This window comes from Argiope bruennichi, chromosome 10 (assembly GCF_947563725.1).
Source record: "Argiope bruennichi chromosome 10, qqArgBrue1.1, whole genome shotgun sequence".
Lineage (NCBI taxonomy): Eukaryota > Metazoa > Arthropoda > Arachnida > Araneae > Araneidae > Argiope > Argiope bruennichi.
In genome coordinates, this window is record NC_079160.1 from 108,326,605 (window position 1) to 108,398,693 (window position 72,089).

At 30.5% G+C, this 72,089-nt stretch overlaps 2 protein-coding genes across 2 annotated transcripts in view; one reads left to right on the forward strand and one right to left on the reverse strand.

Moving 5' to 3' along the window:
• Positions 1-3,201: 3,201 nt before the first annotated feature.
• Positions 3,202-53,502, reverse strand: LOC129987712 (probable inactive tRNA-specific adenosine deaminase-like protein 3). The gene is made up of 9 exons (XM_056095660.1): positions 53,367-53,502; positions 24,107-24,205; positions 22,171-22,225; positions 18,237-18,301; positions 16,481-16,691; positions 13,549-13,648; positions 10,718-10,871; positions 8,491-8,647; positions 3,202-3,400 (listed from the first exon to the last, which is right to left on the reverse strand). Exons 1-9 carry the CDS (start codon positions 53,380-53,382, stop codon positions 3,202-3,204), a joined length of 1,056 nt encoding a protein of 351 aa, XP_055951635.1. The 5' UTR covers positions 53,383-53,502.
• Positions 53,503-62,469: 8,967 nt separating this feature from the next.
• The window catches only part of LOC129989376 (zinc finger protein 155-like), a 14,470-nt gene continuing 4,850 nt past the window's right edge, over positions 62,470-72,089 (forward strand). Inside the window, exon 1 of the mRNA XM_056097880.1 lies at positions 62,470-62,642. The gene's annotated coding sequence lies outside the window, so the exon portion shown is untranslated. The remainder of the gene's footprint in view (positions 62,643-72,089) is intronic.

A 72,089-nucleotide genomic window follows, 5' to 3' on the forward strand; every position in this document is an offset into this window, starting at 1 on the left:
TCTACATATGGAACTCAAATAGTGATGATTTGAAATAGGGAATTTTCCAGATAACTCAATATATTGAGTTATTAAATTGAACGAAGAAAATCTTCATTTTTGCCTTTAATACGTTTTATTTTAATTCTGGGAATTAAGAGTTGAAAAAAGTACTTATTTTTTTAATGCAACGAATTAAATTTGTACTATTTTACGACCCCTAGTAAGGTCACCTAGGGTATCTCTCTTGCTTGCCAAGCTACATTACTACATTGCATGTCAGTGTTTTGTGATACATCATTTTTGTTTAATATTAAAAACAAATTTAATCCTTCCATAAAATGGTGTCTATTTTTATGCAATGTTGCACTTGGATGAAGCTTTTTTTTATATATATATATAATTCCTTATATATGAAATGCTTGTTACATGGTATTTAAAAAAAGAATATGCACAATTTATTTGCTTATGGAAAACATGCTACTCAGTTGTTTTATTAAGAGAATATATATTGGACCACAGATCAAATACGTGATGGCAATATGCATTACTCTGTTTTATTCTTGACACTAATTTAGTAATTCTTGTAAAAAATTTATTTTCTAATTATGATTCTTCAATAAAAATTTAGAGAAGTGTTTATTTTAGGTACATTTTTACTGATGTTTCCATTCTAGAATGATTCATCATCGCATTTATTTAAAATAATTTAGCTTGAACGCGTCATAATCAGCATCGAATATTATGAATGAATGATAATATCTTCAAACGCCAAGTTGTCGATCTTTACAGGGGCATGTATATTGAGACAATCTTTGTGCACGTACAAGCGATTCTTCCGCTAAGAGAGAGAAGGCGGAATCAACATCAGAATGCCTCACATTTTCTTGAGCTAACTTCAACTGTGCGAATCCTTGCTAATAAAATCGATGATTTAAAATCCGTGAAACTTCCAAAACAGTAGAACAATAATCTTGAATTAATGATTATTATCTCTCTAATATTTATAAAACAATTTTTAGCTTTGACAAACAAACTTTTTAAGTGGAATAGCTGTACTTTTTTACAGGACTTTATAATCAAGTCTTCATATGCTTAAGAATACTTTACCAGGGATTTAGAATACATACATACACACAAGAAATATGGAACAGTGACTCTCGAATTAAATGAAAGACAAATCTGATTGTGTTTAAAATCAAGATTTAAAACAGTAATTTTTATATTTAGGCATACAATTTACTATACTTTTATTAAATAATCTTTAAAACTACTTACGCCCTTTCCATGTAGAAAGGACTATTTATAGAAATAAGCAGTTTAAATTTTTGCTGCATCCCATTAGTTAATTCATTTTTATAGAAGGATTTTTATTAAATTTCATGAGTAACTACTTAAATGCTGATTTTATCATTTTATTTTTCGTATTATGCAAGCAAACACGCGCGCGCACTCGCACACACATGCATTAAAAGTGTAAACACAATGGGAACTATTTTTTGACAACGGATTCTAAAACCCTCAGCGCTTTTGCGCATGCGTTAGGATGACGAGTTACGTCAAAATAGAGGAAAGATGAAAGGAGAGAATGTTTACATTTAACAAAAAAATAAAATAATTAAAACAATACAGTCAGAAATGACACGATATTCACGAAAATAAAGATTGAACAAAAAAGTATCTAATAGGACGAAAATCAAGGTTCAAAGAATGATGACCTTGAATGAATCTCACCTTAATGTGATAGAATCATCGAAAAGTGGTCGTCTCGGAATACTCAAACGAACAGTAGGCATTTATTTGCTTATTAGGGGAAGAAATCAATTCGTATCACAAAAGGAATGATTAACAAAATGAGTTTTTATTTTTACATTAAAGGAATTTTTAATTTTTATCTTTTGTTTGCAAATTATTTAGTCTCTTTCTCTCTCTCTCTCTATATATATATATACATATGCCTTAATTTCATTCTCTGATAAGTGATTAATGTGTTTTAATGCGATTAATGCTGCATAGATTCTAAGTAATATTTCAAAGTATTTGCTCCGAAATGCACACTATGACTCTTCAAAGTAAAGGGTGTCCCAAAATTAACGTAAGATTTGAATTTGTCACTATTCGTGCAGTAAAGTCTTGGCAACCGTATAAAAAAACCCCATTTGGCAGTTGATAGTGTAGGTTTAATAAAAATGGAGCGTTACACGATAGAACATTTTCATTGTTCAATAATATTTAAAAAATAATAAAGTCTGGCGGCCACAGTTCGAAAATTTGAGAATTAGCCCCCTAGATCGTGCCATTTAACACCATAATATTTCTTTTTATGCGGTTATTTGAAGTTAACACCATTGGATTTCTTTTTATGCCAGAAAGTCCAAAAGCGTGCTTGTAGAAAAGGAGGAAATTCAACGCAGCATCAACGAAATTCAGCCACATTTATGCACAATAGTCATGGAAAATTCCGAACAAAAGATTGTGTATGTGCCAGTAAACCGATGGAGATCGTTTGCCCTAAGTATTATTCCATACATATTATTCCTTATCCTGTGTACTTTATGATTCAACAAAAATATAACAATTTAAAGAAAAGAAACTGTGTTTTTTATTTAATTCAAATCTTGTGTTAACCTTTTATATATGTGGTAAGTTTGGTAATTAAGTAAAATACTAATAAAATGTCTGGCCTATAGAGCACCCAAAGAGGCGCACACACATTTATTTATTTTTATAAGTAGAGATTTTTTAAAAATATATTTAATGTTCTACAAGATGACATATTTTAATTTTTAAAATTGTATCAATTTTTGATGTTTTTATCTTATTAAAATAGAATATCAAATGAACAAAACTGAGCATTTTTGGCATCATTTGGTTTCTGGAGTTAAAAAAAGTGTTAAGATTCACAATGTGTATGCAGAATTAATGTCAACAAATATTAATTATCTCTTACCCCCCCCCCCCCCAGGAAGCACGAACTGTAAAGGAATCAAAAGAAGCAAAAAAAAAAAAAAAAAAATTTTGTATTAAAAAAAAATAGGAATCGGGTTTCGAACCTAGATCTCTATGGCTTTGAGGCCACGCTCTCATTACTAAGCCACTAATCCTTTTAAGAAATGACTTTATAGGACAAGACACACATCTTAAAAAATGCAAGTTGATAAAAAAAATTATATTTATTTAACTTTAAAAATAATTAAATAAAAGTAATAGAAATATTTTTTATCAAGAAACTGAATCACAGTCGATTTCGGACTCTTTGCTCTTTTCTGTCGTAGTTTTTAGTTCAACCCTGAACACTTCATAATGGTGATTCAAGCCGTCCTGCAGGTGCAACTTGCACTGACTCTCTAGAGCTCCTCGCGGTGACCGGTGGGCATAAAACACTCTCCGTATCCGTGAGTGGACAAGAGCCATGGCACACCTGAAACAGGTGTGTTTTTAATGAATGTAAACATAAAATTTAAGAAAAGAAATAACGCTTTTTCTCACTTGTATATGAAGTAAAATAAGAGAAAATACTATAATAATTGGAAAAAAAATCTTTATGTTTGAAAAAGACTTCACGCTTCACATCTCCTCGAGTTTGACCTAGAACAAGCAGGAATGGTTTCCCCAAAACTTTCTCGCATATTTTCTAATAAAAGTGTTATTCCGGAGAACTTTTGCATGGCATTGGCATACAATACTTACGAAATATTTAGCTTTGATATATAGAACCTAGAATTAAACATTTTTACTGAAACTATTATGTGACCTAGGCTATTATTTTGGCAATTAATCACTGGCATGCTGTTAATAGTATCCGAAAATCGAATTTATGTTTCAGAAAGTTTTTTTGCAACTGATCTCAAACCCCAATAAAATTTTGACAAAATACTACGATTGTAGTCATAAAATCACATACGAAATTTAATATATTTAAGGCTTTGCGTTTTTGAGTTATGGCGTTTACATGTTTCTGAAAGCACAGGTTGACAGATGGTCATCCCCTTGTTGAATCTGGTTCAAAATTTGATAAAAGTCTTCACTATAGATGTTAATTATCGATTTATAACGCTCTTTTGTTAATAATAAAAATAATGTTAATAATGATAATAATTGTTAATATTAATTGTTAATAATAATAATAATAATTGTTAATATTAATTGTTAATAATAATAATAATTGTTAATATTAATTGTTAATAATAATAATAATTGTTAATATTAATTGTTAATAATAATAATAATTGTTAATATTAATTGTTAATAATAATAATAATTGTTAATATTAATTGTTAATTATTATTATTATTAATAATTATTAATAATAATTATTATTATTAATAATAATAATTGTTAATATTAATTGTTAATAATAATAATAATTAATAATAATTTTGCTCGATTTATAACGCTCTTTTTGTGTTTGTTAACTCATTTCGAACAGCCGGACAGACAGACTTCCTCAGAACCAGATTTTGCTTAAAATTTGATAGAAATCTACAAATTTGAGTGTAAATACCGTATGCCAAATTTCATCCGTCTAGCTCAAAGCGTTTTGGAGTTATAGTTGTCACAGACAGAAAGTTGGATAGAGAGACACGCATAATGCCAAAAATATGTTTTTCGAATTTTATGAGATTTGACACGTGAAGATTCGTCAAAATCTTTAGAACAAATTTCTGACGATTATAAAATTTTATATATTTCGAATAAGAGAAAGTTTTTTTAAAAAAAGTAGTCATCTTTAATTACGGATCTGAAGTCAGATTTACATGAACAGAAGAAAACAGGACCAGAAGAGGCTGAGAAATCTTTAAACATGCGTTCCCATGACTAGTAAAAACATTCAGAGTTCAGATGCCTTTATATTAATTAAACTCTATAAACTGAATTAAAAAAAATGATTCTTTTCTCTTTTTACTTTCACGTTTGACCAATATGCGTTGAGAAAGTACTGTAATCGTCAAAAAATTCAACACCGGTATATGAATGAATCTCCACGTTTCAGAATTCTCTGAATTCGAAAAACATACTTTTGGCATTAATGCCTATATGTCTCTGAACATAATAATAAGAGTTAAGTGGATGAATTTTGGTACATGAACTTACAACCAAATTTGCATCTGAATGAAATCCACTCATAGAAAGTCGGTGTGTCTCGCTGTTCGATTACAAGTGAACTCAATCATTCCAACACGTAAAAAAACTAAACAGATGCAATTTAATACTTCAGTTTTACATTTAGCATCTAAAATGTAAAACTGAATCTAACAAGGGGTAGACTATCTGTCATTCTAAACTTTCACATTCACTTAAACACGATTACTAAAAAGCACACTCACTTAAATATGTTATTGTTGTTTCTAATGGCACTTGTCATAGACAAGCCCTAGACTTAAATATGTGAAATTTGGTATGTGAATTTTGATTACAGTTGTAGTTATGTATCAAATTGTGATTTCAACAGGTTAGGATAAAAAAAAACCTGTCTATTTTCCGGTACTATTAACCGCATGCGAATGAGTAATCGGTAAAAAAAATTGGCATACGATAGATTCCATAAAAATGCTGCATTCACGCCAAACATCTGTATTTCGTAGATATTGTTTGCCAGTGCCATGCAAGGCATTCTTGGTCTTACCTGAAGTTCGTAGTTTTATGTCAGGGGAGGATAAAACCTTTATTGGAAAGTTTTAGGGAGACCATTCCTACTGGTTACTTTCCCGGACACAAAGAGAAAGTAGTCAAAAAATCCGATCTCGATATTTTAATGATCTCCAAGGTTCAAACCTTTCTGAGTTCGAAAAATATATTTTTGAAATCATGCTTCTCTGTCTATCTGTGAACACGATTGACTTAATAAATATATCAAAAACACGTTGAGCTAGAAAAATGAACAGATATATGAAGTTTGTAAATTTTTAATCAATTTTGAGCGAAATTCAGTCCCAGGAAATTTGTCTAGCTGAGAACAAATACAATAGCTATCAAACATAAAGAGAAAGAAGAGTAAAATTTAGTACTACAGTTTTAATACCTGAAGTGTAGATATGTATTAGATTTTAAATCAAATTTGCCAGGAGGTTGATTATCTGTATGTTTACCTGTATATAAAAATTTAATAAACACAATTTAACATCTTAAGTGTAGATATGTATCAGATTTTAAATCAAATGTGTCAGGAGGTTGATTATCTATATAATTGCCAACATGTAACATTTAGTAGACAGTTTTAACATCTTAAGTGTAGATATGTATCAGATTTCAAATCAAATGTGCCAGGAGGTTGATTATCTATATAATTGCCAACATGTAACATTTAGTAGATAGTTTTAACTTCTAAAATGTAGATATGTATCAGATTTTAAATTAAATGTGCCAGGAGGTTGATTATCTATATAATTGCCAACATGTAAAATTTAGTAGATAGTTTTAACTTCTAAAATGTAGATATGTATCAGATTTTAAATCAAATGTGCCAGGAGGTTGATTATCTATATAATTGCCAACATGTAAAATTTAGTAGATAGTTTTAACTTCTAAAATGTAGATATGTATCAGATTTTAAATCAAATGTGCCAGGAGGTTGATTATCTATATAATTGCCAACATGTAAAATTTAGTAGATAGTTTTAACTTCTAAAATGTAGATATGTATCAGATTTTAAATCAAATGTGCCAGGAGGGTGATTATCTATATAATTGCCAACATGTAAAATTTAGTAGATAGTTTTAACTTCTAAAATGTAGATATGTATCAGATTTTAAATCAAATGTGCCAGGAGGTTGATTATCTATATAATTGCCAACATGTAAAATGTAGTAGACAGTTTTAACATCTGAAATGTAGATATGTATCAGATTTTAAATCAAATGTGCCAGGAGGTTGATTATCTATATAATTGCCAACATGTAAAATGTAGTAGACAGTTTTAACATCTGAAATGTAGATATGTATCAGATTTTAAGCCATGTCAGGAAGTTGATTATTTGTAAATTTGCCTACATGTAAATTCCATAGCTTGAAATCGCAACGTTTTAGATAAATGAATTTGGCATGTGACTGAAATTATAGTTGTTGGTTCAATCAGACAAGAAAAAAAAAAGGCTTCCATGATGAATAATTAGGTTTTCTCATTATAACCCGAAGAACAAGATTCTCATGTGTAGGACTCTGAATTAAAAATCTGAGCAAGAATGTGCAATCTGGTGAGAAGGGCGACAATACTTTCATTAAACATTATGCGAGAAAGTTTTGGGAGACCACTCCTATTAATTTTATTACAAAAGAGTATGATAAGAAGTAATTGTTTAATAGTTTGGGACCGTTATGAAACGTCGTCTTGACTAATGTTTCCCAAAAAATGGTTGTGCTTGTTTAGAGGAGAAAAACACTCTAAACATTGCTTACCAGGAAAAAAAAATCATTACAGTTACAGTCTACTTATTCAGCAATAATCAATTTAAGAAACTTAAAATCTCTCTCTCTATATATAAAACGTACGCGGGCCAGAAATCGTTCTTATTTCTTATTACCGAAAGGTAACAGTCAAGAAACAACACTTCATGTAAACGTTTCACTGAAGTTTTTCAAGGCTGCACTTAATTCAACACTTCGTTAATTAATTGATAGTGCTGCAAAATGTTATTAGAATTTTTTTAGTGTGGACTTGCTGTTTCACTAAAAGTTTCTTTCATTCAGAGAAAAGAATATGTAAAAAATTCAAGGTGTTATGAACAAGAGTGAAACAAAATTTAATTAATCTTAAAAATAGGCTTAACCATCGTCAGATGGATAGCCGCTATGATTTGCCTTTGAAAACTGATGTTCATATCTTCCACAACTCTTTATTATTTCCAAAAAAAGGTTTTTGCATTCAAAAATTTATCTTTTTAATGATATCAATTTCATATTCGTACAATTCTTTTCTAAATTTATATTATTTATTTAGTTATTTTTTAAATTTACTTTGGATTCAATCTCAAAAAATATTAAAAAGAAATTCAAACTCATTCATCAAAACGCTCAATTGCGTGCTTTTGCAAGAGTTAAAGTTAAGATTAAAGAATTTCTTTCTTTTGACATAATCTCCAAAGTAGGGTTTTCACGTCCACTTTTTCTTCGCAGTATATGCATTTTTTTATTTGCATCCCAATACTTTGTAGTTGAATGATTCAATTAAATTCATGTCTATCAGTTGTATCAAATAGCAATGCGATTTTTTTCAAAATAATGCAGTTTATATTAATTAGTTTCATTGCCTAAAAAGTCAATCTGGGCGAACAAGCTGGTAGCCAAAGACAGCTAATTAGAATTATTTCCTTTAAAGTCGTGAAAATAATTTTATCCAAAAATGTATACCGTGATGCTTGTTTCTTATTGTATAATATTAATCTAAAACTGTTAATTTTGCCATGCAATGTATTAGTATTAAAATATTAATATTAAGCCTTATTCATTATTTTCATTAATTAAATAATAAAATATTGAAAATAAATGCAAAAAGATGGATGAAAGATGCTTACATAACACAAGGTTCCCTTGAAACATAAATATCGTATCCTGTGCATAAATATGGAAGTGCAGTTTTCACTGCATCTTTGTCAGGATTGCTTTCCTTAATTTTGGCAATTTTATCTTCCATCTCTTCTTTTGAAAAGGGCTTATGGGATACATGCTCACCTGTAAAAAATATTACATTCTTTTATGAGTATTTTAACACAAAACATAATAAAAAATTCTACATTTTTATGAGAGCTATATGGATGACCAAACGATTAATTAGAGATTTGCAGACCAAACGATTTTTATATGCTATTCTGTTTCGTATTATTATCGATTATTTGCATATCTCTAATTAAAATTAGTGTTGAATAAAATATCTTCCACTTCAAATGGTACAGAGATTTTCTTTTTATATTAAGGTTAGTTGGAATTTAATATTTTTATGAAACTGTTCCCGTAATGGAACAAGACTTTCAGATGATATATTAGAAAAGATGTAGCAAACAGTTGTATGTAGTTGCTGTTTTGCTAACATTAGATTCTAATTAGAAATTGCAAACTGTACAGTCTGAACTGAAATCTAAGCGTGAAATATCATCTATTTTTGCCGACTGAATTTAGAATAGATCTTTTAAGAATTTTTATGATTCATTTTGAAAGTGATTGTATTTCTTTTCAAATATATTAATACATTAAAAAGTAAAATAAGAATATTTTTCAAATAAATAATTTTAATAAATAATTCAAAATCTAGCTTTCAATTTTTTTAAAATTTCATTTATAATTTTTATCAATTTGAAGCTTTAGATTTATTTTTATTTTTAATTAAATAAAAAAATTGGCAATTGCAATAATCTTAATTAATTCAAATTGCTTAATCATTCATTAATTTCAAAATAGAATTATTAACTTATTAGTTATGCAATTTCAATCATTATATAGGATAGATTTGATTAAAAATAATTAATAAATGTTTTCAATTGTAAATGTTAAAATTTATTAACATAAGTGAAATATTGCTACTATCAATACTTTCAAAATACCTGGATGCCGAAAGTAATCAAACTCAGTTTATAATAAAAATGAGAGTATTCGTTTTGCCGCTCAACAGTACAGATTGCTAAGCCTACAGTCGCACAGGCATATTTTGGAAAATGAACATATGCATTTCAGACGATTTTTTTAGAAAGTTTAAACAGAAATTTAATAAATCAAAAATTAAGCGAAATTGTTTGGATTTTTCTCCAACTTGCAAAAATATTACAGCACAATGATTTTTGCATCATTTGAAATTCAAAAGATTATCTTTTCAATGATGCCAAATTTATTGCCGTATATATATATATATATATATATATATATATATATATTTTCAATTTTAGTGAAATTAAAAAAAATATTTTAAGTCAAAATTACAGCAACATATTTCGTTGTTGTAAAACTCAATGAATCTCAAATCATTGCCACTGCAGCTACAAATATTTTATCTTAAATTTTTCTTCCATTCGATTATTGAAATTCTTCTATTCATCTGATTTTTCATCCATTGTTGTTAATGAAAATACGAAAATAATTTATTTTCCCATGTCATGTAACTATTTGTTTAAAGCATGCTTTTCATAATTTTTTTGTAATTTTATTGCATTTAAAAATAAAGTTTAACTTCAGATGTAGTTGAAGTACTGTTATAAATTAAAGAACAAATCTTATGCGAGATGACAAAACATTAAAACTATTACTTAACTCTTTATTTATCATAATGAACAGAATATTAAAGTTTCTTAAATAATATGAGTTCACATCTATCAAAATTTGAAATTTACAAACAATTTGTTAATTAAGTTACATGAAATACTTAATTGACGTTGCAACACGATGTGATCTAGAAGAACAGGTTGACTGTCAGAGGAAACTAGTATACAGCATAATTTGTTTTTCTTTATTTACTTATAAACTTACTTTAAGTCATGGATTTGAATCCAAAATAACATGCTACATGAGAAATAATCAATCATCAAGAAATAACTAAGTAAATTTTTATCAAGAAATAATCAAAATAATTTTTCAGCATTTAGCATAATGTAAAGTTTTTCTATAAAAATTTAACTAAATAGAATTATTATGAATCTATTTTAACAAGAAATAAAGTTTACAATCTAAGCAAGTAATACGTTTTGTTTCCTATATTGAATGAGGTAGTCGTTTCATAACACGCACGGTTATTAATAAAAAGAAAAAACCCCTTACTGTCAATATTCCAAGATCCACCTCCTTGGCTTTGTGCCACCAAATCAACTGCAACCATCATGGCGTGTTGAATAGGATGTGATTTTCTTCGATCATGAGCTATTGCGATCGTTTCCGAAGTCATGGGATCCACGATAACACAACCGACTTTATCCTAAAATAAGATATGAGTTTTGTCACTACAAACCTGCTTTAACTAAAAATGTAAGGTAACAAAAGCTCTAATAAGTGTACAAATTCACTGCGTGTATTAAATTCTGTATTTAAATAGGATAGAAGATCCCAACATACAAATGCTACCCGTAGACAGAGATAGTTGTGACACAGCGCTTCGAAATTTCTGTTAGCAGGTGGTGGCATTGACGAATATATGGCTGGTAAATGAAGTGCGAAATGTTATGAGGTAATTCGCGAGAAACGATTGGAACTACCCTCGAAAAGTATCATGTTATTGCATGACAACACTCAACCACTCTTTGACGTGTTACACATAATTTAGAATGTATTGGAATGCCTTCTCTACATCCCAGACCTAGCACCAAGTGATTTTTTTCTCTTCAAACTGTTAGAGAAGCACTTGGCAGGTCGCTATTTCAGAAATTAAGCTCAGGAAGCTCTCGTTACGTGGCTCCACGATTTGGAAACTGATTTCTTCAGTGCTGCTATCGATAGATTCATTACCAATGGCACAAATGCTTTATGGTAATCACCTGGAAATGGTAATCATCATGGTAACCAAAGTAATAATCTGGAAAAGTAATATGTATAATATCTTTCTAGCTTCACTTCTCAGAGAACTTGTGACCTTACTTTTTAAATTACTCTCTTATTTTTAAGTAGGATTCGATATACAGAAATTTTATTCGATATAAAGAAACTGTTTTATCTAAGTGAAAATCATAGATTTCTGAAGGGGGGGGGGTAAAGCTAGATATAGCGATATTTTCGATGGATGGAATTTCGATGGGGAGGATCTTCTACAACATTTTTAATAATGTTTCCTGTATGTGTATTTTGCATTCTATGCTGACTCACTTTAGCATGAGATCCAAACAGGGCAGAAAATCCATTAGTTCCTGTTGCAAAAGAACGCATGTAAAATAATGTAGCGATAAAATTCATTTTTACATAACCTAATTTTAGTTGACTTATTTCATGTTTGTCAAAATGGTATTTTATAATGGATTTGTTACTTACTTCTTGATGCAATCGCAGTTTCAAATTTTGCAAACTTGCATGTTCTTAATGAAAAAGTACACTATTTTCATACTTTCAGGAATTATCAGTTTATTAATTTATTTAATTATATTTTGACTTCATGTGAGTTGTATCATCTGCTAGTGAATAATGAAACAAATTTATTACATCAAAAATGAAAAATAAAATGATGATATAGGATTTTTTATTGGCTATATTTCAGACAAATGTGTAGTTTCCTTCAACAACATCCTATAAGGCATAATTAGATTTATTAAGTGACAGTAAGATAAAAATAAAATGAAAAATAATCTACACAAAGCTAATGGATGCAAATGTTAGTGAATATTAGAAATGCAGAAGAAAATCCAGGGAAAAGAAAGGGATCATTTCGAATCTTTGACTGAATTTCAGACAGCTTGCGCATGACCTTGAGAATTGGATGTAAAGGTACACAAGGTGTCTCAAAAGTGTTTTAATCTAATTTTTGAAAATCATTTATCGTGTTTTCTTCCCTACTTAGAAGCTACTTTGAATGACGACTACTAAAATATCTGTCGAAAAATCTTTTAATATCTTTACATGAGAATACAGAATTATTTGAGGAACGGTTCAACAGAAGATATACTTTAAAGTCTGGTATATTTTGCTTTGAACTTAGAACTTGTCCAAGGTGTTGAATCTGACAATGCCATTAAAGATTCTGATGTTCTAAAGGCATGTTAAGTTGAATTTTAAGATTAGACTGCAAAATATTTACATAGAATATTTAAACAATTATTAAATAAAAGTATAATTTATAATTTATATCAACTAATAATAAACGTGAATAATATTGTTGCGTATTTGTGTACTGGCACTTTACAGGCTTGACCATTCACATACAGTTACCAAATTTAGCACAAATATATCTTAGAGGGTGAGAATGTTCACCACGAAGCGGCTTTTTTGAAATACTAATTAGAATTTTAACTAATTAAAGATTAAGAGAAATTTTTGCATTTTTATATAATAATTCCCAAAAATATCGCTGAAAAATGATCCTAAAATTCACTTCTTAAAAATCTTAAAATTTGAAAAATATTTTTTTTATTGATATTAATTTTTTATTATATATATATATATATATATATATATATATATATATATATATATTTAAATAATTAAAAATTATTTTAAGCAAATTTTATAACAATATTTCATTGTTGAAGTGAAAGTCAAATCGTTTTCGCTGCTGCTGTTAAAATTTCAGCCAAGGCTTCATTTTCAGTAAGATAAAAAAAATTACTTAAAATAGATCATTAATATGTTGATAAAGTTAAAATATGTTAAAATATAACCATTTTATTAAAAGAGAGATCTCATCATTTGCATTGCCAAGTTTCATAAAATATTTAAATATGCATTTATCAATAAAATACTTTACATATAGGAAAGCAAATCCCAAACTTATAACTGAAGTAATGGGATAACAACTCGGAGCACGGGAAACATTCGATTAAAGTATCTCAGCAATTACTTCTCAGTACTTTTTTTAAATTGTAAAAATACTTCATAGACACTATGTATACTGAAACATAATATAATAACATTAGCATCATAATGCATTAGCAAAAATAAAATACTATTCATACATCACCATAACATGCGACGTTTAAAGCCATTTTTAAATACACAGATATCTTTCTTTTTTCATCTGTACTAAAAAAACTGTCCGCCAACAAATTTTCAACGCTGTAAAAAATCAACTTACTTTTAGTATTGAATATGAAACAGAAAACAATGGTAATACTCACACAATATCTCTAACAATAATAAAGGTGAATGTGTGTGTGTGTACATGTATGTATGTATTGATGCTCTACAGGCAGACCGTTTGACCTACAGCTATAAAATTTGGCTCATACATATCGCAGTAGATGGAAATATGAAATATCAGATTGAATTTTTTTAAATTTTAGATTATTAAAAATTAAGCAAGATTTTGATATTTTTCCCATCAGAATTTCTCGAAAATATAACAGCACAAAAATGTTTTAACATCGTTTTAAAATATAAAATTTTGTATTTTTAACGATATCAATTTAATATTCAAGTAATTTTTTGCTAAATTTTGGTTTTATTTAATTTTTTTAAAAAAAAAATACTATTTTAATTAATTTTTAGCAATATTATATATTTACCTTAAAATTCAAACCTTGTTCATTGTTTCATCAAATATTTAAACGTTCGATTTTTTTTACATTGTTAAAATCTAAAGAAGAAGGATTGTTTAATATTTGAATAGTTTACAGAAGAAATAAAAAAGTGAAATTATGATATTGCGAATTTTAGACGATAGATGGCCGGCGTCCTGGCATAGGGGTAGCGCGTCTGCCTCGTGATCTGGGCGTCCTGGGTTCGAATCCCGGTTCGTGCATGGTTGTTCTTCATCTGTGTTCTATCTGTGAGGTGTGTGAATGTGCCCCCCTGTAAAAAGGGATTGTGCAAGCGAATTTGTATGAGTTTCATGAGCTAAAAGTCAGACTTCTGTCCTCGGGTGCTCAGGGGTCTTTACCCTCACAAGCTACAGCACCCCCTTTCCGTGGTAACGCGGACACGACATCATCATCATTAGACGATAGATGAAAACTACAAAATTACGTTTTTAATTGCACTATGATGTTATGGAACTGTCTCCAATAGAAAGATTCATGTACACAATACATGAAAAATGTGTACAATTCATGTACTCAATCTAGATTGTTGCATTTTGTAGTTATCGTATTCATTTGATTTTCGACAGTCAAATATATCTCCCAAAGATGGATTTCATTCAAAATTTGATAGAAAATTACAAATTTGGTGTAAAGAACCCATACCAAATTTTCTTCACCTAGCTAAAAACATTTTTGAGTTAATGTGTTCATAGCTAGACAAATAAATGTAATAACAATAATGTCTTTTTCGGACTCAATGGTCACACGCATATTGGACAAAAATTCTTGTTCTAAATTACAGAAAAAAAAAAATGTTCGAATAATCACAGAATTTTTTTATAAAAAATAAATAAATAACGGAATTAGAATGCCGGATGCCGAAATATTAGTTTCAATTTTTTACAATTTTTCGTAAAAAAGCAAACTATTTTTTAAAAATTCTTCAAAAGTCAGTACATTATTAAAGAAATGTAAAGCAAATTTCTTTAGAATAATAATTATTTGTTGTTTTTTTTTTTTGAAAGCTTAAGCCCTTCTTCCCTAAACTCAGTGCCAGGACAACCCATGTGGGCGAAGGTCTACAATGCCCATATCTGCTATCTTGACAGAAGGCCCTGATGGCACAAGGCATATGTCCCGGTTAGGTAGTCAAGTCTAACGCGGAACCCCCAGTTTTTTTTTTTTTTTTTTCCAAGCATGCTTGGTTTTCGGCTTATCGACCCATTGAAGTGGCGGAAAGGCTGAGTCGACCTTGCCCAGCCCGAAAATCGAACCTCAGACCTGTGCGTTGGGAGCGTGAAGCTCTACCGCTAGTCACAGGGCTTCGTTTCTCAACTTATGTTAGTATAATTTCCCATGCTTCTAGCATCTTCCTTATTTCCAACTCTATCTGGTCGAAACATTTTCCAGGTAGATATAAGGGCAAATACTCAATACAGACTGATACAGGCCATGTTGCTTTGTTGAGTTTATTATTTTCACCTCTCCTGACCAAATCTCCACTGCAGTTCTTTTGCTGTGACAAGAATGTTGATCTATAAGTTCACCCGTAATTCTGGCTATTCAATCCCAAGCTCTTCTATGGCCTTACTGTTTATCTTTAACCCCGTAACTTTGGCCATCGACACAGTCTCGTTCTTAAGGTCCACAAGCAATTGCTGAAACCCCTTGGAATCTCATTCGGCAGCGCTATCTGGCCAAAACTTTTTCCAAATAGATATAAGGGTTCTCTTCAAACAAGAACTCGACACAGACAGATACGGGCCATTCAGGCATGTAACGTCACGGTGTCTCTTTGCCATTCCTTCAACGAAATATTGCAGAATCACTTGTTATAAGAGATGCTTGCTAAGTGAGGTTTGATTGTAATTTTTTTCTTGTCTGTTTAAATCGAAATATTGTAATTTCCAGTATTAATTCACTTGCACTTTTGCTCTTATATTATTGAAATATTACCTTCTCATAATGTTAAGTCACGACGTGTCTTATGCTCATGTCTTATGCCTTTATTTTTTATTTTTTTAAATATTTATCTATTTATTTTTGACGATTTAGTCAACTAAATATTTTACAATTCAGTTATTAAATATTTTACAAGTTCTAACTTGTAAAAAAATGAAATTATCACAGAGTTAAACACAGACTAAGCGCTAAACACAAACCAAGGAAAACAGACAATATCCTGTATGTGACGTCCCGATATCTCCTCGTCACTCTTTATGCGAAACATCGCTCGTTAATTTAATTTATTTATTTTACATTTTAGAAAGCTCATTATGTGAAGTGATCGTTAAGTGAAGTTTGACTGTATATATCTTTTTTTTATAAATATGGATTTCAAAAATAAAAAGAATAAAAAATTGCATACTTTTTATCTTCTCTGAATTGTACGGGCCAATATTCTTTAGCCTCTTTGTATTGTTGGTGAGTTAATACTGGATATTTAGGGACCTCTCGAACGATCACAGAATCCATCAACCCAGTTGTGTTGATGTCCGTCCGTTTCAGAATGGACGATATAGAACTGAGATGTAGGGATTCATCTTCTCCAACAGGCCGAATCAGTATTTCAAAAATATCTGACAAGTAAATATATATGAAAATAATAATTCAATACAAGATACAGATAAAAAAATTCTTGAAAAAAAATCCTGGTTTGACCGTAACTAGTAAAGTTAGTTTAGCGGATATGAGATCATATAAATTAAAAATATAAATAAATATTAAATTGAAACTCAATTCTAATAAATTCAATTGAAAACAATTTTTAAAAATATCTGATAATTTTTTTTTATTATTATTATAACATTAAACAGAACATTTTATACTTTTTTTTAATCTTATATTTTTATTTGATACTTTTTAATCTTATTGGGTCTCAAACTCAAGACCAGATGATGCTGCAGATCAGGTTCCATATTTAATTTAATTAATGATCAATTGATAATTAAGTTCTGAAAACATTAAAATAGTGTATTGTCATCAAAAAATACATAAGTGTATGAAAAATATTACACAATAAATGATTTGCAAAAATCAGTAATAATAAGCAGTACTGATAAAGTATAACAGATCCATTATACCTCTGCAGCTTTCTTACAATTACTTGAGCTCATCTCGTATAAATTTTGCTATGAATCATTGTTATTTGACTGATTGAATAAAAGCTTATATCTGATCAGTATTTTATTCCTATTAGTACTAAGTTTCCAAAATTAATATATAATTCATTATAAATTTGGAGATAGTTCTTTTGATATGTTTATCAAAAGGTAATTTTCAGACAAGAAATAATCAAAGGTATTTATAAATTTTAATAATGAAATCTTAACTATGAATTTAACAGCTAAACTGCTTAGTTATAAATATCATTGGATAAAATATAATTCAATATTTTGATAAAGCAGTGATTTACTTGATCTATATATTTATTAACTGTGTATTGCTGGGTACCTCTTCTATCTGGATGTAAATATTAGTCTCAATAGTTTGAAAATTTCCCTTTGATAAACATATCGAAAGAAATATCACCAAAGTTGTAATGACAAGTACTTAATTTTAGAAGTTTAATTACTAGTAGGAATAAAATACTAATCAGATATAAACTTTTATTCAATGAATTAAATAACAAACCAGTATAGACGTATGGATCACTGATATGCATGCGCGGATCAAGCTTGTGGGAGATCGGCCCATGATTAAGAGTGACTATCATGTTATAAATTTAATTAATGTGCATGCTGGGTACTTCTTCTGTTTGGATGTAAATATTAATTTCAAAATACATACAGATAGCATTCTATAATAGTTTTTTTTTTTTTTTTTTTTTTGTCAACGTCAATGGTAGAATACGTTACTTATCTGCAATTGATCAACATAATGCTGGTGACTTAAGAGACAAAAATATATAACTAAGATATTTTTAAAATTCATTTAAATAAAATTCTTAGCAGTGATTATATATATCAATACGTAAAAAAAAAAATCTAATTATAAATTTGTTTTTACAAAATAGACCAAAATATTTGCTACTTTAAACATTTTTTTTATAAATTTAAACAATATAAAAATACTGTTATTCCGAAATTAATTAAAAGCAACATAAATTATAATGAAATTTCTACCTTTTTGTTCGGTCCATCGAACTCTTTTTAAATGGTTTCCAACAGGCCAATGAGATGACAATTCTCTGAAAAAAAAAAGTATGCATATTAAATCAAGAAAACCGAATAAAAATGCGTTAATTATTTTTCAAATATGTACCAAACTAGAGTGGTGAAACAAAGTTAACATGCTACAAGTCTGTTAGTATAATCCAACCTCCAATGTTGGCACTACCCTATGTTATTCCAACAGAAACTTGAAAATAAATTGATAGTTTCTATTTTATTAAGATTTAAAGTCTTTTAGGGGCTATTAATCAAATTGTAATCTGAAATTCTATTCAAATAATCTTTTTACTTTCTTATAAACTATATAAAGATAGAGTTTTGTAATAGTAAAAAACTTTGAACACGAAATTTTTCTATGTTTCAAACTTTCTAGAGCCAAAAAAATACATTTTTGGAATTATGGTTGTTTGTTTTATGTACCTGTAAATATGATAGCCCTAAAAACGGTTCGAACTAAATGAATTCGAAATTTGGTATGTAATCTTTGCACCAAATGTGCAAATTGCTATCAAATTTTGAACGGAATCCAATGAGAAGAAGTCTGTTTATCCAACTGTTGGAATACAAGATAACGCGATGACTACCAAACGGCAAGAGCTAGATGGATAAAGTTTGGTACATAAATATAGCACTTAAAGTATAGATACTGATCAAATTTCGAACCAAGGGGTTTGTCAAGAGATTGATCGTCTGTCAGCTTATAGTTTTGCAAGAATGTAAACGCATTAACTCAAAAACACTGAAATATAAATAAATGAAATTTGATATTTGTGTTTTTTCTCAATACAAAAATTTGGCTTCAATGGGTCGATGTAAAAACGTCCAAAATGCATACTATTCCACTACACAACGAAACACAAAATTTTCATGTACGAGGCTTAAAAAATAAAAATTTCAGCATTCGTGAACATATTGAAGTTTTACAATTTTTAAGAGAAACCATTAACGCTAGTTAGTTTTAAGATTTATAATTTAGTTCAAAGCTATGTCATTAACATTTAATAACACCTGCGTATTTCCAATATATTAGAATTATGCACCAGGGTAGTGCAAATCATTTTACTGAATTAGCAATAATTTATAAATAAAACATAAGGATAAGGGTGAAAAATGAGCATACTTTAAATAGAAGTGTGGTAAAGAGAATTTATTTTCATATCCAACTTTCCAGCTTCGTAGATAAAAAAAAAAAAAGTAAGAAAAATCAGAAGATGAACACAAACTCCCTTGTTGTTGTTTCTTATGGCACTTGCCAAGGACAAGCCAGCTGTTCGAAGACAGCCGATTTAAGCCTAAGGGGCGCCTCTTGGTATCGTAGAGCCAACTTGGGCCAAGAGTACGACTTGACTACTCATGCATCACTCATTCGCTTGCACAACACCTTTTTACAGGAGGGCACGTTTACACAGCTCACACATAGAATAGGAAGTACGACCATGCCCAAACCGGGACTCGAACCCGGGACGTCCAGATCATGGGGAAGACGCGCTACCCTTATGCCAGGACGCCGGCACAGATTCCCTTTCTCCAGAGATAGGAAGAAAAGAAAATTTCTTATCACTGCCACTGTTTTCCTATACAACACTTATCTTTCTTATATTCTTTATAATGTCTTAAAGAACACTATCCTGTTTTACACTGAATGCCATGAGGAGTGAAGCTGAAAGCATGAAAGAAGGTGAAAGTGAATACAACGGACAAGACCTTTCCAACATGATGCATTTCTTCAATTAAAAGACCATTTAAGGGTAGGAAATAACTTTTCAGAGTCTCTAACTTTTATGGGATTGTAGTGGAAGGAAATTTTTTCAGTACAAAAGTTGTTCAATAATATAGATAATAATTCGTTAAAACTGAAATATACTTTTATGCAAAAGCAGAATTAGGTATTTAGCGGCCCCAGGCAGTGCATATTATGGGACCCCTTTTTTCAAAATTCCACACAAATAAACTGGTCGCGAAAGGCGGCTAGTATAAAACTTAGGCACCTTGGGTAAGGCCATAAAAGCCATCAGTGTCCAAATAGTTATTTTCAGTCTCGTATATGAACTTTTTGTGCTTCGTAGTAAAGGGAAAAAAACCTAGGATGCATTTCAAACACCTTTTTTGTCGACCCAATTGAAACTGGAATTTGATACCAGGCTTCAATTTTAATGATATTATTACATATGAACCGCCTTTGGTGACCAGCCGGTTCGCCAATTTTAATCCTCGTTAAAATTTTAATAATTAAATATTTTATGTAACTTCGATTTTAATAGCTTCTTCATTACAATATTTCAAAACTTCAAATTTTGATAGTCATATAATTCACTCATAATATTATAAAGGCCGTCAGCCAGAACGTAATATGTATCTCTCTAATTTTCTGTTAGCTCCCGTAGAATTTATGCTTTAAATTAAAGTGGAAATGATTAAACTGCAATTAATATAATAATGTTTTTTACTGAAACAAAGTAATTTTTTTCAATAATGTGATTACTGAAAACAGAGTCACTGAACATTTAAACTTTATGGGCACTAAAGAATATCTTTCTTAATTTATGTAATATCTCAAGAATTCTTCAACAAAATTTTCTCGGATTCATCATGAGCAGATCGATTAATTAACAATGTTTAGTTTTGAATGCATGAAACACTAAGAAAATAAACAGAATCGTTTAAAATAATCGGTCGAAAACAGGTTTAAAAAAATTACTTAAAAAACGATGTACTTAAAACTATATATATATATATATATATATATATATATATATATATATATATATATATATATATATATATATATACAATTTCATTACAAAAGCACACAACTAACCTAAAAATAATTTAAATCAAGTCTGAATCCGTTGAAAATAGTTGTCAACAATCAGAACGCAATGCGCATGCGTGAATTTTCTACGCCAGTTGGGGTAACGGTATGCAGATTAGAAATATTTAATTTCTTTTATTCTGTCTTATTTTATTTCAAAAGTACTTCAGAATGAATCTGAAAGATCTATTAATTAACAATGTTTAATTTTAAATGCCTCAATCATTAAGAAAATAAACAGAATCGTTTGAAATAATCAGTCGAAAACATGTTAAGCCTAACCTCATTAGCGTGGGGAAAAAACTGAAGCCTTACTCATTTGGTGGTGGGGAAATGAAGATTTTTTTTGGCGGGAAAGTTAGTTTTTAATTAATAATTAAAATTCTAAATAAAAATTCAAAAAAAGGGCCGCGAGGTGCACATTGCCGACTTCCAAGGTATACATGTACCAAATTTGGTAGCTGTAAGTCAAACGGTCTGGTCTGTTGAGTGCCAACACACACACACACACACACACACACACACACACACACACACACACACACACACACACACACACACACACACACACACATTGAGCTTTATTATAAGTATAGATTAAATCTAATTTATCTAAGACATTACATTTTGGAGTTATCGCGTTTTCATGCAAATGTACAGATCGACAAATGATCAAACCTCCTACGGAATTAGGTTAAAATTTGATATGGGCCAGTAACTTCTTATGCAAAAACAATGCATGAAATTTTATCTAACTCGATATTTACGTTTCTTTAGCTGTGGTATTCACTTGCCCTTGCTTAGTTCGAATTTTTTTGACGATTTTTTGAGTTTTTAGCTCTATTATTACAAAAATGGATTGAAATCCAATGTATCTTTTGAGTTTGTCCCCAACATGATAATCTAAACATGAAAGCGGAGCAGTTCTAGCAGCTCTATTCATAGCATTACTTACTTTGTCAACCATCCAGATTTTTTACTTCAGCGTCTTGGCACCTTGGCGATGTGAAGGGGCATATTAACGTTGATTTAAACTTTAGAATGAACATAAGTGAAGGAGAAAAGCGTACTTACTTAATTAAACGTGATGTCTCCTTCTTTATGTTTATTTTGCCGACAAACATTTTCTCTAAAAGAAAATTTTTTAAAAAGTTTAAAATAAATAAACAAACAAAAAAACACGCAAACATAGAAACAGATCCAACTGAAATATTTATAATCATGAAATAAATAAATATTGATACAGATTTCATTAAGTAGACCTGACGGCAAACGAAGACAAATACTGGATAATTAAAACGACGCTTTTTTTTCAAGAATAAAACATGAAACACAAGTATTAAAAACATATCCGAGGTATGTGCAAAAAAGTAGAACTCACAGAAACTAATAACACGAAAGCAGGTAGCAAATCGCTAATTAAATAACAATACAACAGCGCTCTGCGTCACCTCATCAGGAAAATTGAGTGCAATGCGATCACTTTTCCCATGAGAGAATCATTTTTCATGTAAGCGCCTTCGCTAATTTAATCTACTGATGAGGAGTCCTATCACATAGAATTTCTACAGAAGAATCTCCAGATCTTGGTTGTTAGTACAGACAACTGAGAGAGGGCCATAATTCGTGCGTTTTCTGGAACATTAATTTTTGTGGCTCGTCAAGGTGGTATGCTATTTCCCTGGTATCCATTCAGCATCTATTAAGAATCTTTGTAAATGTTTCTTTCCGTAATGAGAAAAACATGACAGGAACACTTTTTAAATATTTATAACAATAAATAAATATTGAAAACATGTAAGCATTGTAAGCATGAAAAGCATTGCAAGTATATGAAATACTTAATATCAGAGTTCTTTTGTAACATCTTGAGAGCTCAGTATTAGTTAAGTTAAAGAATAAAGATAGGAAAAAAAAAAAAAAAAAAAAAAAAAAAAAAAGAAGAGTGTTCATAAATTTTAGCCCATATTAACTTCATTCTAAAATGTTTTCTTATTTTCAGATCCAATTTTCATTTTTTTAAATATTAATTCTACGCGCGCTTTATAAAACTGCCTGGTCTCAGGATTTTCTTACACTCCGTGTGAAGGGATAAACATCTTTAATGCCTACAACTTCCTTTGAAAGATATCTATTCCCTATCCTAAATCTACACATGCCAAAGAAATCTCTATCAAAATCTCATAGTAAAATCACTGAAGGGAAAAATGTTGGCCTCTTCTGCTCTGTGTCACGACGTAGACTCACGCATCTCTTACCGCTTATTCATTGTACATAAATCATGCCTTCCGTGATGAAATAAATCGAAGTTAAATATTCAAAAATTTCAAATTTGAAGAAACTTTATAATTTTTTTACTTCAATTCATTCCATCTTGGAAGAATATTATATACAAGAAGTGATGATGAAACTGACGTTCGTTTACATCGTGACACAAGAGCAGAAGAGCAAAATTTCCCCTTCACTGGTTTTACTATGAGATTTTGATATAGATTTTTTCGACACGTGTCATATTAGGAAAGGGAAATTTAGATATCTTTAAAAGAATGTTGCAAACATTAAAGATTTTTATCCCTTTGCTTGGAGCGTGGGAAAATACTGGAGTAAACGGTTTTATAGAGCGCGTATTTAGTTAATTAAAGAAAAGAGTAGGAAATAGATCAGGAAATAGACCGTTTTAGAATGAAGTTAATATGGGCAAAATTATGATGAAAATTTGAAAATTAATTAAGATTTAAATTAGATCAAGAAATATCTTTATACACAGACGCACAACACACACACACACAATCGAATAATCTATTTTGCAAAATGTTAAATGTAATTATGCAAAATAATCTATTTTGCATAATGTGGGTTTAAAAAAAGATACTCATAGTAAAAATAATTTAATTTCTGATGGTTTAGCAAGAAAGCTTGGCTTCACTAATGTTGTCAAAGATAATGCCAAAAGTAAAATAATTTTATATCTCGATACAATAAAAGTTTAAAATAATTTTTTTAACAATACCTCTTACGACAGGGGCAAAATATTCATCTCCTAGTACAGGAAAAATTCTTGGGATATTTTCAGAATCTTGAGATTCCAACCGTATTTTCTTTCTCTGATCTGGAAATAAAAGAGAAAATTTGTATAGAAAAAAACTTAGTTTATTTGAATTAAAAATAAAAAAGATTTTAGCTGTTAGAAAAAATTAAATTCAAACAAATATTTTACGGCATCTAAATATCAGATATATTTAGAAACCAACTCAGACTAAAGCTACTGATATATTTTTAAGTAATTTTTTAGCATAAGTATTTAAAAGATCCAATTAAACTTTCAGCTTCCATGGCAATTTACGAAATTGTAAAAATCTATTCAAATGGCAATGCGTAAAGGAGGTGAAAATAGTCTTTGTTAAGGACTATGCATTATATGCAAAACAAAATAGATTATAACAAAGGATGCTACTAGTAAAATCGATATGCCGGGTGTCCCATAAATTTGTAAATACTTTAAAAATTCATAAAAATTGAAGGACTGGGTATATTTGAATGCGGTTTGCGAAACTATTATTCTCATGAAGGGGGATTTTTTTTTGATACAGAAAAAAAAAAATTCAAAAATTTGTCAATAGAGTGCGCTGCACATAAGCAAATCAGTCGAAATATGCAAATTAAAGTCTTATGAAAGGCAGAGTGAGCGATTGACACATCATTTCTAAAGGTTTGCATAAGGTTTGTATTAAGATGTTGACACTGGTGGATAAAGCACTATTGGTAAAGTTGTTTTATGTCAGCAACGAATCGGCGGCTGAAGCCTTACGAAAGTTTAGGACCCAGCAAAGATTGAAGAAAGGTTCAGGTCCGATCATTCCTGCTGGACTTGTTTCCCTAATACACTTTTTCGAAGAAACTGGAAGTTTGTGTCATCGGCCACGCAGTGGTGCACCTCGTTTATCAACAGTCCGTACCCCCGATGTCTCTTCGCAAATGGACACGCTAAGGGAACAGTCTACAAGTGCAGTCAGTAGCGCACGAGAAGTGGCACGAATAACTGGTATACCAAAGACTTCGGTGTACCGTATCCTTCATGGTGTATTGCAATTGTACCCATACAAATTGCAATCGCTACATCAGCTCTTACCAAATGATACAGCTAAGAGATTGGAATTCTCAAATTGGGCTTTGGCGAAAATTGAAGATGATCCGCGATGGCTGCTGAAACTATTGTGGACAGATGAGACTCATTTTGCTTTGCATGGAGCAGTTAATACCCATAACTGTAGAATATGGGCACATGAGAATCCACATGCTTACACTGAGAAGCCCCTGCATTCACCACGGGTTACTGTTTGATGTGGTTTCACTGCATCCATTATTGTAGGCCCTTTTTTCTTTAGAAAGCCCTGTAAAAAAGCAGGATGGAAGACATGTTCAGTTAATGGAACAAGTTACTTGGAAATGTTACCTTGACACAGTGACATTCATGCAAGACGGGGCACCTCCTCACATCGACACCGAAGTAAAGGCATTTTTGAGAAGAACTTTTACTGAAGAACGGATAATCAGCCGCCACTTTACACATGAATGGCCCCCACGCTAACCAGATTTAACACCCCTTGATTTTTGGCTATGGGGTTACCTTAAGTCTCGGGTGTACCGCCATAGGCCAACTTCGTTAGTGCAGTTAAAGGAAGCCATTCGCCACGAAATCTCATGCATTCATCCGGATATGCTGTATGATGCAGTTACCAGTGTTGTCTCCCGCTTTTAAACTGTTATTTGTGGTGATGGCGGACACATAGAATAAGCACTGTAGTACTGGTGTGATACGCATGTAAACAATTGCTTGCATGCAAATAAAAGTATTTTTCCCTTAGAATTGTATGTTTTGCATGTGTTTAGCGCCCTCTATCGACAAATTTTTAAACAATTTCTTTTTTTTTGTATGAAAAAAATTTCCCTTCATGAGAATAATAGTTTCGCAAATCGCATTAAAATATACTCATTCCTTCAATTTTTATGAATTTTTAAAGTATTTACAAATTTATGGGACACCCGGTATTTGCATTTTTTCATATTATATTTAAAACTGTTTATATAAAAAAACTAGCAGTACCCGCACAGCGTTGCCCATTGCATAACATCTAAGAGGAAAAATTAGCTTTAGATTTGAGTCTACCCTATATGACATGGAAATGTCATGCGGGATCAAAAAGATATTTAGAAATCATCAAAAATAACTACAAAACAATTTTTTATAGAACGTATTCAGAAATATTTAGGGCTAAGCTTTGATATACAGTCATGTGGCGCATTGTGAGGGTGGCAATTTTTCGGTGGCGCTTTGTTTGGAGTTACATGGCCGCCATTTTTTTTTTTTTTTTTTTTATGTTACTGTATGCTACTGTATTTCGATCTTTACTGTCTATTTCTCTTGATTTTTTTGCTCCTGCACATACTTCTTCTGCTTACTTTCATTATTTTTGATTAAATTTTTTCCATGCATACAATTTTACTGAATTTATTTACTTTTTTTTTCTATATTTCCATTAATTTGCTGCAGCGTTCCTCGGAACCTTTAGATTGGAAATGCTTTTGCTTTGGAAATACTTTGTTCGCGCTACATTCGGCCATTTTGCTAAAATTTGGCGATAAACTATTTTTGGGTAAAAATGACTGTATATCAATGCTTTTCCATATTTAGACTGTTAAAATGGTTTCAATTGTCCCTTGTAAACAACACATGCCTTTTGATCCATCTTTCCATTTTAAAGCTGGGCTAAGCTTTGATATACAGTCATTTTGCGCCTTGCGAGGTTGACAATTTTTCGGTGGCGTTTTTGCTACCGTTACCCTATTGCTGCCGTTCTCGCCACATTCGGCCATTTTGCTAAAGTTAGGCGATAAATTAGTTTTTGGAGAAAATGACTGTATATCAAAGCTGCTCCTAAAGCTAAACAATATGGACAGACTATAGACATTGTTCCTATTGAAACCGAGACATCATATCTGTAATCCACACATGGATCGAAATTCAGAACGGTCTACTCCTTTTCGGACCAAATATCAGGAACGTTTGTTCATTCACTTCTTCTCCTGTGTCTCAAATTTAAATGTCTTTCTCTGTCAGCAGACAGGCGGGATTCTCTCTGGGGGCTTTGTGGTCTTACAATTGTTTATTACAGATTTGCTGCTGTTTACTGCAAGTACTGTTTTGAGTTCTCCTGTCTTTTTTTTTTTTTTGTTACTTGCATATTATATTGAATAAAAAGTCGTTATTTGTTATTCAGTCTTTTAAATTTTTTACCTTACACTTTCCCTCCGAAGTTCGAATTGATTTATCAGTAGCAATATTGTTATTTTAAGTTTAGTTTTGCAATAAGTTACCATAAACTAAGAAAGTAAATAATGTTCTTTTGCCCTGCATATCTATCAAGCCATTCTAATTCAATGACCAGATGACGCAAGAAAATTATGATTATATTTAGGAACTGAATATACTGAAAAAAATGCCAAGCATATTTTTGTTTATTTTGCAGGGAATATGTAATTGTAAATTATAGCCCGCTTTTATAATATAAATTTTATTACTCTTACAAAGTTGAGTATTTAATAATCCATACTACAATAAATAATTTTTAAATTAATAGAAAATAATTGAATTTTGCTACTTTCTACGATTTTTTAAATCATCATGCGGGTAGCAGAAAGTATATATTAATTTTATTACTTTTTCCCTCGATCTATTTCTCCCTAAATTAGACCTTTTCCCCGATGTAGCGATATGGGAACGATTTTTTTTCCCTACATATTCTATCGGTATAAATAAGCTCGGAACAATTTGTTTTTTCCAACAAAGGTATTTTAAAATACTTATGCAATCTTCTACTAGATTAAGATGACGATTTTCACAAAAAAAATATAGGAAAAGGGAGATTTTATGTCAAAATATCCATGCTTTATTGTACTTTTCTATTTTTGCATATAACTTACAGAAAGTAGACGATAAATTTAAGTTCTATTTTAAGCCTACATGGAAGCTGTTGAGGACAAACCTAACGTTTCATAAGAAGGAATACGTCATAAGGAGGATTGACGTCATACGGACAAAAGCAAAAAATGCTGACTTTAAAGAAATCGATACGTATGACGAAATTAGAAGATCCAGAAGATTTCTCTCCAGCGATGTTCAAGATGATCTGACGACGACCGTCACCCACATGATACTGTGAAAACGAAGTTATTGATAGACCTTATTAAGTAGATTTTCAGACAAATCTTTTTTTTTTTTTTTTTTTTTTTTGTCTTATGCGTATATTATCCGCTATATTCCTCAGAGTATATTTTGTCTGTGTGTTAAAAGGAAAATGCTTATAATCTTATGCGGTGCGGATTTTGAATTCTTATATTTAATATTTTTTATTTCAATAGAAATTAATTAATTGATATGAAAGATTTCTGATTAATGGACATTCTTGTCTCACCGTTTCTCACATGCAAGTAAAATTTGAATTCTAGATCTAGAATTAGGCAACGTACATCTGGCCATGTGAAAAATAAGTTCGTAAGTTGATATAGATAATTTCAAGAGATTAAATTTTAACTTAAAAGAAAAGCAATTTTAAGAGAAGACAACCTAAAGGTTCTTTGATTTAATTGATGTAATGATATGTTTAGAACTCTTATTACTTCTTTACATAACTTAACTACTAACTTTGCTACTTAAAACATAATTCCAATTATTATAAAATTTAAAAAACTCAAGATAATAATTATTATGGAGCAAAATGTATTAAACAGAGTGCCAACGTCCATAAAAATCAATATATTTTTACTTTCTTAAATATGTAGTATTGAGAAAGTATTGTAATCGTCCATAGATAATTTATACAGTCATTGAAACTTGTTGCTGAACGTTTGTTACTTTCCCATCAACTACATATGAGGAGATGATTACGTAATGGCCAAAACGTATAAATATGTAAGCTTTAACGAAATATGTGATTTCGTAGCTAATTTTTTTAGTTATATCAAAATAATATTAAGAAGAAACACACACAAAAAATATTTTTAATAAATTAAAATTTTTATATTTCCTGAATTTAGGTTTCAGGATTTGATCTTTTCTGCTGTATATGTGTTCCAGATTAATATTACATGTAAACAGTAAAAAATAGGGAGGCGGGTATAAATTCACAAATTTTATTTATTTTTATAAAAATATATTTCGGTATGGCATTTTTTTGGCAAAACATTGCCAAAAAAATGCCAAGGCTTAAACCAATAAGAGCACGTCGGTATCCTTTGTCATAGACTTAGTCTGTACAATTTGCGAACTCGCGGAACTATCTGTAAAGGAAAATGCCACTTAGAAACAGTTAAGTGATGTAGCATTTTGGAAGTGAATTGCCAATGAATTTTTTTAAATCAAATCTTTTAATGAGTAAATTTTTCCACAAAAATTTCGGAACAACCTATTTCAAGAAAAAACCATTGTTGAATCTAAATATAAATTCATAAAATTATGAATTCAATGAAATCCACTGAAATCGAATGCAGTCTCTGATTTCCGCAGTTTTCTTTTCTTTTCTTTTCCTGTTTGTGGCAAAGGCAAGCTTTTTTAAAATCATTTAAATTTATTAAATTCAAAAGCATAAATACACAAACGATAAACATTACATCCTTTTCTAATGCCGGTTTTACACTCAGCCAGTTATAAGACGGCCAGTAGGCAGCGCTTGCGCAGAAAGGGACTGATTTATGTTTGCCACAATTTCATAAGATAGATTCAGGCATTCCATGTTTAGCTATAAATGTCCTTTTTAGCCTCCTTGAATTTTTTTTTTTTTCTTTTTCACTGCATATCGTATTAAAATGATGGATATTTACACAAAGAAACATGGTAAAATAATAATAAAAAAAAAGGTTAACATACTTCAATTTGGAAAATTATAGAAAAAAAATGGCAAATAAAAAAAAAGAACAGCCTCGCATCAGAAGAAACAAAGAGCAAAAATGTCGGAATTATAGCTATAAATGCCCTTTTTAGCGTCCTTGATTTTTTTTTTTACTGCGTATCGTATTAAAATGATGGATATTTACACAAAGAAACATGGTAAAATAATAATAAAAAAAAAGGTTAACATACTTAAATTTGGAAAATTATAGGGAAAAAAAAAAAAAACAGTCTGGCATCAGAAAAAAAAAGAGCAAAAAATGTCGGAATTATAGCTATAAATGCCCTTTTTAGCGTCCTTGATTTTTTTTTTTTTTTTTTTTACTGCGTATCGTATTAAAATGATGGATATTTACACAAAGAAACATGGTAAAATAATAATAAAAAAAAAGGTTAACATACTTAAATTTGGAAAATTATAGGGGAAAAAAAAAAAAAAAAAGAACAGTCTGGCATCAGAAAAAAAAAGAGCAAAAAATGTCGGAATTAATCTATGATAAATGATCAATTTTTTCACGCCAAAAAAAAAAATCGCCAATTTCTTTAAATGCATGAGCAGTAAGAAAAAATACGATGCAGTAACATGTTCTTGTCCGATCGCACAATTATTTGCCATCGACCGAAAAGCCTTTTTGTGCATGCGCTGCCTACTGGCCGTCTTATACCTGTTTGAGTGTAAATCCGGCATAATATTAATTTTTGCAAAGGAATAAATTTAAATTTTACGCTAAATATTATATATGATAGTGTTTTAATGAATTCTTTATCTATAATTTTAATAATTTAAAAATATAATTCTCAAAGATATTTTTTATTATTTTCTTTAAACTGAAGCCGTTTCTAAAGTTTCTGTAAATAATTTTTTTGGTTTTAATCAGAGTAGAAAACTGATGAACGGAGAAAATGTTCAGTTTTGGGAAATATGATATGCGCATATTGCAACTTAGAAAAACGTTATTTATAGGTGTACTCTCTATTCAATATAAGATATGTGACTACGTCCGCGATGACTCTTTTGAACAACGCTGTAAAATAATAATATATTTTAAATTTTTTTTCCATAAAAAAATGGAAAAAAAAATATATGAAACTTAAATATATCAGTTCAATGACAAAACTTTAAAAAAATTGAAAAAAGGTGATTTTTTTTTTCAATGTCGATTCAATTACCTTTAAGCAAAATGGAACGCTTCCATACACTGGATTCTGTGTACAACAGTTTCTTCGGCAACATTTTACTAATGATAGAGTAATGAGTCGTGTGTTTCCGACAACCTGGCCATCTCGCTCTCCAGATCTTAATCAATGTGATTTTTGGCTGCGAGATAGTTAAAAAATCTTGTTTATCGACGACGTCTGAAAGCCCTGGCAGATTTGAAAAACAGTATCACTCTGCCTGTGAGAAGCATCGCATTCGACCCATTACGATCCACAGTTGAAAAAAGCTGTCCACAGAATGCAGATTTTGCACTTTGAAGAAGGGAATCATATTGAGCAGCTTCCCTTGCATCGATAAGATTCTTAAAATTGAATGTTTGATACGGTTGAATAAAATGTGTTACAAATGTGCATTTTGTGTCTTTTCAATATATTTCTGTTGTACAGCGCCATCTACCGGTGTTTCTAAAACTATTTTTTTCCCACGTAATCCTTTTTCCCACTCCTCGAACAGTATGCTCAACAATTCTGGAGCCTTTACACTAACTAGTTCACTGTATACAGAGCTCAGAGAAAGGTTATTTTAATTCTTACCTCTTTGTATTTTAACGGAAAATATCATTAAAAAGAACAATTAATTATTCGAATTATGAGTAATATGAGAATGAGTAACTGAAAACTGTAAAATAAATATCCTGATCTTGCATTTACATTTTGGAATTTGTTGCAGCACATCTAATTACATCTTTTTCTACGTTGCTGGCATAGTCTGTGCTTAAAGGAGTACACTCTGATGATTACCGTGCAATTTTAAATTTCAGATTTTTTTTTTATAAGGATTACTATGTTGAAAAATAAAGAAATAAAAATTTAAAGAAAATATATCTAAAAAAATATGGAATATTTATCAATTTCAAAATAATTATACAGAAATAATATAGAATAAATTTCTAAATATAGTACAATATATATTGACCAAACTATTGTCAGCTGCCAATAACAGAAAAATTTAAGTTTTGAAGATAAAAATACTATAATATGGAATATATAACTTTAAAAAAACTTTTCCAAGACACTGTTATAAAGGAAAATATGCTTCATCATTTCGATGTTCTATAAATTTACTTTTAATGAAAAAAATCTCTAAAAAATTTTTAATAATCGGGTATACCCATCAATGCAAAAACAACAAATTACAAAACTTTCTTTATCCTGAATAATAAATTTAAGCAAATTCATATTTGAACAATTTAATAATACTAATTTAAAATTAAACAACAGGAGCTGTATTAGAATTCTGTATTTTATCTCACACTTTAATGGCCGACACAGTCAAATATTGTCAAGGGCCAGAAATATATTTGAAGAATTAATTTTTAAAATTTTATTAAATTCACGAAATAATTTAATGCGTACAAACACATAAAACACAACGGTAGCAACGAGCATATATTATGCGAGCGGACACTAACAGTTGTTTCGGCTATTACAAATATGTTGTGTGAGTGGTCCTTAAAGTGTTAATAAAGCAATGAAGTTTGTTCTAAACTTTAATATGTGTTAACCTCTCGGATTCTTGCGAAATTTGTACACTTTCACTCCCTCTTTTGCAGCTCATATCATTGTCAGGAAATTTGTTGTTCAAATAACATTTCAAAATGGCGTATATATATATGTACGAAACCAAAAATATCTGTGACGGTTCCCCCTCTCCTAAGGAATGACAGTTTTGAAAAATATCATATAAGGTGGTAACCTTATACTTTTAAATCATAACAAGCATTCATAAATTTAAAAAAAATTATAAATAAAAAAAGCATTTTAGTTTTACAGGTATATATGAAACTTAGGATTCACTATACGAACTAATGGGAGTGCACCCCCCCCCCAATTTTCTCGTATGCACTCTAATAACTTATCGTGCCACAGAACGCCTTTCAAAGCAATGGAGTAAAATTGTTACTAAATAATATCTTTTTGGCGTGAATTTAGCACTTTTGCTGACTTTATTGTGTCATTCTTGACGAGTTATTTGGCGATGAATCTCTGGCATGCGTGAATAGTATCCAAAATCCAAATTTCTGCTTTAGACACGATTTTCACAACCGACTAAAACAAAAACAAAAAATTAATTAATTAATAAAAGACATTAATAAATAAATAAAAGACACAAAATTGCACCTGCAGTGACAGAATCCCATACCAAATTTGATACATTTAAGTCACTGCATTTGTATTATCACGTTTACATGTTTCTGAAAGTACGGACCGACAGACAGTCAACCCGTAGTTGGATTTAGCTCAAAATTTGACAGGTGTCTACATTACAGATATTAAATCTGTGTACCGAATTTAATCTATCTAGCTCTCTTTGTTTTGGAATTATCATCTTAACTTGCATTTGGAAAGACAGACTTCCTCTGAACATATTTTACTCAAATTATGACAGAAATATGCAAATTTGGTGTAAAGACTGTATACCAAATTTCATTAGCTAAAAGCGTATTTGAGTTATCTTGGTAACAGAGAGACTGACAGACAGATGGACATTTTCTTAAAATGTGCTTTTCGTACTCAGGGAGTAAAACGTGGAGATTCATCAAAAACTAGAGTTTGAATTTTTTGACGATTACTATACTTTCTCTATACTAAGTATATGAGAATGTAAAAAGGAAATGGTTGTACTATATGCGGATTTTCAACTAAAACTATCATTAATATCTCCACTGATAAAAACATTCAACTAACCTCTTACAACCGTAAACAGAGTCAAAGTGTTTATAGGCAATGCAAAAGCCATAAGAAGTTAATCCATCAATCAACCGTTATTCTAACAATCACAAAAAAAAAAAAAAAAAAAAATTAAGTCATTATTCACTCTAGATTAAATGAAATGGCAATCTCTTCAGAAAGAATTTTGAAATGAATTTTAATACTTTTAGATGAAATTCAAATCAGCAAAATCCTGTTGTATATTTTACAAAAAGGATATATTATTTATATGAGCATGAAAGTTTGTTTAAATCATTCTTGTGAGGGGGAAAAAAAAAATTCTTTTCAGTATTCTTTGGTAGATGTAATTTTTTCATTGAGTACAAAAATGTTTCTTTAAATAACTTTATTGAGATAAATCGCCAATACATACATTGCAAAATTAAGATTTTTCATTTGTATAAGTTCTATAATGCTGACTCAGATTAATTTTCTGAAAATTCTTTACCATATATAATACACGAATTCTTTTTATCATATATATAATGTGAAGTTAAATTGTCATATTGAGAAAATTCTTAACACAAATATCACAAGTACATGGTTTTTCTTTTGTACAAATTATAATAAAGATTATTTAAATGTGATTTCTGATTTTTTTTTTATTGCATGCATCACAAAGTTTAGGATGAGAATGACAAAGTGTAAAAAATATTTTGCTAAACATATCACAAATGAGTGTTCTTTCATTTAGAAGTTTAAATGGTTCCTTAATTTATCAAGGAAATTTTTTCCTAAATACATTATGAAACTTCAGCTTCCATTTATATGAAATGCTATAGCTTTGTTAGTTCTGATTAATTAAATATCAAATCCCATAATTCACAGAAAAAAAAATCAATATCCTTTAAACTTTCAATATGCTAATTTTATTAATGTCCACAGTTTAAAATCTACAACTTTCCATCATTAAAAAAAAATTGAATATCAAACAATTACAATTTATTATTAGTTTGATTTTTTAAAATTTAAGTGTGTACTCCGAATTTTAGTAAAATTTGAAGAATAGCTTATTATTACTTAAAACTATTAATGTAAATTACAATTTCAAGTAGAAAAAAGAGATTGAAAAGCAGTAGTTTATCAATATATTGTTACAAATCTGTAATTTTGCTACCCGGCACGAATAGTGTCATCGTGGGAAAAACCGGTAAAACCGTTGTAAGATCTGTTCTGTGCGTGCTGAGCTTGGAGACGAATGTGGCGAGTTTGGCGACTATATGGATGATACTGGAAAGTTCGAGAAGTTTCACGATCCATCCAGTAGGAACCAAGATACACTCAGATACGCCTTGATTGGTCTGGAAGATACTAGCCCCACCTCCCGGAATTATAAAAGACAGGCACTCTGAAGCTACGGAGAAGTCGTGTGTATCGTCAGAATTCTTGTGGAGAGTGGTTGGAGTTGCCGACAAGTAACAGAACTAGAGGATTAGACAGCAAGCAAGCTGCTGAACTAGCGATAAAATGCGCTGTGTTATTACGATTGATTGACGGAATTTGTAGAAGAAAAATTTTGTAACAATATATATTATTAATCACAAGTAAGATAATATAAAAATGCGTTTTAGGATAAATGCTCATAAAAAAATAATTTAAACATGCTTTAAAAATTTTTAGGTTTTAATACAATACTGGGAGTTTATAATTAAAGGGGACACTTCAAGAATCCGTTCTGTCTATCGGGTTTTGATGAAACTTGACATATAGGTTATATGGACCATGTCTAAAAAATTTCAGCAATAAAAAAAAAAAGCTGAAATTTTTGCTATCAGGGGGAATTCTGGCGCTTCAAGAAGGACAAAAAATCTGTCAGAATCATTAAAATTTATTCAATTACAGAATGTGCTCAACATGTACAATTACATGTTGAAAGCGCATTATAGCGTGTTTAATGGTAGTGCGAAGAAAGTCTCAGGGGATTTCAGCAACATGGCGAGTAATGATGGCTTTCAATTGAAGTAAAATTCTAATTCCTCATCCAAAAACACGGTCTTTTCAGGTTCCCCACAACCAAAAATTACAGGAATTTGTCGGGTGAACGAGAAGTTGTTGTTATTGTTTGTTTAATTTACTGGCGCAAGAGCCATAACTGGCTATACTGCGCCAAGCATACGATAAAATGAAAACGAGACTTTTAAAATAACATGATTTTAAAAGCGAACGTAAATAGTTAAAACAACATAAAATGTGACGATATAAATATTAAAAATCTATTTTATAGTAAGACAATGATTAAAGCAAATGCAAAATAATGAAGTAAAGAAGACGGATTTAACATAAAAAGAAATACAAATAGGTGGAAGAGGTGTTAAATGCAGTTGATGAAACCAATACGGGTGAACGATGAAGCCAGGCATCCGGAAAAGCTCTGAATAATACACGATTCTTCCCAAAGATAGCAATATTAAGAATTCTTTTTCCGAAAGGGGGGGCTGCGTCGCCTCCCAAATAATCCCGATTTTTAGAAATGTATCATTCGAGTATGTGTGTGTGTATCAGTGATGACTAAAATAAAAACCGTTAGAGGAAATGGTGTTTCCTGTTCTTCAATCGGTAGTTATTGGAGTGAGTTTTGGTTTGGTTTCTTATAACTTAATTGCAAATTTTTTGGTGTCAGAAGTGGGATGTGCTGAGTGTGGTGTTTTTTCGGTTGTTTGCATTTGAGTTTTGAGCTTGTCGTGGTATAATTTGTTGTATTGGTTTGTGAATTTTAATTGTGTTTTTTAGAGGTTACTGGTCAAATTTATATGGTGATATTTTGAGCGTCTGTTGTCGGTTAGATTTTAGCGATTTGATTGATAATATTTTTGTGTAATAAGTGCAGAAAATGTCGTTTGGTAATTTGAGGAAGGACAAGTTGAGGTTAGTTGCGGAGGAGATTGGTTTGGATGTTACGGAGGACCTAGAATTAATGGATTTGAAAAAATTAATCGAAAAGAGCGATGTATTTAAGAAAGAACCAGATTTTGTACAGGGCGTAATTGATAATATAATTGAGGATAAAAAATTAAAGAAGGAAAAGGAAAATGAGATAAAAGAAAATGAAGTAAGGAGGTTAGAAATGGAACGGGTAAAATTGGCGCAATTAGAAAGACAGTTGGAGTTGCAAAATGGGTTGAATGTTTCAGGCCAAAGTGATTTGGATGCATCAAATCAAAGTGTTGAGAATTTGACTAAAAGTATCAAAACGTTGACCATTCCTGTACCTACTAGAGCAAAGTCCTTTAATTTGTTTTTCCAGTCGTTAGAAAAAGCGTTTAAAACCAAAAGCGTGCCAGACGGTTTGAAAGTGGAGATCTTATTAAATATGTTAGGAGAAATTATTTCAAATTTATTGGTTTATGTAACTGAGGAAGACGTTGCGAATTACGATAAACTTAAAGCTATTGTTTTGAAGGAATTTCAACCCACCCCCCCAGGAATGTTTGGATCAGTTTCGCAACTCGAAAAAATTTCCAACAGAGAATTCTGTGCAATACTCATCTCGATTGAGTGCTAATTTCGAATATTACTGCAGCTTGAGAGCAGTTGAGGATTTTAAATCGTTATGTCAATTGATAGTTTCTGATAAACTATATAGTGAACTTGATCGCGAGTTAGGAACTCATGTGGCGGTAAAGCAGGGAGAATCATGGTTTAGACCTTAGATTTTAGGCAGGGAATGTGATATTTATTTGGCTTCAAAGGGTAAACAAAATATAGTCTACGTCTACGAGACCATATTCAGATGTTGGAGGTGGGAGAAGTGAAGTGTCTTTGTCTAACAAACACCGTAATTATAACAATAAAACTGTATCTAATGTGTATCTATCTAGCGCGAGGAATGTGAAGTGTACATTTTGTAAAACTGGGACCCATCTGTTATCTAATTGTATCGGGTTTAAAAGACTTTCAATGAACGATAAAGTAAGCTTTGTGAAAGGTAATAATTTGTGCTTCAAGTGTTTTTCTTCGGAATGTTGTGCGAGAACTTGCAAATCAAGAAATTGTTTCTGTGGTGGTCCGTATCACACGCTTATTCATTATAAAAAGATGGTAATGAGGGTAAATGGATGGAGCCTGATACTGCAACAAGTACGCAGTGCAATTCATCTGTAACTAATACAGGTGTACCTACAGTTCTTTTGCTTACATGCAGTGTTTATGCTAGTAATTCGGAATTAAATTTGAGTAAAATGATAAGAATTTTGTGTGATAATGGTAGCGAAAGAAGTTGGTGTACGAGATCATTGGCTAATTGCTTAAAATTGAAATCTATTCAGAAGGAAAGGTTGTCTGTTTTTTCTTTTGGTTCTGCCGAGCCTGTGGAGAGAACGTATAACGTCGGAGTAATAACTCTCATCAGCCGATATGACTCAGATCAGCTAATTTCTGTAGAAGTACTAATAGCCGATACAATAACTACAACTCCTGTAGCTATTCCCAACGCAGATGTCCGGGAAGATATGCAGTTGCTAGGCTTAAATCTTGCCGACACGTGTGAAAACAAGTCAAAAATTGAGATTTTGATTGGAGAGGATGTATTTTGGCGGATAAAAGATGCATCTCACTTCGAGAAATTAAACAACACGGTGACCTGTGTTCCTACTATTTTAGGGTTCGCATTACAGGGTACTCAAAGCGGAAGTAGTGGTCCTTGTTCAGCAATTTTTGTAGTGTGGGCGTCAGATGTTCAGGTGCTGTGGGACTTGGAAACGTTGGGCATCAGAGATGAGACTGAAATGAGTGTAACCGATAGGGAATTGTTAGACCAATTTAATAGGGACATAAAATTTAAAGATGGAAGATAAGATGCCAAGTTGTTGTGGAGGACTGATTCCAGAGAATTGGAGAACAACTTTAATTTGGCCAAGAGGCGATTCGACGAATTGAAAAAGGGGTTCAATAAAAATGAATGGATAGCTAGTGCTTATCGCGAAACAATTAGGGATCAGGAAACTAATGGAATAATTGAAGAATGTGCTAGGGATAGGAATGAATATTTCATGCCTCATAGAGCAATGGTCAGAGCTAAAGTTCGCGTGGTTTTCAATTGTGGCTCCAAATCTGGACAAAACTTGTCACTTAACGATTGTTTAGAGGCTGGTCCGAATTTGATTCCTAGCCTTGAGGTAATAATGAAATTTAGGAGATTTAAGGTTGCATTTCATGGGGACATAGAAAAGCCATTTTTAATGATAGAAATGGCTCCTGAAGATAGCAAATTTTTGAAATTTCTATGGAATGGAGGTACCGATCATGGGGATTATAGGATTATGCAGATGACTAGATTACCCTTTGGATGCAAAACTTCTCCGTTTATTTTGAGTGCAGTAATTAAACATCACATTGCAAAATTCAAAGCCGAAAGACCCGATTCAGTATCAATGCTAAATTCTGGTTTGTATGTAGATGGTTTGTATTTTGGTGCGGATAGTGTGATGGAAGCGTTTACGTTATCATCAGATGCTGTGACAATTTTGAGAAGTGGTGGGTTTAAGTTGAGAAAATCAAGGTGCAACAATAGTGACTTGAGAGCTTTGTGGGTCAAAAACGGATTTTGTGAGAGTGAAGAAGGCGTTGGTTGAAAGTGTTGGGGCTAAATTGGAACCCCAACAAAGATGTTTTGTCGTTGGAAGTGAAAGGGTTGGTGGATAGTTTAAGAGGTTTGAACAATACCAAGCGTTGTGTTTTACAGACTGCAGCGAGAATTTTCGATCCTGTGGGATTGATTGCACCCTTTGTAGTAAGAATTAAGTGTTTATTACAAGGGATCTGGGAAAGGGGTATGAACTGGGATGATGATTTACCAGAGGATTTACGACTTAAGTGAATTACATGGTGTAACGAAATTAGGACGTTGAATGAAAGTTATTCCTAGGAATTGTTTACAGGATTGTGGGAAATGATTGGCAGAAATTCATACATTTTGCGATGCATCATCGCTCAGGGCAACATCCTATACAAGGTATGTCGATAACAAAACGTAATGTCATTTTTGATGTCAAAAAATAGAGTAGCTCCACTTAAAACATTAACGTTACCTAGGTTGGAATTGATGGCTGCTGTGATAGGGGTTCGACTTGCGAAATTTCTAGGTGTTTATTATAACATTGTTGGGAAATTCATATTTTGGACAGATTCTCGGATAGTGTTGTATTGGATTAGAGGAAATGCCAAAAGGTAGAAGCAGTTTGTGAATAATCGTGTTGCAGAGGTGCTGGAAAAGTCGAATCCCAATGATTGGTTTTATTGTCCATCGGCAGATAACCCAGCAGATTTGCTCACTAGAGGAGTTTCTGCTGAAAATTTGAAATCCAATTAAAAATGGTGGTATGGGCCCAACTGGTTGTTTCAGAATTGTAATTATTGGCCGGAAAAATCAGTCAAGCAATCGCAGGATGTGGGTAATTCAGAAATATTGAGGCAGCAAAAGGCAGGTTCGGTTGTTTGTTTTGTAGTTAATGTGGAGATTATCGAAGAGCTTTGGAAAAAAATTTCGGTTTGGAGTAGATTGCAAAGTGTGGTTGCTTGGTGTTTGAGATTCATGGGAAATAGTAGAAGAAATAAGGTATCGACACTGTATTTGGAATGTTTGGAGTTGAAAGAGTCGCATGATAGGATTATACATTTGGTTCAGAAGGTTGCATTATCGAACGAAATTTCCGTACTAGAGAAAGGAAATGTGTTGAGTGCAGGTAAATTGACTTAGCTTAATCCATTTTTGGATACTAAAGGACTTCTCAAGGTTGGGAGACGAATTGGAAACCCCAATTTGCCAGCGAGTGTAAAGCATCCTTTGATATTACCAAAACAGCATCCAGTAACAACTATAAGACTGTACCATTTAAAATATCTTCATGCAGGAGTTCAATCAGTTCATTCTGTAATTAGACAGGTCTATTGGATGTTGGGAGCTAGATCATACATAAGAAAAATCGTGAGAAACTGTGTCATCTGTGCGCGGTTTCGTGCAGAATTCTCGAGGCAAATAATGGCCGACTTGCCTGCGTCCCGTGTCATACCAGGTAGAGCCTTCCTGAGAGCCGGTACAGATTTTTGTGGACCATTTCTGGTCACTCCACGTCGTGGAAGAGGTGTGAGACCCGTGAAGATGTACGTCTGCGTCTTCGTTTGTTTCATCACAAAGGCAGTTCACCTGGAGCTTGTCAGTGACCCGAGTACTGATGCGTTTCTTGCATCTTTCAAGCGCTTCGTTGGACGCAGAAGGAAGCCCGCCGAGATATTCAGTGATTGTGGGACCAATTTCATCGGGGCTAAACATGTGTTGAAACTATGGAGTTCGGAGGCGATTGGTCGGTATTTGGCCAACGAAAGTGTTGTCTGGAGAACAAATGTTCCATCGGTCCCACATTTCAGCGGACTCTGGGAGGTGTCTGTGAAATCGATGAAGTATCATTTGAAATGAGTAATAGGATGTCAAATCCTGACTAATAAAGAGTTTTCAACCGTTCTAGTGGAGAGCGAGGCAGTACTAAACTCCAGACCATTGGTTGCTGCGTCGGATGATCCCGATGATTTTTCAGTGATTACGCCTGGCTATTTCCTTATAGGGTCAGAATTACAGAAAATCCCGGAACCTGATCTGACGGATCAAAAGATCTCGATTCGCGATAGACTAAAATTGATACGTCAGATTTCGCAGTCCTTTTAGAGATCCTGGTCCGAAGATTATTTAACCCAGTTGCAAGTGAGAAACAAGTGGAAAATTCCTTGTGCAAATTTAAAGGTACACGATTTGGTGTTAAGAAGAGACGACAATTTACCTCCAATAAAGTGGAAAATGGCAAGAGTGATAGAGACCTTTGAGGGAACTGATAACTACGTTAGAGCAGTTAATCTAAAAACTGCAAATGGAGAGTTAAAAAGACCCATTCATAAATTAGTCAAACTTCCTATTGACATTAGTTGATATTGTGTATTTCTTGTATTTTAAAATATTTTAATGTAAGATAGTCCATTTTTGTAATCTGTTTAATTATAAGTGTTTGACCTTTTGATGACATTCGCAATCGGGGGCCAGTGTTAAGAATTCTTTTTCCGAAAGAGGGCGCTGCATCGCCTCCCAAATAATCCCGATTTTTAGAAATGTATCATTCGAATATGTGTGTGTGTATCAGTGATAACTAAAATAAAAACCGTTAGCGGAAATGGTGTTTCCTGTTCCTCCCTCGGTAGTTTTATTGGGGTGAGTTTTGGTTTGGTTTCTTATAACTTAATTGCAAATACAAGCAAGAAGCAGTTCTTTAACTTGGCGCCCATTGTGGAGAGTTGCTCCATCTTGCATGAAGACAAAGGGATGCAAATATTGCCGTTCATGAAAAGCAGGAACGACTTGCTGTTGAAGACGTTTACTGTGCTGCACATTCGTGACAATCACGTTTTAGAACCTTGAGAAGCGAGAATTTTAAAGAAAATCGTCCGAGGATATAGTTCGTCAACGGATTCTGAGACGACCACATTTTGACGACTCCATCTCGTTAAGGGGTGAGACGCGGAACAATGAGTGCATTTCCGGTATTCCCTTTGATTTGAATTTCCCCTATTAGATACTGGTAAATGTAAACATCTCCTCCTTTGATCTTTCCTTTCACCCTATTTTGACGGATTAAACCTATCCTAACGCATAGGCAAAAACGCGGAGGGTTTTACAATCCGTTGCTAAATTATAAAATCATCAGTAAATCCCCACCATGCAGTCACGTAATCAAAATGCAGTGTTTGTTGGTGCAGGTCATTAGGAGATTAAGCCCCTCATATGAGACAATTTTGATTATTCACAGCTCCATCCAAAGAAAAGTGCGCCTCATATGACCATAGAATTTGCCAAGATCACGTGCCATCAATTTTTATTTTCGACAAAATTTGGCAAACAAATTCATAGCGTGTTTGATGGTCTAGAGGTTGCAGCATTTGCACCACGTGGATCTTATATGGATATCATTTTAAAATGGATTATTACGTACTATCGACACCTATCGAGCACTTGCAGAAGAGAACTGGAGGCTCTTTCAGTAGCGACTTATTCGACATTTCCATTCGCCACCAGTTTAGGCCCTCTTTCTGGCAGCACACCCAAGTCTCCAGTCTCTTCAAATTTCGTAATCCTCTTTTCCAAACCGTGCTTCGACATGGACATTTTCCGCAATCCCTATAAACGAGGATATTCATGCAACGCAGCAAAGCTGCTGTTTTGATAAACGGTTTTACGAGTAAATCTCGATATTTCTTCTGCAAGGGTATGATTAACAATGATAAAGGCAAGCAGATGATTTTCGGACACTGACTGCAAGTCTCTTTATAGGTCTCATTAATTAATATAAGGAATTTTTTAAAAGTGCCATCTAGTGGTCAAAATTCTAACTATTTTTCTTTGCAAAACTCTTTTTCCTTTGATCCGTATAACGTATATACCAAGTTTCCTCAACACTTAATGTCCGATATGTAGAACGGGTACGAGAGGAGTCTGGATCGGGTCATTGTAATTATAACCATCCTGTATGTATATAATCACCAATAAGGAAGAAAAAAAAACTAAAGAAAATACATTCTGCTTATTCGATAGCACGTTAAAAACACAATAAAACATCGCTTTTGAAACCTATTTTATATCTGAAGACTTTTGATTACTATTTTATATTATCCTATGCATTGCAATTTACATTATAAAATTCGAATTTTAAAACTGAAAATTAAAGCAATAAGAAATGTGACATAAGAAATTATTGATTGAAAAGTTAACACATACACACAAAAATATTTACTACAAAAGTATAAAAATGATAATTTTAAGAAAAATATATTTCCGAAGTTAAAAAAAGTTTTATGAAAAAATTCCTGAAACTCAGAAAATTATGAGATTCAATTAAAAAAATTACAAGCTATCGAAAGCATGTACTCGCATGCTTTTGATGCGATAAAAAATTAAATAACTGCTAAAAAATACAACCAACAGAGAGAAAATAAGAAGGGAACAGAAATTCAAATCACATTGAATCTGAAACAATAAAGCAATAATTTCGGTCTTTTCAAATCAATTTTATTGTGATACAATTCATCATAAATTCAGATTATCAAGAAATCGAAAATCAATAACCGTCTGCCTTATAAAAGAAATCTCAATGAAAACATATAATTTATGAATTTTAGTCGTGTGACAGGTTTTTTACATACAGTATTGTGCAAATTAATTAGGATAAACTTCATTTTTTTTAAAAAAAATTCTTACTTTCTGAGAAATTTTCTGCCTCAAATCGGTTTCAACTGCATTTTCTTATTAAAAATATAGCTGGCCTTGACTAGTTTAAACTGTTTCACCACACAATCATCGCAAGTAAAACATTTTAAATTCAGTTACTGTAAGAAGTGAACGATTGTGCGAGTTATCTTGTTCCAACGCGTATGAAACAATGGATATCACTTCCAAGAAATGTACTAGAATTGTTACCCTTAGTCAGCATACTTCTATGAGTATGAGAGATATCGCTGCAGCAATTGGAATTGGAAAATCCAGTGTTTTTAGGATTATTAATCAGTAAATTAAGTTTGGTACAGTTTCTCGAAAATGAAAGAGTAAATGTGGGCGCAAACGTAAGACAGCATCGCGGATAGTTGCATTTCTTATACGAAATAGTAACATGCATCCAAGCAAAACAAGTACAGATCTTCAGAGATAATTATTAGTTACTAGTGTGAGCACTGATTCATCGACAATACTACGAAGACTTATTGAAGCAGGGAGATGGGCAACAACACCAATAAAAAAAAGTTGCTGACACCTGCAGTGAAGTGAAAACGTTTGTATTGGGCCAGAAAATATCAATCCTGGACTGCACAAGACTGGGATAAGGTTATATTCAGCGACAAAACGCTTTTTTTTTTTTTTGTGCAAGGGATTTAATTAGCATTTACCAGATGAAGTGCTGGAGATCCCATCAGTGAACAACATCCCAAACAGTTATGCACCTTCAAAAGCATATGGTTTTTTTTTTTTTTGTTTTTTTTTTTTTACATCTGGATAAACTGGCAGCTTAATACCAGATAAGGATAATGAACTCTTAAAAAAAATACATTTCAACGTTAGAAGAAAAAATTGTGCCTCTGATGCAAATGTCCGCTGGTGGTGTTGGTGTCTTTCAACAAGATCTTGCTACATGCCATAATTCCAAGCCGATAAAGAATTTTTTTCAAGAAAAGAAATTAATCGTTTTCAATTGACTGTATGATTCCAGATGTAAATCACATCGAAAATTTTAGCGCATTGTGAAGAGGCGTGCGAGTAAAATGGACTCTCAACTACGAGAAATATGAATGAGAATGTCATAAAAGTTTGAATTCGTGATGATGACATCCAAAATTTATGTTATAAATTAGTGGAATCCATGCCAAGACGTGTATAAGATCTCATTAAAACTAGAGGAGGACATATTTGCCACTAGATTGCTACACTACGCATGCAAGTAAACCTATACTAATTAAACAACATATGTGAAAATTCTTGTGTTTATCCCAAATAATTTGCAAAGAAATATTCATATCCGCTTCTTAATGTGAAGAAGGGAAACTGAAATAGTAAGTTGCAGAATCAAAAAATTTAAATTATGCAACAACTTAGCATGAAAAACTCTTTAAATTTTATTATTTGGTGAATTATTAAGATTAAAATCTCCAACGATTGAAATATTATCTACCAAAAAATATTAGTATGATGTCATTATTTGCAACTTAAATTTTAGATTAAAATTATCTTATATTTGTTGTTCGAATGTTATGTAGGAATGCAAATAGCACACAAAAGCTATCTAAGGTCTAACACACAAATAATTTAGAATACATTTAATCCATCAGATTTGGCAACAGCAAGTCTATCTTACTATACTTAGAAAGTTAGCAGAAATTGTTCCTCACAAACTTCTCAGTCTTTTCTTTGGACAAGGGATAGTTGGAGCATTATATGAAGAAGTTCGTTAGCGTATCTGAGTTTCAATACTTTTAGATGGAAGTATTATTTCTATATTTTTCACAAAAACGATATTTATCCATTGCATGCATGTAAAAAAGTCCTTTTTTTTGGAGGGGGTGGGGATTTTTTTCAGAAAATATCCCTTGACTTATGATGAAAATGCATTTTTAATTTGCATGACTACGCAAATGTTTCTTTAAATAACATTTTGCAGAAAATTCTTTACCACATTTATCACAAGAGAAGGGTTTTTCATTAGTATGAGAGCGGTAATGTATAGTTAAATCAGATTTGCGAGAAAATTCTTTGCTGCATATATCACAAGAATGAGGTTTCTCTTTAGTATGAGTTCTACAATGCTGTCTTAAGTGACACTTCTGAGCAAATTGTTTACTGCATACATCACATGAATAGGGCTTTTCATTTGTATGAGTACGGTAATGTATTTTTAATTGACACTTGCTCAAAAAGTCTTTACTACACACATCACAGGAATACGGTTTCTCATTTGTATGAGTTCGACAATGCTCACTTAAACGACTTTTCTGAGAAAACTGTTTATTGCATATTTCACAAGTAAAGGGCTTTTCATTTGAATGAGTTCGAAGATGTCGATTCAGACTACTTTTTAGAGAAAATACTCTACCACATGCATCACATGAAAACAGATTTTCATTTCTATGAATTCGATAATGCTGTCCTAAGCTAATTTTCCCAGAAAAATTTCTGCCGCATACATCACAGGAATAGGGCTTTTCAGGTGAATGAATAAAGCAATGTCTTTTTAACTCATATTTGCGCAAAAAGGTTTTACTACATACTTCACAAGTATAAGGTTTTTCATTTGTATGAATTCCAACATGCTCTTTTAAATAACTTTTCCTAGAAAACTGCTTACCGCATGTTTCGCAGGAATAGGGTTTCTCATTCGAATGAGTTCGATAATGGGTGCTCAGATGACCTTTTTGAGAAAACACTTTATCACATACATCACAAGAAAATGGTTTTTCATTGGTATGAATTCGATAATGGAGTTTTAAAACATTTTTCAGAGAAAAATTTTTATTGCATACATCACAAGTATAGGGTTTTTCATTTGTATGAGAACGGTAATGTCTGTTTAAATCACCTTTGAGAGGAAACACTTTACCACATACATCACAAGAATGTGGTCTTTCATTTTGATGAGTCAGATAATGCGTCTTCAAAGCATCGTCGAAAGGAAATTCTTCACCACATATATTACAAGAATGTAGCTTTTCTGTTGTATGAGAATGCAAATGTTCATTTAGAAGAGCTAATTCAGAAAACTCTTTGTTGCAAATATTACAAATATGACTGTTCGTTTTCGCATCTGCAGAAAAACTTCCAGAAAGGGAACTCTGAAGAAATTCCATATCAGAAAGAGTGCATGAGAGAAATTTTCTTATTAAGATGAGCTGCACTTTTGAGTTATATTAATATAAATTACTTTCACACACTGATCATTAACCAATTGCATACTTTTCATTTAATGATATGTGTAAATTATTTATATTCTGTGTGCTTTTTTCCCCTCAGAAAATGAGCAGCTGAGTTGGTTGTTTCAGTAATAATTGTCCATTCAAATTTGCATAGAATCAGCATAAAGTTTTGCTGCGTTTGAAGAAACAGATTTCTTTTCATTGCGTCCAGTCATCCTCAGACGTCATCTGGTAAAGAAAATGTAATTTTAATACCATTTAATTTAATATAAATATTTTTTAAGTGAAAGATCATTTATTTAAATTTAAAACAGAATACTGTCTAATTCATTTTTCACAGGGACAATTTTTCCAAACACAAAAACGAAGTCTAGAATGGACAAATAATTTAATGAAAACAATTTTTCAGCCAAACACAGATTCATAAAATCATGCATTAAATACACCAGTTTAAATTTATGCATAAATTTTGCCTTGGTTTCTACCCTAACATAAATAATAAATGCCTTAAAATATGGAGTATTTTATGAACAATAATGGCAAAGCACAGCTTGAGAGAAATAACCTAACAAAATTGTATTTAGTGTATCCATATTGTACAGTGGGAAAATTAAATACAAACTGATTATAAATAAATAGTGTTATTTGCAGGTCCTACAACTGTGAATATTTTTACTTAGGAATAAAGCATCATTTATAAACAAAGTATCTGCATATAAATCATTATTCAGAGCCCCAATAATCAAGAATGCATTCAGTTGCAAGCAGCAGATAAAATATCATTATCATTTGAAAGATGTTACTTAAATTGAGATAAAATATCTTAGTTTAAATGAAATTCTAACAAAATCCTTACTTCTGATATTATTTCAATGTCAACACAACATTTAGTATGTGCAGATATAGTAATCCAGGGTTGTTAATTCAATTATTCCATCTGTGATATTTCGATCAATTTTCACAAAAATTTTAAATGATACTTATGAGAGTGTTAAATCATTATAGGTATCATTAAAAAAATGTATCTTTCTTTATTTTTTAAATTTTTAACAATAGATTACATTGTTGCCTGAAATACAAATATTTTCATTGTTTCGTGAAATAATGATCTCAAAAATCTAATTTTTTCATTTATTTATTTTTTAGAAAGCTTAGACAGAACGATTTTGTTTTGTTTGATATAGTATGTGCAGTTTAAATGGCAAAGAAGTGAAATTAAAATCCATGAAAGTTCAAAGACAGATGAATTGGATAGTTACATTTTTATTAGTACTTTGACATTAGAGGACTTGGTTTCCTTAGTACATATAATGAAAACGTATAAGGCTTTTAAAATAAAATAATTTTAATACTTATCACAATTCCGTACTTAAAAAATTTTTCACGTCAGAACCATAAATATCAAATGATGCATAAGAGATTTAATTAAAACTGAGCACAAACAACATTTCTGACAAACTAACTAGTCACCAAAGGCAGTTAGTCAAAACATAAATAAAAGTAAAAAATACTGTTCGTCAACGGATTCTGAGACGACCACGATGAGTGCATTTCCGGTATTCCCTTTGACCTTGGATTTCCGCTATTAGATACTAGTAACTGTAAACATCTTATCCTTTCATCTTTCCTTTCACCCCTATTTTGACGAATTAAATCCATCCTAACGCATGCGCAAAAACGCGGAGGGTTTTACAATCCGTTGCTGAACAGTATATACACGAAAGGATGTTATTTTTATATTTATTAATGAGAATAATATTATAGTACAATATTTTTTAGATAATTTTGATTTATCACCAATTATTATTAGATTCTATTTATTGCACAGCTAAAAAAAAAAAAAAAAAAAAAGCAATGGGAGACTAAAATCGGAAATTTAGAAAAATCTCTAAATTTGTGAATTAAAATGCTACTGCATACAATTATTTTTAATTCTGTAAAATTAGTAAAATGAGAAAAAATTTCATAAAAAGTAAGCAGTGGACCCAATAGTGTTTATGTAAATTATTTGTAATTATTACAGATTTGCTGAAAATTTCGATAAAGTTATGAAGCAAAGTAATAAAAAAGAAGATCTATTTTTTAAAAACCAATAAAAATACTCGTTAGTTATATACATACAGATTGAAGATGCATAAAATATTGGCCTAAACTACAGGATCTAAATAATGCTTAAATATAGTACCAAATATAATGATAGATAACTCTATGCAAGATAACTGTATGCATGGGTTGTATTCTACAAATCAGGCCGTTTGACCAACCAGATATACTTTGGAGGGTAGAAATGTGCACCCCACAATAACTTTTTAAAAATGATATGAACAAATCTAATGTTCTTATTATACAGGGTTCCCATTTTAATTCCGATTCAATAATCAATACCTAAACAATTGATAGTAATAATAGAGAAAATCATGCAATTCCAATTAAAAAATAATGATAAAATAATTATTTAAATAGTGTAAAGAATGTTTAATGCTTTAAGTTGTTTGCATACTGGTAAAACATTCATGAAATTTAAGCATTTATACAGTTATTTGTTCCTATCTGCCATATTCTTTAGAATATTTTTGGCATACTGACATCTCTACTCATAATAAAGATAACTGTATGCATGGGTTGTATTCTACAAATCAGGCCGTTTGACCAACCAGATATACTTTGGAGGGTAGAAATGTGCACTCCACAATGACTTTTTAAAAATTTTGATTAATTAAAAAAATAAGCTAAATTTTGATGTTTTCTTACAATGACTTTCGATAATATTTCAGTGTGTGTGTGTGTGTGTGTGTGTGTGTTTCCCAGTTTACAGTTAAAAAATTATCATTACAATAATGTCAATTTAGTTGTTGTAAAGTTCTTTAGTGTAGATTTAATTAATTTTCAAGCATTCTTTTAAGTATATTTCATAACATTGCATTTATTGTTGTGAATGAAATCAAAATAGTTTTCATTATTTCATCAAATATTTAATCAAGTGATTTTCTTTCATTGTTGAAAGCAGGAAATCTGTTTTCTTGGTGGAATAAACCACTAAATTTAATAGATAAACAGAATATAATAGTTCTATGATGCTATGGAATTGTATCTTTTAGAAAAGTTTATAAATACAATGAAAAAAACATATGCAAGATTATTAAAATAACACAACTTTAATGTGTGACAATTTGAAGAAACTATGGACATGAAGTTTTATCTAAACAATTTAAATGAAATTAAATACAATCAATATTCTCTGGCAAACCATCTGGTCACCGAAGCTAACTAATTGTAAATAACAAGTTTTTAATTGAGATCAAAATTGATTGAGTAATAAAGTTTTGAACAGCCCTATTTTAGAAATTACCAAATAATTTAAATGGCCAACTTAAAGAAAAACACCAAGAAATTCCCTTACGCTATTGATACATTTAAATAAATGAATGAATCAGAATTGTCCTCAAAAAGTCATTTGATCAAGAACTGATATAAGGAATACAGCAACATTATGCATTCATTTACAAAATTATTGATGAATACTTTTTAGATCAGTTGCAAGGTGGGAAAAGGAAGAGTTAAACTCGACAGATAAACTGAAATTATAATTATAATAGTCATAATAGGTAAGGCTTACGATTTCATTATTATTGATTTAAAATTTTAAAAAAATTATGATATAATAGAATCTAAATAATATTATGTTTGGATAGATATTTAATTATTTGAATTCATATAAAATATAAAATTACTGAGAAGATTGTCCTTTCTCTTATTTTGGCAGAAAAGTTGAAATCAGGAATGATTCTTCTTTTGAATATTATTATGGATTTCATAAAATGGAGACAATTACTCAAATATGCAAAGACTTAGTGGAAATTTTGAGTGAAATGACCCAAATGTAGATGATAATGTGAGGCTAAATTAATTTCAAAATAAAACAACTTAAAACTATGCAAGAAACTATACGATCATTTATTCCCAGATGACACAAATTATGATAATTACGTTGAAGAATATTTTATAATAAAAAAGTATTTGAAGAAAATATGTAATGTAAGATTCCAAATGAGAAAAAAAAATATATATATATATATATAAAATTCAGCAAAAATCAAATTTCATCCATTTCTGAAAAAACAAAACATGATGGTACAGAGACATTTGTTTAGGTAAAACCATATTTTCTCAAAATGAAACAATTTTCAATATGATAACCCAGAAAGAAAGGTATTTGCAATTCACACAATTAAAGAGTAGCTATTTGAAACAAAATCAGTAAAAGAAATAAAATGTATTTTTTATAACGAGAATCAAGGAAATAAAATAGTAAGGGAACTTGTATATGACCAGGATGATAATAGTTAATCATCAAAGAAAAAAATTCTAAAAATATCATGTCAATTGCAACCAACGATTAATCATCAAAAAAATTGCTAACAATGCCATGTTACTTCTATCGACAATATTTGCCAGTTTCATGTATTTAAACCAAAAGCTCACCAGTGCCATGCAATTAATGCAACAATCATTCATAATTATGATAAATATACGTTATCACTCTACTCTACAAGCTAGACCATTTGACATAGAATTATCAAACTTGACATTATATACTTCAAAGAGTCTTCAGTGTTTTTTTAAAATTTAATTTTAAACTAATAATTAAGCAAAATTTTGTTGTTTTGCCATAATAACCTTGAAAATATTACAGTATACAAAAATTATTTTTGCCTCATAAAATTACAAAAAAACAAACTGTCTTTTAAAAAATAAGTTTTTTCCAATATAAATTTTTTTCCATATTTGATCAATTTAAAAAAAAAAAAATATTTTGAGCATATTTTTCAATAAAAACACAAAAATATATAAAAATTCCAAATGAATATTAAATGCATTACAAATGATAATACAACATCTAGAGATTCTGGAAGAATACAACAATTATTAATAAAAGTCATTAATACAGTTTCAGTTACTTTATCCTTTTTATTTTACAATTCAAATTGCTATTAATATTAATGCAAAAAAAAAAAAAAACAGTGAAACAAATAAAATAGTGAGATTAAGATACTGTCCTGAATGAAAATAATTATTGGTAAAGAAAAATTCAGGAAAGAAAGCAATATATTTACTTGATTTTGAAAAGAATTTGCTACAGGTTTAGAGTTACTTAACTCCAAAAGACTTTACTTGAGAAGTATAATTGAAAACTTTAGCAATCATTCATCCCAATGAACTAGCTGGTAGTCAAAAGTAGATAGTAATTAATAGTGTAGCTTTTAAAAGATGATTAAAAAAATAAAATCATAATGAAAATAGACAACCATTTTGATCGACCATTATTTGAAAAAAAGTGAAAGCAGAGACTTTATAGGTGAATAGTTATAGGAATAATGCAATCACACTAATAATACCTCTTTTTCTGCAAAGACTAGTTTTGAAAAGATAGTATTAGAAAAAATCACCAAATATTTGAAATGACTAATTTTACATTCGGCTGTGACTTTTTCTGTAGAATAATTAATCTGCAAAAGAATTGGAAGAAGTAACTGAGTGTCTCAAGAGGAGAGGATTTTGCCATTTTAATGGAAGACATTTTAATTTTTTCCTGGAGTATCAATCAGAATAGAATTATTAAGAGTACAGTGAAATCAAAATTAAGGCCTTTTGATGAAAATCTTGAAAATATTTAATAACATGAGAAAGCATTATTATCTTAAGTTTAGCATTTATAAGAGACTCCAAGACCACTTAAAATGAACTTAAGTAAGAAAAGGGCTAAGAAGTATAATTAGAAACCACAAATAGCTATATATAATAAAGTGTACAGCTATTTCAAGATTGTGAAAAAGCTCACAATTGAGAAATGTTAGACAAATCTGCAATTTTATAACTCGGGACAGATGTCAGAAAAAAAATACATGTAAGATGTAACGCATGAAACCAATTAAATACAAACAAATAGACGCAATATTGAATAATTTACCTGTCTGGTCAGCCATTCATGGATTTTTATAGGAAGTTTTTATATGACAATTTAAACCGTCTTGGTTATTATATTACTAATTTACAATAATTATTAGATAATATACTACCAACAGCCGTTCGATCGCAAATATTCGTTTACATGATCAGTTGCAGTTACTAGTGTTTTCTTTCATATACGATTATATATCGGTTTTACCCCTATTGGTATAGCTTATGGATGTCATTCTGTATAGAATGACGTCAAATTTGTAAACCAATGAAAACACACTATATTTTCTTCTTTATTTTAATACTCCGGATTATATTATCTGAGTTGAAAGCAAAATTTTGTGCTGCTTCTAAAGCTCCTCTTTTTGTTATTAAATTTTGTTTCGTTTAATTTCTCTAGATGTTGATGGAATTCAGGTTAATGCCTGCGTCAGTGACAATTGTTTTCTCTCTGTTCCCTGTGCCATCGATCCGGCGTTTTCGTGCGTGTGTTACTGGCAAATATTGTTGATTGTTTCTCCTAGAGATGCATAATCCACGATTTTTTGAATAACAAATAATATTGCTATTGTTATTTTTAAATATGCGTTCAAAATATCTGTTATTTCAATCATATTATTAATTAAAAATTATTACTTAATATTAAATATAAAATTTATTAATTGTAATTAATACTTAATTTACTAATTTAAGTAACGTGTGATTGAATTAATTTCTCTGTTTCAGCTTACTTCTTAAATTTTATTTTTTTTCTCAAAACTATTTATTTAATTTATTTATTAGAGTAAACCCTTTTCTAGAAAAGATGAGTTAAAAATATATGTCATTTCTTTAAAATGTTTACTTTAGTCCTATATTCTGCCAACAGATGGCGCCAGCAGTAAACAGGGTACATGTAATCAAAGTCAATCATGTCACGGGCAATAAAAAATGATCTGTATGGAATAGTGCATCATCAAATACGAATATCGGTCACTCCCGTAAAGTGGAGCGGTGACTTCGCACTTTCCGGTGAAATCACCGCTGCGATAAATTTCAGTGATATGCAATTCAATGATACGATACGATAATTCCAATAACCGGTCCGTTCACTTTCAATCCAATCACATATTTCTTTCGAGAGCTTCCATTGGACAGATCGTATCGTCACCGCTCCGGCAAATTTCAGTGATATCGTATCGATTGTTAGTTTCTATCGTGATCCAAAACTTGTAATCGAAATATCATCAGTAAGATCGTATGAAGGATTTGAATCACACCCCTCTTTGAAAAGTATTGATCACTTATTTGAGACTTTTTGATATTGGTTACTTAATAACCGCTTTGAAAATATTCGTCATCCCTAGCTTCTCCTTTTATTTTTGAGCCGTGGTGGGCTGGTGGTAAGGTCTCGGCTCTTGAGGAGTAGGGTTTCAGGTTCGAGACCAGATTCCAAAGAAGAACCGTAGTGTAAGGGGGTCTGTTGCACGTTAAATCCGTAAGGGGCAAACGTCCTTCCTCTGGTATGGTGTGGTGTGGCAGCTCAGATGCTACTTCGTCATCTGACCACTTTTCAAAATTACGAAATCCGTCCCAAAATAGTCCTAGTGTTGCTTTACAGCGGGACGTTAATATAACTAAACTCCTTTTATTTTATTCTTTTGACAAGTAAGGTTATCTGTCATTTGATTTTTATAGTTTTTAAAAAGAGTTCCTATCTGCCAAAATGCATTCGAAATATATTTTTTCAATGTAGTAACCATGAACAGAAATAATCAAATTAATATAGATACTATTTAAACTAACAACTACTTTGAGAAGTATCAAAAGCATCAATGGACATGTTATGAGTCTAGGACCAAATCAGTATCAAGAAATAAATGCCATCCTCTCGAATGCAGATAATCAAGGAAATTACCTCAGTTAAACCTATTTCTTTGCAAGCTTTTATCAAAAATATTATTAATAGGCATGACTAGATAGACAGTACGAAATATATTAGGCAAGGAAAAATACTTTTCGTAACAAAGGACTACCCAACTTTCGTCATTAACGAAATTTATGCACAAAGATCTTGTGATTGATGGCATAAGGTAAAATATCTCTTCTCGTTTTTCATTATTTGATATATCAACAAATCTCCCCCATGGAAGAGCTCAAAGGCAGAAATACAAGAAAAAAAATTACCTCATCATTGTTGAAATGATGCTTGGATTCTCAAAGTAAAACTCAGCGAAAGATATTTCACCAGTTCTAATCACTGTTCTTGGAACAACTCTGCCCGATTCCATTGAAATTTGTTTTATAAGCCAGCGCATCCAAAAATTCATAGACCGTTCATGCCAATGTAATGTTGTAATTTTTCTCATTCCTAACCGAACTCGTGGTGAAGCTGATATCTGCTACCTTTGTAGCATGGCACATCTTAGGCCGAATCAAGGGCAGAAAAATTTTAATTTGCAATGTTTTTCATATTGTTAAACATACAGCATGCCCATAATACGTCAAAGAACAAAAGATTCTAGAACTCACGTACCGCAACCATATCACAACTGGCGAAGCTCGTAAAATTTTTCAGCATCCGATATTGTTAAAATCCTGCCAGCAACTACTGATTTGTTGGACGCTTAAATTCAAAATTTGAATCCTTTCTCCAAAGAATTTATAAAAATTATAAAATTAAAAAATATCGAAAAGTTAACTGCCCTTTTCTCTGATTGGCAACAGAAATCTATTGAATGTATTACACAGAATATGTACAAGGTTATTGCACAAAGTCTTGATTGCAGCACTTTACCTGCAAGTAAAAAGGAAATCCTTCGGAATTTCATTCATACATCTAACACTAAATATGTGGAATGCATATAGTAATAATGATCAAGAGGTTATATAATTTGGCTAAGCTTTTTTCTTTAGTTTTTTTTTGTGAGTTTTTCCTTGGTTTCCCCTTCCCCTCTTCAGCCCATAAACTTTAGGTTTTGAAATTCGTCTTTTATTTTATTTTTTACTTTCACCATTTTTATTTGCTTCGTCACTTTTTGGCTTTTCTTTGTCCTTTTGGTCACAATTTTTCAACACGTAAGTTTTTCTCATATTTATAATTTTTTCCCAGAATATCCTTTTTGTGTTGGAATTAAATTTGAAAAATTTTAGTTCAACCAATCTCCATTTTTCGCATCCTCTTTTTGGATTTTTCTAGAAACCTACCAGAAAGAAAACGATCACTTTTCTGTTCACAAACAAATTATTTTTTCTGATCCTTCCAAAATAATATGTGCAACCGAGGTCCAAAATAATAGGTTCCAAGGTGGTGGTATTTTTATAGGGATATCAGCAAACATGTCTGTTAAAGTTATTTTGAGAATAGAAAATGAACCAGAACTTGAAATCCTTGCCGCAGAAACCCAAATACAAAGCTAAATTTTCACAATAATAAATATTTACTTTCCTCACGGTTTCAGTATTAACTTGGTCAAAACTTTCCTAAACGACATAAATTCACTAACCTTCACCCTTAGTTATTTCACCATCCATCACCTTTATAAGGCGGAAAGAAATCATTCTACTCATAGCGATGACACTGTTGAATGGTTTAACAGTTCTAATTTTATACTTTTTAACACACCATGCCCCATTCGAATCATAAACTCTCACATATATTGATTTCTCGATCTAGCTTATACTCTGCTCACCTTTACGAAGAAATTGATTGTTCTGTTTTTGATTGTTCCCTTCAGAGAAATCATAGGCCTACAATCGTTTCATGGTCAAAACTTAGTACTGCGTCTAACTACCTTAAAAATGTGCATTGGAATCCAATCATCATAGAAATAAATGAAATCTTTAATGCAGTTACGCAATTGGTTTAATTATTATTAAATAAATTTCAGAAATCATTATTAAACATACAACAAATAAAAACACACCTAATGAGCATTATCTTCCGTGATGGAATGCGTATTGCAACAATTTCGGTGGTTTGAAAAAACATATGTGGAAAAGAACAGTGAAGAACATATCTGTCACAGATTGGAATAAATATAAAAAAATCATGTAATAAAAAGGTAAAAAAGAAACATGTCATAAAATACATATAAATTTTATGTCAAAAAGTTAAGAATGGATAATGGGAAAATGTGCGTAAAATTTCTGGCAGCCCTGGAATGTATTTTTAAATACCTAATAAATTATTCACTCATACTAATTCCGATGTAAAAACCAACGGAATCATCTTTCATACTAATAGATACATCAGCAGTTCTAAAATTTAAAGTAAACTTTTCGTTAAACATTTTAAAACGCATCAACTTGTACCTATTCCTATGGACCATAGTAATGATAAAGAATTTTTAAACAATAGTAAAAAAAAATGAGAACTCAAAAGAGCCATTTAAAAAATGAAATATTTCATACCAGGTGAAGATAAAATCCTTGCAGCTTGGTTAAAAAAAACTTGACGATACAGCTCTCTATAAAATCCTTAATAGCTTTCAACAATGGATAAATTTCTATTTACTGCAAAATTATTGGAAGCATGCTGTCATTGTTCCAATTCCAAAACCAAACGAAGATAAAAAAAAAAATTACGTCTTATAAAATCAAAAGCTCTTACTTCAGTTTTTTGCAAAATATTTGAAGCATTCAAGCCCAATTAATTACTCGTAATAAAAAAAAAATCCAAATCAACACGGTTTTATCCCAGTCAGAGATAACCAAACAGCAACATACAAAATTTATTCATAAATTTCTGAGGCACATAAAAGCAAATTTTTTTTATTGGAATTAACCTTGATCTTAAAAGCGCCTATGACTCAGTTCCTATTGATGACCTCCTTTATAAATGTCTCCAGCTTGGAATCACAAGCAACATCGCTAAATGGATGCACAACTTTCTTCAAAAAAGAACGTTTCAGATTAAGTAGCGAAATACTATTTCAGACATAAATCCTCTTCATAGAAGACTACCTCAGGGACATGTTATTTCACCGGTTCTCTTTGTCATTTTTATGAATGATTTTAGACGCAATGACTTTAGACACAAATGTTGAGTGTTCTATTTTTGCAGACGATATTTTTCTTACTGCTCTCATTCCTCAATAAATTATGTCAAAACTAAATTTCAAAATACAATGGAAAACATTTTAAATGGTGCTTTTATTATAAAATTTCTATAAGCACTGAAAAAAGTTCTAACATTGATCTTTAAAAAAATGCTGCTCACCCTTAGTTCCGTATATAATCTATGGCGGAATTCAATTTACTTGGAGAGAATTGATCAAATAACTTGGAATTCTGTTTGTTAAAATGAATCAAAATGGCAAAATTCTATAAAGCCTTAGAAATAAAGCATTAAAAATATACAGGGTCTCAAAATTGTAGGTTCCAAAAGACATGGTCCCCCCAAAAAAAACCTAATCACAATTGTAAACAACAGTATAATTAAACTATTCTATTACAGTTTTCCATCATCAACAAGTTCTCTGAACCACACTTCATATCCTGTAACACAGTTCAAACAATGGCTTTGAGAATAGCACTTGGAGTATATATCTGGACTCCAAATACCATCCTATTAAAATTATCAAGACACGAAATACTTTCTGAAAAATTTAAACGCCTAGTAATTAAATTAATCATTAAGTAAATGGCTAATTTTCCATTCTCACATTTAACCAACAGCTCTGATGTCCTATTGAATGAAAAAGATAAAAAAAGTGCTCAAAGCTAAGTTTCAAAACCTTAATTATTCGCTGGAGCATCTAATTAAAAATGCCAATTTTGCTCCATTCAAGCCCTGATTTTCGAAAAAATTTTCTGAATGAATTTAGTTTCCAAAATAGAGAATTCCCAGCATCCATCATTGCAGCAAACTTCACTAAATGCAACCAAAGTACTTTTCTGAAGCATTTCACTATCACCGTTGATGGCACGAAATCACACTGCCTTACTTCAATAGCTGGTATTTCCTGTATGCAGAAATTTACTTATCGTGTCCATGCCATAAACTGCATTTTTACAGCTGAAGCTTTTGCGATTTGTCGAACTTTAGATGAGATGAGAGTCTCAGAAAAGAATATTCTGATCCTTTCGGACAGCTATTCGGTCCATATAGCACTCAAAAATATCACTTTCTACTCGCCCAAAAGTATTCGATGTCTCTCCCTAAAAATTCACAAGAGAAAAAAAAATCTGAACCAAAAAAAATTTCCTTTTTATGAGCCAGGATGTTTTATGGAACGAAAAAGCAGAAGCTCTTGGAAAGGCAGTAACATATGCCTCTCCTTTCATAGATTAGATTTCTTCGGAGGATATTATCTCTCATCATAAATGCAAATATCGAGATTTAATCCTGAACTTTTCAGACATCACCACTATCATTAAATGGACAAGAAGGAGAGTTCAAGATAGACTCACTGCACGTGTTATTAGTAAAACGATCATTACTCCAGTCTCTTGCACAGATTCAATCTTTCTGACAATCCCTTGTACATCAAGTGAAATGAGGGCAACGACTATTACCACACTCTATTAAAGTGTTAAAAGGATACAGCCTACAGAGTTGCGTTTTGGAAAATACCTAAAATCGAATTACCGAACATCTTATTTGCTTTTCTTTTGTCTCAAGCTTTCGCAAACAAGCATTACTCCCTCAAGGAAGAGCTTTTTTTTCTATTACGAAGACCAATGATTTTGTTTCAAACTATGCCAATGTAAAATAATTAAGAATTTCTATCAGAAATTCACTTGAAAATGTTATTTGTTTAAAATTTACCAGAGTTTTATCTAGATATTTGAAAACGCCAGGTTAGTTCATTATAATATAAATCTTTTTACACATACACATATTGATTATTTATAAAACTAACAAAATCGTAGACAGTTTATATCAATATAGAATATAATATGAATCATATGACATTTTTATCAATAACGAATATAATAGATGAATGTTTCAAGGCAACAGAGATCATCATCCAATTTAACCACAAACAAGAAATGACTTGAAATGAATTCTATAGTATTTTAAAATTAATCAGAAATTAGTGACTAGAAGAAAGAATAGGAGGCATCTATCTAAAATTCTAAGAATTATTTAGTAGGAACTCTTTATTTGAACTGTTAAAAATATAAATTTTATACATTAATTTTATTAATCTATATATAGGAAATAATAAACAAAACAAAAATAAAATGCACATTTTATTTCTACTCTGATTTAATATCACAAACAGTATTCTACACAAATCATAATTAATGTGATGTTATTTTAAAATATATGCACATGCAGTCATTTTCTTTAATGGATAGTATGCAATTTCTTTTTAGATGATTATTTACTGAGATAACTTATAAAGGCATTATTTTTAATACAACTGACATATTTCGATAACATTCATAATTATAAAATACTACTACATAAAAATGCTAAACCCAAATATAATTTTTTTAAAATCATTCTTATATCAGAAAAAATCATTGTTAAAAAATTTTCATAATACTAATGAAGTAACTAAACACTTAATATCTGAATATACTATCAACTGAATTTTATGAAAAAAAATCCCTTTTGTTTTAAAAAAATCATTTTATCATCAAAAACTCATCTGCATTGGAATAGCAGATGCTTTGTGAATCTTTTCTAATGCTTTTTTCTTTCTTGAGGGAGAAAGATTTTCGTCACCAAGGTTATTCATGGCTGTTAACTTATGTGACAGCGATTCCACCAATTTTTCAAACATTCCATGGATCATGTTAATTTGCACTTCCATTTTAATTTTAATTGTTTAGATGACAGATTCTATCCTTTCATTCATTTTATTGATCAGTCTCGATTTTTGTTCCTCGCTTATTTGTTCCTCAGTATTTTTTATAGAAGCATTTATTTTGACAGATGTCTCGTAACTAGATTTCTTTGATTGATTGTTGATTTGTTTCGCCTCAGAAGTTGTGGTATTGTTTCTACATTTGAGCTCTAAAATGTCCTTCTCCTTGATATAAAATGGTCATCCTCTCAATGTGGCCGAATGCTCGCCATCACAATTTATACATTTCTGTGGGGATTGACAAATGCCTGCATGAATGTCACCACACAGATGACAAATCTTTGGTTTTTTCACATATCCTTGACGGATGCATGAAACTAACGCAATTTGTGCACTGCCATGGCTTGTCAATAAATGGTTGTATTTTTTGATTTGTGAACCAAACCTTTACTTCCACCGGCAAGCGTGTTCCAAGTTTCGTTATGAGAACGGGTGATGTCTCCCGCGAGTCATTCTGTTTCACTCATCTCAACAATTTCAAATTCGTTGTTTTTTGTTAACACTTCAGCAATTTCTAGCAGTGAGACTTTTGTGGAGATATCATAGAGTAGAAATAGGGAGGTTATATTTTCCCATTTAATATCCGTCACAACTAGAAGGTTTACTATGTTGTCTAAATTAAATAATTGGGCTGGAGAAATATGATATTGGGTTATAAACATTCTATGTTTGCATGACGCTTTATTTTCTCTTTAATGAAAGCTTGTAGGGTAAATGGGTTGATTTGGAGAATTCATAATTTAGAGCCAACATTTGATATTATAATATAAATTTCTTCGTACTCATTTTTCTCAAGGCGTAAAATTAGTTCATTTGTGGATTATCCACTCTTAAAGGATTTTTCAAACATTGCAGATTACATGATGTTTACAAAATAGCAAATATAATTTTCTTTTACTACAGTAACCTTTGTATGGTTCAGTTTTACTAAGTTTTAAACAGTAGAATAAAAAGAAGAAGAAAAATGGACAGGTCTCACCTGACTTCAATGCACTGTGTCACACAAAACAGAACTTCTAATAAAATAAGGGAATAAGGAGCAAATTCTTTTGCTTCAAATATACTAGCACAGAATTATTCAAAATTCAAAACTCTTTTTTTTTTTTTTTTTTTTCCCTCAACGTATTCCTTGTAAAAGATCATAGAAAACTCATCTTCCATCTTTAGCTTGCGATAAACAATAATCGCATAATTCTCTAACCAATCATAATCCAGTAAGCAACAAGTCACGGAGATGCAGACGAAGAAAGAGAACATATGATTGGACTCAAAAGAGTTGATATCTGGAAAGCGATTCCTTTTTTGTGCTTCGTTCAGCAGCCTTGTCGCTATTTTCCGCAATGTTTACGTTCAAGTCAATTCCCGGTATCGGCAAATGCGCATATTTTATATAATTTCCAACTAGAAATCAGTGCTAAATATTTCTAGAATTCATTGATTGATGTAGTGGATATGATTTCTGAAGAATGAAATAAATACTTTTTGTAAGTCATTTCTGTTTGTTTTTATTTTCATTATAGTAAAATAATATTATAAAAGCAATAAATTGTATATTACATATGATTTTGTTTGCCTCTTCTTTAGTGACTAATGTATATATTGTTAAGAATTGACTAATATAAATTATATTATATAAATTTTATATTATGTAAATTTTTTTTTATTTGTCTGAATCTGTCAATCAATTGCTGGATTTGTTGATTTATTTTTGATAGTTTTAGTTATTATTTTATAGAACATGAAATTAATTCAGATTTGAACAATAGCATTATTTCCTGACTTTGAAGTACTTTCCTTCTTTCCATGTACTCTTGCTGTTAAAAAATAATTTAAGAAAAGCTCTAAAAATTTTAAGTTTAATATTTTTTTTTAATTCGAATTTCTATCATGTGTGCAATTTTTTAGATTTCTTTTTGATTATTTATTATAAATCTACATAAACAGGCATTACATTTTATTCTTATTATTCTCTAAAATATTTATGCCAAAGGATAAATAATAAATACCTGAATATGAAATAAATTTGAATTAAAATTTATATGCTTGAATATTCCTTAATCTATATATCAGAATTATTTTGATTATACAGTGAAATTGTTTGAAATTTAGATATTTAATGTGTAAATTAAAAAAGGATAAAATTTTAAAGGGCTTTTTTAATTTGTTTGTTTTTAAAATAAAGGTTATTTTCAATGATTGATTTCTTTTATAGTTAAGAAAACAAATTTTTATATTTCTTCTATAACTCAGAAATTTGATTGAATCTGAACTTCTATATTGCAATAAAGAATTGAAATTTCTCTTTTTAAGCTGTAAAAAAATTCTTTAAATGGAGTATTATTAGAATGAAGACAGTTGCTTAATATTAATGAATAAAAGATGGAAATAAATTTATGTACATTTAAGAATTAATTATTTTAATTTTATCGTCAAATTAAGAATTTTCATAAACTTATTTAATTTGGCAACAAATTTAATTGGTTTTAAAATTGCAAAGATTGTTTTCATTCAGATTGCAAGAATTAATTGCAAAAATTATTTGTGTATTTAAATGGTACTTATATATTAAATGCATGCCACTGGTGAATTTGAATATTAAGTGCATGTAATTGACGAGTGTTAGTTATGAAAGAACCTATTTGCATGCAACCTTTGAAGATTAATTATTGATTTATAGTTAAAATACAAATACTATTTAAACAGTAAATACAAGTTTAAACTTAATTTTCAAATATTTTATTTTATAATATACAGATCTTTCTTGATAATATCTACTATAAATTATATTTATTACCATTTTTATCTGTTTTTATGTGTCAACTGTATTTTATTTGTGAATAAGAATTATTTGATACATTTAACAAGTAGCATGGGATTTTTTGGTGGTTTATTCTTGTGCATTTGTACAGAAATATGTCTATTTATTATTTTCTACTTAAAATAAAATTTCTGGGGAAATTTCATGGGAAGAAGAATATAAAACTTATGTTACATTTCTACATGAAACAGAAAACAGGAGATAGTCTTAATATCTGAATTTAGAAGTTTCTTATTTATATTATACTAGCTTTCTTCTTGCGTATAGCCGACCACCCCGTCACCACTGAACGTAGCAGTATCGACAGGATATGTTGTGGTTGACTGCTATCTTTAGCATTGTCCATCCTTGCATTGACCGATTTGTCAAACAAACATTCTCTTCGAGGTAATTGGTCACAAAGTGGTCAATTACTATCCTTCTTCCTTATCTAGAAACTCTCAAATAGTTGGTTAAAAACTGACAATTTTTGACATCATGTTCTTCAGAGTTTTAAGATTACCTGGTACCATCAGTACTGTACTTAAGTCATTATTTATTATAGTATACTAGCTGTTTATGATAGCATAGTAAGTCGCTATAGTTAACAATGATCACAAACTGTTTTAAAGATTCAGGTTGTTGTCAATTTTTACTCTCTAATAAGTTAAGTTGAAGAATAATTAATAAATGTGGAATTTTATGTGCATTTTGTTTTGATTTTTATTGTGACTGATCCAAAAATAAGATTGATTAGTGCATTAAAAAGTGCAGTGTAAATTAATAATTATTTGGGATATAAAAGATTTAATCTAATTTTCAAAATTATTATTCAAACTGTATTTTATTGGAGAGAAAAGCAATTAATCAAATTTAAACAATAAATAGTTATTTCACCTCTCTAAAATGTTTAATTTTACATAGAGTGCATTTTTCTTTTATCATGTATTACCCAAGAGAGGTCTTTTTTAATTAAATATACTATGTCTTTTTAGGATCTCTATTTTTTTTTTTTTTTTCATATTTATGTTGTTTTACTTATGTGTGTTTTACCTGCAAGAAATATTCACTAAATCAGCTTATCATTTTCTGTACAAGTTGCATAGAGCTTTTTGAAGTGGTTTGCATTTGCATTTGAGTTGTATTTCCGGTTTAATAAAACTCTTGTATATATTTAAACATGCACAAGAATAATTGATAAAATATTTTGATAGTCTTAACGAATCATTTTTCTCCCTGTAAGTGTTATAGCTCACTTATCAAATATTTGTCCAAAGAAAACTATTATAATTTTTTTAATACAAACTACCTATCCTAAAACTAATGTTATTATAGATTCTTTAAGCATTTGGATGGTTCTTAAATTCCATTTTCTTAGTGGCAAAAAAAAAAAAAAAAAAAATGAGCCTTCTCTTCTGTCTTGAGTTAGCTCTATATATTGTGAACAGTAAGCCACAATTAACAGCACTTGATAACTTCATATTTTAAACAATTTAGAAGTTGTCTCTTTCTATCTTTTCTAATATTAGCTTTTTCATTTTTTTTTTATTTTATATATTGTAAATGAATTTGATATCTGTAGTACTATATTGTTTATACAGGATTAACTTAATACTTGCAATGTCCCAGGCCTTTTCTATTTTAGCACTACCATCATCATAATTAATTCTAAACGAATATGTTAGACCAAGAGTATAGCTCATATTTACAATTTTTTCTGATCATGTTTTCGTAATGTATTGCTTCTGAAATTGAAAAAAAATTATTATTTTAATTGAATGATTGCAATTATGAATTGTCTTTTTTCAGGAACATACAGTGATATTTCTAACAAAACTGCTGATGGAATGTTAATGAACAAATTACCACTTCTCCATTTTTTTTGTTTCTAGAAAATGGTTTTGTATGTTTCATGCAGTGACAAAGGAGATCGTCACTTTTTTTCACAAATACTTTTTTTTTTTTCAAAAATTTAAAATCCATCTTATCTTTTGCATATTTTATTGTTTACTGCAAATTGTAGCATAGTTTCAAAACATTTCAATTGTCATTCACCTTTGTTTTTCTCTTGTCTAAATATGACAGAAAATTCTCTTTTCATCACAATTTTCTTTTTTGGAGATTGCCATTGTTACATCTATATGATGCACATAATCCATGATAATACATAAAGTAGTACTTCTGAATATAATTGGGATTGAAAAGTATTTCATTTCATTCCAAAAATATGTAGCCATAATTTTTAAAATTGTGAGGCTTTTTCAAGGAATTGTATAATATTATGTCAGCTTATTAAAAGTCTTAATACTTTTACATTTGTTTTTTTTATATGTAAAGAATTTTTAGAACAATTAATATAGCAGAATCTTGATAATTCTGATTATTTAATTAGAAACTTGTTTGAAAATGAATTCTGATGTGGAATTCTGACTCTGGAAATTTACACCTTTCAGATAAGAAACTGTTACATCATTATTCATATATTCATTATATTGATTCATATATTTATTATATATATATATTCATTATCATATATTCAAAAATATTTACATTTTTACAGGACATTTCCAACACAATTAGAGCTATTATATAAAATCTGGCAGATATATAATTTGGAGAGTGACAATGTTCACATCAGACTTTTTTTTTTTTTTTTTTGAAATTTTAACCTTTTATTTACTGAATTATTTTATTATTAATTTTCTATTTGTATTTTTTTTTTAATCATTAGATAAATTTTGGTGCAGAATAAATCTAGGAAAAGGGCAAAAATTTTCAAAATCAATTAAAATAACTTAGTTAATTTCAATAATAAATTAACTTTTATTTTCTGCCTTTAGTTGATTAATTAATGGATATCCTTTGCAGCAGCAATTAAAACGTAAAACCAGAATATGACGAAGAATAGGAAAAATTGTAAAATTGGAGATGCTGGTATGTTACCAGCTTTCAATTAGATAATTTGTTTTCTGAAATTCGAGTTAGAGAGAAAGAATTTAGAACCAAAATGTTCTTCTAAAGCCCCTGTATAATTTTTTCAAATGCTGCTTTTATAGATGAAAACCAATTAAGGGCCTGGTTCAGTAAATTACCTAATACGGTACATGAAAATGTATTATGTAAAAAAATATAATTTGATAAAAATTGAATTTTTGTCATATATTTAAATCAATTAATTGTCTAATGAGAGATTCATTTGAAAAAAAAAAAAAAAAAAAGATATAAATTTTTTATATCAAAGATTCATTTTAATTGTAGTCTATAACGTATTTCAAAAACTGAAAATTGGCATATACTTTCAATTGGAAAAAGGATGTGAAAAGAGAAATTATATTTTATGTTCTGTGGGTCTCTTTACTCTAAATATTTTTAGACTTTTTTTCAAGGATAACACTTATTTTTGCTTAAAAAATTTAATCTATTATTATTTTTTTTTACAGTTCTCAATCCTATTAGTTATTTTTAGTAAAATATGTGTAATCATTAACATTCTAAATTAGAAAAAAAAAAAAAAAAGAAAAGAAAAGAAAAGAAAAAAAAAAAACTACTCTTCTGCTATAGAAACTGCCTCAGTTATGAAATTTTGAATTTCATTATTTGGGACCAATCACAATGTGCGTCTGTCGAAGAAAGGCTGTGCATTGATTTATGAATCTTTCTCGGGGCAACCATTGAAATGGTCTAGAATAATGACATTCAATGATATCATAAATTACATTCGCATTTATTAATCGTTGCGTCCCTATCTGGGCGAAACTCGTGTAGCGGCCAGATTTTCTGATAGTCATTCCTGTATTTGTACTGCTGTGAAATTAATAAAAATATTTTTAAAATGATATCTAATACCTACACTGTTTAAATGAAATACAAATAATTAATCTCTTATAAAAGAAAACGTAGAAAAAAAGGTGGAACAAAATCATTGCTATTAGTAGTTAGTCATTTTACAGTATGCCTTCTGTGAAAACTGTTACATTACTTACAATTTGATACAGAGCTCATACCAGTGACTAGGGATTGCAATATCGGACCAAAAGTTCAATACCTGTATTCAGTATTTTTTTAGATCTTAATACCGGGATGCCGGTTTTAATACCGGTAGTAAAAATTTTAGGAAAAGAAAGAAAACACAGTTATTTGCCAGTTTTATTAGAGTATAAATGTCACAAAAAATAATTTGTAATTTACAAATTATAACAGTTTATAATCACAAAAAAGTAAAGAAACATCTTATTTATTTAAATCACAAAAAAGTGTAAATATCACTATTCAGTCTGTGGTATTATTACAAATTTTTGAAACGTGATTTTAAAAAACATAATGCATCAATTGTACTGTCATTAAGCCCGGAACGTAATTTTCTGCAAAAATTACAGCTGTCGGAAAACCTCTTTCGGCATCTACGCTAATTGGTGGTAGGGATGACGAATATTTTACGAGTGGTTATTACGTAACCAATATCATAAAGTCTCAAATACCAGTGATCAATACTTTTTAATGAGGGGTGTGATTCAAATCCTTGATACGATCTTAATGGTGATATTTCGATTACAGGTTTGGATCACGATAGAAAGTAACAATCGATACGATCTGTCCAATGGAACCTCTCGAACAAAACAGAAAAGGAGAAATCTGTGAATGAGTTGAAAAGTGAACCGACCGGTTATTGGAGTTATCGTATCATTGAATTGCATATCAGTGAAATTTATCGGAGCGGTGACTTCACTGGAAAGTGTGAAGTTGCCGCTCCACTTCATGAGAGTAACCTTGACTTTCCGATATTCGCATTTTGTGATGCACAATTCCATACAAATCCTTTTTAATTGCTTGTGACTTGACTTTTCATATATTCCGTTTACTGCTGGCGCCATCTATTGGTAGAATATAGAACTAAAGTAAACAATTTAAAGAAATAACATATATTTAATTCAAATTTTTCAGAAAATTGTTTACTTCAATAGAGAAATTAAATAAATAGTTTTGAAAAAAAATCAAATTTAAGAAGTAAGCTGAAATAGATAAATTAATTCAATCACACGTTACTTAAATTAGTAAATTAAGTATTAATTACAATAAATGAATTTTATATTTAATATTAAGTAATAGTTTTTAATTAATAATATTATTGAAATAACAGATATTTGGAAGAAATATTTAAAAATAACAATAGCAAAATTATTTGTTATTTAAAAAATTGTGGATTATGCATCTCTAGTTGGTGGTACTGTCAGCAATGCGCCATATATTTTTTCCAAATATTTACCTCTAAATCTCCCATCTTCAAATAAATCAATCTCTCGTCTGATGATTTTGGATATAGCTGATTTCTGCATTGTATTTTGGTTTGTTGATTTTTTTTATTTTATTTATTTCTAATTCTAATTTTTGTTCAAGAGACAATTCCTTTTCACTATCGACATTAATGTCATCATAATCTTCGATAACTGTTCCGAATTCTTCTGAATGTGGATAAGTTTGTGGGTAAAAAATTTTAAGAAAATTTACTATAAACTTCATTAGATTTGAATTCGTTAGTCTCTTTTCTTCATTTTCATTTTTAAAATCGTCATAATTATGTAAGTACCGTAAGACATTTTCTATTTCGGTATGCCTTTCTACTGTGATATTTTTCAATGTAATATATAATTCTCCAGATAGTGATGTGTGTTGTTCTTTCAGTGATTGCAACATGAAATTTATTGTTGCATTAGTTGTTAATAAATTAGAATCTCTCTGACATAATGCCTCAACAGCCAGTTTTATTGGAAGTAGAGCTGATCCAGTTCTGGATATTGAGTCGAATTCATTATCTGAAAAATGAATTTGCAGATTTAAGTCCATTATTGCTTTTTGGATTGTATTTCTCAGTTTCAAAAATCGTTCCTTCATTAGGAGTAAACTGTTCCAACGTATTTTATAATCTAATATTAACATATATTCTGTTTTATTTTCAGTTAGTATATATTTTTGTAATATGGCATTTTTTGTTGGGGAACGTTTAAATATCAACAATTTTTCGAACTTTATTGGAAGTAATTCTTGATGGGTTAATATTTCATCCTCATTAGCAATATCTTCTTCAACAATTACATTGTCAATATCACTCTCACTCTCTTCAAAGTCGGCATCCGAAATTTCTATATCCACAGTATTTGGATTCTTCTGTTTATTTTTTTGGTATAATACATTTATTACTCCTAATTGAATTCCGTGAGTATAGTACAATTGCTGATTTGCACCAATCAACTTTCCAACTTTTTTCATAACTGTTGCTCCATCAGTCGTTATGGATACAATAGCTTCTTTCAGGGTTATTCCATGTTATGGTAATTTAGATTTAAGCACTTTCACACATTTTTCGGCTGACATACTTCCCGAGACATGTGTAAGTCGTATATTCCAATTTTTTTTTCAGAATGAATATTTATATTTAAATTGCGTCTATTTCTTACACTTGTCCATTCACCAAATGTAAGACTAAATTTTTCACCTTTTATTTTAAATTGTATTAACTCGTGTTTCAAAGAATTGTGAACACCGTTACTGTAGTTTATAACAGTTCTTATAGTGTTAATCGATGTTGGTAGATTTTTAAAACCTCTGGCGGATAGTGATTTTTTTTAATTCAGTAGAATTGCAAAACACTCGAAATGGCAAACTATTTAATGCTGTCATTTTACTTATAATTTCATCCAAACTATCTTTTTTTTTCTCTTCAAAATACTCTAAAATCCCTAATGACTTGGGCTTAGAAACTGTGCTTAAATTTGAATCTTCATCGCAATTAGATTCTTTCATCTTTAACAAATTTGTATCAAGTTTCGTTTTTCGATGTGTATTCAGTCCGCTTGTTTTTACTCCGTTCACTTTAATAACTCTTCAACATTTTTTACATTGTGCCACCATATTCTTTTAATCATATAAATAATGAAACCAAACCGAAATATTATCAACTGATTTTTTATGTTCTTTAAAGTTATTCTTATTCATTATTATGGATTATTATTTATGAGTATATATATAAATCGGAAAAATATTTTGAACCCTAAAGTATGATATGCAAATACAATGTGATTAACAAACTCACCAGTTTAAAAAAATATCGAAATATTACGCACTTTCTTCACAAATATAATCTATTTTTCACAGATACGAATATTAGACTACGAATCCTGCGCGTGTGCAGTGTCGCTTGGATCTGTAATAGGATAGTTTTGACTCGCCTTCTTGGATGATTCACATACTAATATTTTATCACTTCTTTTGATTGTACGATGCAACTTTGTATTCACAGTCTAATTAATTTCGCCCGTTAGGGAGACATAAAAACAAAAATGTATACTATTTTGCTATGTTGGCGATCCCTGAACATATAGTGGAGACAATTTAAAAAATTTCTAGTAAATACCGAAAAAACGGCTTTTAAACTTTGAATACCGGTATTGCAAAATTGTACAAATGGCTCAAAATACCGGTATTCGGTATACCGGTATTGCAAATCCTACCAGTGACAGACCTGTCATATATGATTTGTGCGGCTATGCATTTTCTTAGAATTGCAACTGGAACAAACAATATTACAGCCAAATGAAACCAGCGGAAGTGGTCTCCCGAAAACTTTCTCGCATACTCTGTAATAAACTAGTCATGCCAGAGAATGCCTTGCATGGCAATGGCGTATAATAGTTACGAAATATTAACTTATGACATTAATTTAGCATCTTTGCTGAATTTATTGTGTCAATCTTGGCGAGTTATTTGGCGAATTATCCTTGGCATGCGGTCAATGACATCTGGAAATCGAATATGTATTTTAGATGCATTTTACCCAATCGGTAGAAACAAAAAATTGACAAAAAACTGCACTTGTAATCCCAGAATTCCATATCAAATTTGATATTTTTTTTTCAACTCAATGTGTTTTTTAGTTATCGTTTTTATATATTTCTGAAACTATAGACGGTCAACCCCTTATTGGATTTGGCTCCAATTTTGATCGATGTTTAATCTTGTTTTGAATCTTATGTATCAAGCTCTCTTTGTTTTGAAATTATAGTGTTATCTTATATTCGAACAGCCAGGAAGGCGAACTTTCTCTGAAGAGATTTTACTCAACAGTTGATGAAAATCAGCA

Bases quoted from the DNA above. Each gene is read 5' to 3' on its own strand.
- LOC129987712 (XM_056095660.1), bottom strand. The intron at 16,692-18,236 runs GTAGAAATTTCA...TTTACTTGTCAG, and splicing joins TCGATGGACCGAACAAAAAG to ATATTTTTGAAATACTGATT. The intron at 13,649-16,480 runs GTATGCAATTTT...GATTTTTTACAG, and splicing joins CAATTCAGAGAAGATAAAAA to CGTTGAAAATTTGTTGGCGG.